This window comes from Schistocerca piceifrons, chromosome 3 (genome assembly GCF_021461385.2).
Source record: "Schistocerca piceifrons isolate TAMUIC-IGC-003096 chromosome 3, iqSchPice1.1, whole genome shotgun sequence".
NCBI lineage: Eukaryota > Metazoa > Arthropoda > Insecta > Orthoptera > Acrididae > Schistocerca > Schistocerca piceifrons.
This window is the reverse complement of record NC_060140.1, coordinates 86044891-86110280: the sequence shown is the minus strand read 5'-3', so window position 1 is coordinate 86110280 and position 65390 is coordinate 86044891. Positions and strand designations below refer to the sequence as shown.

The following is a 65390-nucleotide window of genomic DNA, read 5'->3' as shown; positions in this document are numbered from 1 at the left end:
GTTGAAGGAGGCGCAATACTCGCCAGTAACATAAGAAAATATCATTTCCTTCTGTTTTGTCTAATGACTACCGGTGTCGGTACTAACTACCAACGTCATACCATTCTACGATCAAAATTTTTGCAGTGGATAGTTAAAACATACTTTAAGAAGCATTTACAAAATATTTTCCTCTATGATAGCTAACGTGTGCTACGACTTTAAAATATAGGCAGTCCCTTACCCCCTGGCACGTAGTCGTCATGTTCGCTTATGTGAGTCGGGAATAAGAAACGTACAAATAAAATCATCCTATCAGCATCTGAAACACCTAAATTCATATTTTTCCGTGTTTCGGTTGCAGTGAGAACGTATGAAGACGACTGCAACGACAGAGAGACAGAACAACACATACGTAGCCATGACATGCAGTTACGTACTTTTCTTGAGGTCACCAGCCGATCTGCCTCAACAATCAGTCCCCGTAGCATTCTATCCATTGCCATTTCCTCCCAATTGATTACATTCTAAGCTTCCGCAACTTTCTTTAGTCGTATTCTCATCTGTTTCTTGCCTACCGAGGGGTCTTTTTGATAAAATGTCGGCAAGCTTGCTTAGGATGTCGGGTCTCTGGCTCAAGGATTCCGTGACCTGCCCATTGGAGTCGTCTGCTCTTTTGATATTGCAAGACGTTGGGCTGATTCTTGATCTCATGACTTTTGTTATTCGTTCTTGTCCTCCTAATACGTACGTCACTCACCAGGAGCCACCGCCTTTCTTTCAAATGTTAGAAGCTTTTGCATCTCCCTTTAGGTTAGTGTCCATTTTTCTGTATCGTAGAGGACAATGGTGCGTATAATGGCATTGTAGATCTTCACTTTCGCAGAACGTGGTAGGTTTTCAGATTTGAACGTATCTCCATCTAGACGTCTCGAGTCAGTACTAATTTACATTTTCATGTGAACCCCCGTCGTGTTTGTAACGTTTGGCTTGTGTACGAGCAGTTGCCTAATACAGGGTGATTCAAAAAGAATACCACAACTTTAAAAATGTGTATTTAATGAAAGAAACATAATATAATCTTCTGTTATACATCATTACAAAGAATATTTAAAAAGGTTTTTTTTCACTCAAAAACAAGTTCAGAGATGTTCAATATGGCCCCCTCCAGACACTCGAGCAATATCAACCCGATACTCCAACTCGTTCCACACTCTCTGTAGCATATCAGGCGTAACAGTTTGGATAGCTGCTGTTATTTCTCTTTTCAAATCATCAATGGTGGCTGGGAGAGGTGGTCGAAACACCATATCCTTAACATACCCCCATAAGAAAAAATCGCAGGGGGTAAGATCAGGGCTTCTTGGAGGCCAGTGATGAAGTGCTCTGTCACGGGCTGCCTGGCGGCCGATCCATCGCCTCGGCTAGTCGACGTTCAGGTTTCATAACTAACCTTTTTCGTAGGACTCTCCATACAGTTGATTGTGGAATTTGCAGCTCTCTGCTAGCTCTGCGAGTCGATTTTCCTGGGCTGCGAACAAATGCTTGCTGGATGCGTGCTACATTTTCATCACTCGTTCTCGGCCGTCCAGAACTTTTCCCTTTGCACAAACACCCATTCTCTGTAAACTGTTTATACCAACGTTTAATACGCCACCTATCAGGAGGTTTAACACCATACTTCGTTCGAAATGCACGCTGAACAACTGTCGTCGATTCACTTCTGCCGTACTCAATAACACAAAAAGCTTTCTGTTGAGCGGTCGCCATCTTAGCATCAACTGACGCTGACGCCTAGTCAACAGCGTCTCAAGCGAACAAATGTACAACTAAATGAAACTTTATAGCTCCCTTAATTCGCCGACAGATAGTGCTTAGCTCTGCCTTTTGTCGTTGCAGAGTTTTAAATTCCTAAAGTTGTGGTATTCTTTTTGAATCACCCTGTATTGTCTCCGCAATGGAATTCTCACGCCTACAAATGGTTAAAACCACGCTGCTATTGACAGTCTACACCTAGGGATTCCCTTAAAACGAGGTATCGTGTTATGGTTTTACTTCAATTCTGTTTGCAAATCAAAGCAGTTATTTCTTTCGGTATGCTACTAAATGAATCACAGCTTGGATGTCGTAAAAGATTTATTCTCAAAAAAGTGCAAAAATTGTGTAAGTATGAAGTACACAATGCCAGATTCTATCCTAAACGTAATTTTGAGAGTGGCAGAACATATATTTGACTTTCATTAAACCGCCCCTCTCCCCTCTTCATTGTTTTTAATGGTGGCTGATAGTGATTGGCAGTGAAACACAGAAGACCTATACTCTGACTGGCACTTTCAGAAAAAACTCAGTGGGCAAGCAAGTGGAACCCAACACATTTACTGTGGATGTTTCTCTATCCGCTGAACCGAAGTGCACATGTCACGTGCAGAGCTACGGACAACAGGTGTACTACACAGATGATCTGCTCTTCGGGTCGTTGGCCGCTGTGCAAATGGCGTACGTGGCGTACATGTAATTATCTGCCTGCGCAGTGGATGAAATGTGTCGCCTTCCAACTCCAAGAGCTAAATTACCTTAGTACAAGACAGAACACGGGGCAATATTTCTCTTTGCTCACTAGCCAGAACCAGAAATTCGACTCAAGTATTCTTCTGTAAAGAAGCACTTCAATGTGTGTCAGGCTCCACAGAGAGTAAACAGAATTACGACTCTGTTCCCAGAGAAACGACTTCACATGATCCTTGTGTTGCAAGTAACATTTCTCAAAATCTAACCACCAGTTTCTGCACTGTGACTCTCGCCAGCGAAGTCTCTAGCTCGAACTCTGGAGGGAAGTGTCGATCCCTGCAGGGAAGTGTCTACATGCCATAGGCAGCAACTACGTGCGTGCACAGGTGACAAAGCCTAGTGGCTCGTACGAAAACATTATTTCCCACTACTTGGGTCATGAATCTGCCAGCCAATCGCCTGAATACCATGTTGCTGTTGTTGTGGTCTTCAGTACAGAGACTGGTTTGATGCAGCTCTCCACGCTACTCTATCCTGTGCAAGCTACTTCATCTCCCAGTACTTACTGCAACCTACATCCTTCTGAATATGTTTAGTGTATTCATCTCTTGGTCTCCCTCTTCGATTTTTACCCTCCGCACTGCCCTCCAATACTAAATTGGTGATCCCTTGATGCCTCAGAATATGTCCTACCAACCGATCCCTTCTTCTAGTCAAGTTGCGCCACAAATTTCTCTTCTCCCCAATTCTATTCAATAGCTACTCATTAGTTATGTGATCTACCCATGTAATCTTCAGCATTCTTCTCTAACACCACATTTCGAAAGCTTCTATTCTCTTTTTGCCTAAACTATTTATCCTTCACGTTTCACTTCCATACATGGCTACACTCCATACAAATACTTTCAGAAAAGTCTTCCTGACAGATAAATCTATACTCGATGTTAACAAATTTCTCTTCTTCAGAAACGCTTTCCTTGCCATTGCCAGTCCACATTTTATATCCTCTCCACTTCGACCATCCTCAGTTATTTTGCTCCCCAAATAGCAAAACTCCTTTACTACTTTAAGCGTCTCATTTCCTAATCTAATACTCTCAGCATCACCCGATTTAATTCGACTGCATTACATTATCCTCGTTTTGCTTTTGTTGATGTTCATCTTATATCCTCCTTTCAAGATACTGAGCACTCCGTTCAGCTGCTCTTCCAGGTCCTTTGCTGTCTCTGACAGAATTACAATGTCATCGGGGAACCTCAAAGTTTTAATTTCTTCTCCTACTCCAAATCTCATACTCCTTTCAAAAGATTTTCTGGAAGTTTCCATTTCCCCTCTTACTCATTCCTTCAATCAAATTCGCGTCTCTGCTTTTTGTTTGGAAGCACGTTCCAGTACTTCCCGTGAGAAGATTCCTTGGCGGTCAGCTCGCGATCATCGTTTATGGCCTCACGCATTCCTTCGCACTAACAAGGGAACCTCCCCATCGCACCCCCCTCAGATTTAGTTATAAGTTGGCACAGTGGATAGGCCTTGAAAAACTGAACACAGATCAATCGAGAAAACAGGAAGAAGTTGTGTGGAACTATGGAAAAAATAAGCAAAATATACAAACTGAGTAGTTCAATGGAAGATAAGCAACAATAAGGACGATAGGAACGCAGAAGTGCCGTGGTCTCGTGGTAACCTGAGCAGCTGCGGAACGAAAGGTCCTAGATTCAAATCTTCCATCGAGTGCAAATTTTAATTTTTTATTTTCAGTTTATGTGACAAACTCTTATGTTTTCATCACTTTTTTGGGAGTGATTATCACATCCACAAGAAAACCCAAAACGGGCAAGGTAGAAGAATATTTTTTACCCATTCGCCAAGTGTACAAGTTAGGTGGGTCGACAACATATTCCTGTCATGTGACGCACATGCCGTCACCAGTGTCGTATAGAATATATCAGATGTGTTTTCCTGTGGAGGAATCGGTTGACCTATGACCTTACGATCAAATGTTTTCTGTTCCCATTGGAGAGGCACGTCCTTTCGTCTACTAATCGCACAGTTTTGCAGTGCGGTCGCAAAACACAGACACTAAACTTATTACAGTGAACAGAGATGTCAATGAACGAACGGACAGATAATAACTATGCAAAAATAAAGAAAGTAAAATTTTCAGTCGATGGAAGACTTGAACCAAGGATCTCTCGTTCAGTAGCTGCTCACGCAACCACGGGACCACGGCGCTTCTAAGCACACTTCGTCCATGATGTTCGTTATGTGGCCCATGGACTACTCAGTTTGTATATTTTGCTTATTTTTTCACAGTTCCACACAACTTCTTCCTGTTTTCTCAATTGATCTGTGTTCAGTTTATCAAGGCCTATCCACTGTGCCAACTTATAACTAAATCTGAGGGGGGGGGGGGGGGGGGGGTGTGTGATGGGGAGGTTCCCTTGTAAGAAGAATGTCTTTTCGCCTTGTTCTGTCCACAATGCGCTTCATCACCGGGTACACTACTCTGAATTTTTTTTTTTCGTTCCACCAGAGGGCAATGTCCAGCCTGCACTGTCCGCAGGCGTCCAGCGTTGTGAACCGCCACCTCCTCACGCTGCTCTCAGGGCAGTAAATGTCCGCCCCTGCAGAATAAGACAACTCTCTTCCCAGCCCCTCATCAACTGTTAGTGGTTTCTGAGGAGCGTGTGGCCCATGCCGCCCTTCCTGTCAGTGCTCGGCTCTAGTTGACTCCCAGACGTGCAGTGCTACAGAAACTGTTACTGCATAATGCTAGCCAGTATCAGCCAACGCAACGATTAATAATTCGGTTGTACATCATAAAAATGACCTAATATAAATATAAATAAAAAAAAATTCACAGAATATTAAATCTGTTGTGGCGAAATGGGTATTTGATTATAACAACTGTACCAACTTCCCACGTACGTGAACTAAACAACACACTTGAACTTGTCTTCATCAACTGTGAAATACTCTTGTGCTTATTTAGTTCTGCCTACTAGTACATGTTCTGTTTCTCGTTTATTGGTGAGTAGCCCTGCTTTACTTGCTGCTATGGCAACACTTCAGTACATCTCTCCAACATGTTGTTCTCTCTCACTAACCAACACCACGTTGTCTGCGTAAGCAGGTATCTGAAATTCCATTCTTAGCCCATAGCATTCTTAAACTTAGTTGTCTCTTAAGTCTACGTCCACAGTGACGTTTAATAATACACGTGGCAGTGTATCTTCCGGTATTAATGCAATTCTTATGGGAAAGGTTGTCAATATGCTGCTCCAGTTAGTACTATCGCTCTTGATCCTCCCACAAATTAATCATTTTCTGAGTTGGTTTGGGATTTGGAACTCCATCAAAGTTTTAAACAAGCTGTCCAGTGCTAATGTGAACTCCAACAACACTTGTAAACAGGTGTAAATCCTTTAAACACGCCATGTTATGCCTGGAAAAACGTAACTGCTGCAGCACTTTATTATTTAAATCATTAAAATGCGCATGCTGGAAGAAGTTTAAGTCATATTCGAACATTTTTGTTCGATTTGGCATATTTAGTTATGTTTGCATTATTGTTGGTTTAAAACTCTCACCTCCTCACCTCCATATACATGCATGGTTCTATTTAAGATTTTTATTGTGTTTTCCTTTTTTCGAACTTTTAACAATTCTGTCGCTTGGATGCACATTAATAAATTACAAATTGCCCATTTCGTCTGTACCTGTGTGCCATTAATTTTTTAATATGCTAAAATTTTTGCTATAGTTGATCTAGTATTCTTAAATAATCTAAATCTATAACCTCCTGTGCGATGATTTGTGTATTTTTATATTTCTGCCTTCTTTATACTACTTATTACGACTCTTCCATAGCTTGAAATTCGTTAATGGCTTGGCATTTTTACACTCTATACACTTTCTTTATTGTTTGATAAAATATAGTCAGTTTAATTGTTAGTTACATTTGGTCCTAGCTAGGTTTTCTCTTCAGCGTATTATTAACGAATAACCTGCCACTGTTTAGCATCATATCTATTGGAAATACTGTTTTAAAATTTCATTCATAATTTCATGCTGAAATCGTCCTTCACTAGTTTTCAGTGATATATGTTATCATTTATCAGTTTCTGTGAGTAACAAAATGAACATATTAGTGCATAGACTTAATTGATTTACTTGTCGTTTGCATATATGTCAATAAAAGTTTTCCTGTTTTGTCTCAGATTCCTTCACTATCTATATTATTGCTTTCATTTTTTTTGGTTACGATTAGATACACATAAAAAATTTCTTCCCAGCGCTGTTCCCCTGTAGGCTGACATTATATTAGTTCTCTTTGGACTTCATTTTTGTCCGCTATGATGTTAATTTAACAAATCTCCCTACTGCACTGTCTTTGGATAGTAAAGTTCTGCTGTTTCTTGTCTCGAAACAAAAAGCAGCAAAAGCAATTAGAGGTCTGAGGTCCATGTTAATGCTTCATTGTCTAACTTAGTTGTAGCAGGTTTAAAAGTAATTAGGCAATCGTCATTGCCCGAAACCATTGCCTGGGTTCTCTTACTCCACTACTACAAATTTTCATTGCTCGTGGCGAGACACAGGCATCTGACAATAGGGCCTCTAAAAGTCCAAACGTTGGTACACCAGGGCCCCCACCAATTTACCGCGACATGTGAATAGTGCTAAATATCGGCATAGCCTTGATCATAGCTTGAATGAGTCCGTTTGCCACAGTCAGCGATCAACACGACCAATTCTCATGTTTATAGCCAGCAGGGACCTATTATCACTGCACTTATATTTATCAGTCACTCACTCATTGTTTGACTCGTAAAACATACAGTCCCCTGGGTAACATATTCCAGCTCTCCATGAGGCCTGCAATGCGAATACCACATCTGTATTTATTTCCCATACAGCGCTTCAGCAACATTGTTACATCGTTTGGGTACTGAAATCGGTGCAGGGAGATGGCCTGCATTGGACATTGAGATATATATACATGGTACGTTCAGCTAATCTTCATTAAGTTGCAAATTAAAGATCTTTTCCCGATTTTTTGTAGTATCACATTTTGCAGTCGTATCAGAAAAATTAACACACTTCAGTAAAGAAATATATCCCTGTGATATAACTGCTAATGCCTTTGGTGGCTGCAGAATGAATAACAGACGTACTAATTAAAGTTGGCACAAGGAATCATAATACAAACACAGACAATTGCAACCTGTGGTACATTTCTTCTACAGAAACTGTAAGAGTGTGAATATGTCACTATTTTTATTCCGCAGGGGGCGCAGAATGGCTGCCATCTTGCCGCTGGTCGTTCTGTCCATGTTAGGAGGCTCTGAGTGTGCCAGGATTCTGGCCGCTTCGCCGTTTCCCTCCATCAGCCACGTGTTGCCTATGAGACACATAGTTCTGGAGCTGGTTAAGCGAGGCCACGAAGTCACGCATATCACAACGGACCCCATCAAGGTCTGTATACTAATACTACCTACTATCTTATTAACTCGTGATCACATCTCCCTCGTTTCATCCTAAGTCAGTTACTGATGTTTGTTCAACTTACTTTTCTAGTTATGATAGAGATACAGGTTTCACTCGGTCCAAACTTTATGTAAATAGTTGAATGTATAAAGAATTGCAAATAAAAAGCAAAATCCGGAATGAGATTTTCACTCTGCAGCGGAGTGTGCGCTGATATGAAACTTCCTGACAGATTAAAACTGTGTGCCAGACCGAGACTCGAACTCGGTTCGCAGAAGAGCTTCTGTAAAGTTTGGAAAGTAGTAGACGAGGTACTGGCAGAATTGAAGCTGTGAAAATGGGTCGTGAGTCTTGCTTGGGTAACTCAGTTGGTAGAGCACTTGCCCGCAGAAGGCAAAGGTACCGAGTTCGAGTCTCGGTCCGGCACACAGTTTTAATCTGTCAGCAAGTTTCAAAAAACCCAATATTGGGTGTATCAACCAGTATAAATTTATTTTGTTTAACGGTTATCGGATTACAATTTATCAAACTTTAACTGACTGTCGTCGTCAAAGAGACTACAATATTCGTGAACAACAATGCATCAAGAGCGAAGTACAGACACAGAGTAAATGCCATCTTTGAGAGTGCAGTAGCAATGAAAATAGAAATGATAAACAGTAAATAAGTATAAGGAAAACAAAACAGAGAAACGTTAGCATCAAACGTCGAAAAAATAGGGCCTGTATAAAAATTCAAATTAAATTAATATTAACAATGATATAAAATTAACACGAGATAAGAATACTGAAGAATAGCTTGAAGTCGTATTAAATATGGAAGGTGATACAGAGACAGAATAAAAATTAGAAAGGCCAATTGAAACAGGGCGTACCTACGAAACGTGAACTACTCCCAGCGTCTGAAATGTTCGAACAACTTACAGGACTGCAGTCGGGTGACGCCTTCGACAACCGCTAATGTTTAAGCAGGTGCACACCCTGTCATTTCCAAGGCGCAAAAACAACCAGAGAGCGCTGTGCAAAGAAATTTAAATCCTCGGGATGCCAGACTAATATCGAAAGACAACACACACACGGTAAATAGGACCGGCACCACACGGCCAAAGATGACAAAATACCTGGCATTTACTGCCAGCTATTACGAAACTTTTGTTAAACAAGGATTTGAGACTAAATTAGCATGTGACCTTGTACACTGAGATGACAAAGGCCATGGGATATCCTCTAATGTCGTGTCGGACCTCTTTTTGCTCAGCGTAGTGCGACAACTAGATGTGGCATGGGCTGAACAGGTCATAGCTTGTGTAGAAACACAGGGTGTACATAAGGTCCGGGAACACTTTCAATTATTTATTGAACAAGAATCAAACATTGTACAGACATCACACATATGTCATTTTTCATGTATATCGCCACAGCGCAGTTTGGTAATTTGCCGATAGTCCGCGCTAGTCGCAAACACGGACGGAGCGAGCTTTCTGTGTGTTGGAGTTCCACAAAAACAAGTGTGCTACAGCTGTTCAACGGATGTTTAGAACCAAGTACGGTAAGAAGTCACCAACAAGGAAGGCCATTTACCACCAGCACAACAAATTCGTTACGACGGGTTGCTTGTGCCCGGCAAAGAGAAGCGGACGACCCAGTGTGAGTGAAGTGAATGTGGCGGGCGTACGAGAGACGCCCATAAGGAGTCCAAAGAAATCGGTGCGTCGTGCATCCCGTGAACTCGAAATGGGTCCGATAGTGTGGAAAGTCCTGCGACAGAAGCTGTCTATGAAATCATTCAAATTGGAGCTAGTGCAGAAACTCGATGACGACGACAAAGACAAGCGTTTTAAGTTTTTTTCGAAGTTGCAACAATTGAATGATGATGGATATGGCATTGTTGATCGCTTAATTTTTAGCGAAGAAGCCATTTTTCACACTAATGGGAAAGTGGACTGACATAATTGTCGAATCTGGGGTACAAAGCTTCCACACGAATGTACTGATTTTGAGCGTCATCCCCCAAAGGTAAATGTTTTTTGTGCCTTGTCGCGTCGAAAACTGTACGTTATCATTCTTCTTTGCTGAGAGCACTGTCATTGGATTTTCCTACTTGTACATGTTGCAGCAGTGGCTGATGCCTCAAATGCAATTGGGCTCTCCAGGATGGGGCTCCACCCCATTTTCGTCGTGAAGTTCCTGGATACCTGAACACGGAGCTGCCGCATCGATGGATGAGCGGTGTTAGAGATGGGGACAGTTGTTTCATGAAATGGCTTCCCCGATCACCAGATCTCACGCCGTGTGACTTTTTTCTGTGGGGACACATTAAAGATTTGGTGCATGTACCGCCTCTACCACGTGATGTAGCAGAGCTCCAGGAGAGAATACTGGAAGCAACTGCCACATTCGACAATGCCGTGCTGGGACGGGTATGGCAAGAATTCGATTACTGTATTGACATCTGCTGGGTCACTCATGGTTTGCATATCGAATGTTTGTAAAAAAGACTTTCAGAGTTCCTCTTCAAAATACAATATGTATGACATCTGTACCATGCTTAGTTCTTGTGCAATACATAACTGAAAGTGTTCCCCGGATATTATGTACACCCTGTATTGAGCCATACTACCTTTATAGCCGCCCATGTTTTTGCGAAAGTGTTGCCAGTGCACGAGTTTGTGCACGAACTGACCTCTCGATTTTGTTCCATAAATGTTCGGTGAGATTCATGTCGGATGATCTGGGTGACCAAATCATTCGCTCGAATTGTCCAGAATGTTCTTAAAACCAATCCCGAACAATTGTGCCCTGGTGACATGGCCATTGTCATCCATAAGAACGTCACATAAAGTCCATGAATGACTGCAAATGGTCTCCAAGTAGTTGAACATAACCATTTTAAGTCAATGGTCGGTTCAGTTAGACCAGAGGACTCAGTCCATTCCATGTAAAATAGCCCACACTATTATGGAACCACGACCAGCTTGCACTGTGCCTTGTTGACAACTCGGGTCCATAGCTTCATGGAGTGTGCGCCACACTCGAACCCTACCATCAGCTCTTACCAACTGAAATCGGGACTTACATGATCAGGCCACGGTTTTCCAGCCGTCTAGGGTCCAACTCATATGGTCACGACCCTAGGAGAGGCGCTGCAGTCGATGTTGTGCTGTTAGCAAAGACACTCGGCCGGCAGGGGTGGCCGAGCGGTTCTAGGCGCTACAGTCTGGAACCGAGCGACCGCTACGGTCGCGGGTTCGAATCGTGCCTCGGGCATGGAGATGTGTGATGTCCTTAGGTTAGTGAGGTTTAAGTGGTTCTAAGTTCTGGGGGACTGATGACCTCCGCAGTTAAGTCCCATAGTGCTCAGAGCCATTTGAACCAAAGGCACCCGCATCGGTTAGCTTCTGCCAAAATTCGTCTCTCTGTCCTAACGGATACGTTCGTCTTGCGACACGCACTGATTTCTGATGTTATTTCACGCAGTGCTGCTTGTCTATCGGCACTGATAGCTTTACGCAAATGCCACTGCTCTTCGTCGTTGAGTGAGAGCCATCGGCCACTGAATTGTCGGTGGTGAGAGGTAATGCCTGAAATTTGGTGTTCTCGGCCACTCTTGTCACTGTGTATCTCGTAAAATTGAATTCTCTAACGATTTCCGAAATGGAATGTTCCATGTGTCAATTTCCAAATACCATTGCGCGTTCAAAGTCTGTTAATTCCTGTCGTGCAGTCGTAATAACATCTAGAACCTTTTCACATGCATCACCTGAGTACAAATGTCAGGTCCGCCAGTGCAATGGCCTTTTATATGTTTTATACCATCTTTACACACTGAAGATTTCAAAAATGGTCCAAATGGCTCTGAGCACTATGGGACTTAACTGCGGAGGTCATCAGCCCCCTTGAATTTAGAACTACTTACACCTAACTAACCTAAGGACATCACACACATCCATGCCCGAGGCAGGATTCGGATCTGCGACCGTCGCGGTCGCGCGGTTCCAGACTGTAGCGCCTAGAACCGCTTGGCCACCCCGGCCGGCTTAATAACGTGTAGGGCCCCCGCGAGTACATAGAAGTACTGCAACAAGACATGACATGGATTCGACAAATGTCTGAAGTAGTGCTGAAGAGAACTGACACCATGAATCCTGCAGGGCTGTCCGTAAATCCGTAAGAGTACGAGTGGGCGGAGATCTCTTCTGAACAGCACGATGCAAGGTGTCCCAGATATGCTCAGTAATGTTGATGCCTGTGGAGTTTGGTGACCAGCAAAAGGGTTTTAAACTCAGAAGAGTGTTCCTGTAGCCACTCTGTATCAATTCTAGACGTGTGGGGTGTCGCATTAACCTGCTGTAAATGTCCTAGTCCGTCGGAATGCACAATGGACATGAATGGATGCAGGTGATCAGACAGGATGCTTACATATGTGTCGCCTCTCAGACTCGTATCTAGACGTAGACATATCAGCGGTCAAACATCACTCCAACTGCACACGCCTCACATCTTTACAGAGCCTCCACCAGCTTGAACAGTTGAAAGGTGGCTACACTGAGCCACAGCGCCAGAGATTGCGCCAAAGATTATTATTCCGCCGCCTCCACTGGTGCAGTAGTGGCTCAGAGGATGTCGAGGGCAGTTGTTCTGTTGGGCCAGAGAGTAGATGCTGTTCGGTTGGTGTAATGTATAGATGGAAGAAGTGGCAATTGTCAGAGCGTATTTGAGAAAGGAGATGGGATTTTGATTTATGATGCTGGTGTAATGGAAAATTTTCGCCAATATATAATGAGGTAAAAAGGTATTACAGTTTTCTTTAATGACAATGCCTCTTGCTCACAGGTACAGTCAAGAAGGCATCTGGCTCGTGTTCATTTATTAGACTTGTAATTCTGGTTTCTATGTGCATTTATAGTATTTCTGGTTTTTCAATTAATTCATTGTAATTGGTGTTTAAAGTATTTTGTCGTATTGAGAAAGAACCGAGCCAGATACATGTACGTTGATTCACACTACCACACACAGAACAGTTACACTTGTGCTTTGTTCTTTCGTAGCTTTTGTAGTTGCAGGGGACTTAATTAATCAATCGTGTTAATGGAAATTCCTTGTCATTCCTTATTTTTATTTTATGTAGTCAGATTGCGTGCTAATAACAGTCAGGGCCACCAGCTCATTGAATCAGGCGAGAGCTGTTTCTAAGCTCCAGCACAAGTGACAGCGCCCAAATCGCGGCTGCGCTGTGAGCTACAGGGAAACAGGACCACTCACGCGATTTTCAGTCAAAACTACACTGCGTTTCAGTGCGGCAATTCACCTCTTTCTTTGAATTTTCGATTATGGGAACAATTCTCATTGACGCAACCCCGACGAATGTGGCATTCAATTCAGCGTTCGCCGGCCGGTGTGGCCGTGCGGCTCTAGGCGCTTCAGTCTGGAACCGCGAAACCGCTACGGTCGCAGGTTCGAATCCTGCCTCGGGCATGGATGTGTGTGATGTCCTTAGGTCGGAATAGTGATGGTACGCATTTCTCCTCCTTACACGAGGCATCACAACAACGTTTCACCAGGCAACGCCGGTCAACTGCTGTTTGTGTATGAGGAAACGGTTGGAAACTTTCAAAATGGCTTTGAGCACTATGGGACTTAACTTCTGAGGTCATCAGTCCCCTAGAACTTAGAACTACTTAAACCTTACTAACCTAAGGACATCACACACATCCATTCCCGAGGCAGGATTCGAACCTGCGACCGTAGCGGTCGCGCGGCTCCAGACTGTAGCGCCTAGAACCGCTCGGCCACCCCGGCCGGCGAAATACGTAAAAAATTAAGCTTTTATGCTATCTGGTTTTTTCCTGTTCAACCCCTCATATCTTTTGTATGTCCATCCTTCTGATCGGAGGTTTAAGGGATTTCGGCAGTTCTCATATGTAATAAAATGAAACACCTACAGCCAACGTTACGATATTATTTATTACATGTTTACCAGTTTTGGTGCTTCAGTGCACTATCTTCTGGCCTTCATGGAGGCTGAGGGGCTTCTACACGATTCTAATAGGGCCAACATCTGTGAATTGATTTTCGGAAACTACCTGTAACAACGATGTTGTGCTCCAACCGTCAACTACCGAGTGAGTGACGTATAGCACTCAAAACTGCCAAATACCAGACACGAACACCCGTGAAGAGGAACCCAACAGAATTTCAGCAAGTACGAGGTGCATTCAAGTTCTAAGGCCTCCGATTTTTTTTCTAATTAACTACTCATCCGAAATCGATGAAACTGGCGTTACTTCTCGACGTAATCGCCCTGCAGACGTACACATTTTTCACAACGCTGACGCCATGATTCCATGGCAGCGGCGAAGGCTTCTTTAGGAGTCTGTTTTGACCACTGGAAAATCGCTGAGGCAATAGCAGCACGGCTGGTGAATGTGCGGCCACGGAGAGTGTCTTTCATTGTTGCAAAAAGCCAAAAGTCACTAGCAGCCAGGTCAGGTGAGTAGGGAGCATGAGGAATCACTTCAAAGTTGTTATCACGAAGAAACTGTTGCGTAACGTTAGCTCGATGTGCGGGTGCGTTGTCTTGGTGAAACAGCACACGTGCAGCCCTTCCCAGACGTTTTTGTTGCAGTGCGGGAAGGAATTTGTTCTTCAAAACATTTTCGTAGAATGCACCCGTTACCGTAGTGCCCTTTGGAACGCAATGGGTAAGGATTACGCACTCGCTGTCCCAGAACATGGACACCATCATTTTTTCAGCACTGGCGGTTACCCGAAATTTTTTTGGTGGCGGTGAATCTGTGTGCTTCCATTGAGCTGACTGGCGCTTTGTTTCTGGATTGAAAAATGGCATCCACGTCTCATCCATTGTCACAACGGACGAAAAGAAAGTCCCATTCATGCTGTCGTTGCGCGTCCACATTGCTCGGCAACATGCCACACGAGCAGCCATGTGGTCGTCCGTCAGCATTCGTGGCACCCACCTGGATGACACTTTCCGCATTTTCAGGTCGTCATGCAGGATTGTGTGCACAGAACCCACAGAAATGCCAACTCTGGAGGCGATCTGTTCAACAGTCATTCAGCGATCCCCCAAAACAATTCTCTCCACTTTCTCGATCATGTCGTCAGACCGGCTTGTGCGAGCCCGAGGTTGTTTCGGTTTGTTGTCACATGATGTTCTGTCGCACCCACGAACACACTTTCGACACATCCATAACTCCATCACCATATGTCTCCTTCAACTGTCGATGAATTTCAATTGGTTTCACACCACGCAAATTCAGAAAACGAATGATTGCACGCTGTTCAAGTAAGGAAAACGTCGCCATTTTAAGTATTTAAAACAGTTCTCATTCTCGCCGCTGGCGGTAAAATTCCATCTGCCATACGGTGCTGCCATCTCTGGGACGTATTGACAATGAACGCAGCCTCATTTTAAAACAATGCTCATGTTTCTACCTCTTTCCAGTTCGGAGAAAAAAAATCGGAGGTCTTAGAACTTGAATGCACCTCGTACTACTATGCTACCTGACAACTGTTAGTTGATAGTTGAAGACACAACATCGTTGTTACAGGCAGTCTACGAAAACCGGTTCATAGATGTTGGCCTAGTGATAGAAAAGTGTATACGACTGGAGTTAACCCACTCAGCGTCGGTTAAAGCAAGAAGATGGTATACTGAAGCATCGAAACTGGTAGTCATATACTAAATAAATCGTAAGGACGGCTGTAGGTGTTCCATTTTATAACGAAATTTCTTTGTTCGATACAACGACACAACCGGAACATACGGCTGTGGTACTTTAACATTTACATTGTTACCACTAAAGTAACAATTTTTATTTAGGCCTATTCTACTCAAAACTTTAACTTGATGACTGTATTAGGAATTGTTGCTTGCCGCGCGGTCGGGGGGCGCTTACCACGGTTCGCGCGGCTCCCCCCGTCGGGGGTTCGAGTCCTCACTGGGGCGTGTGTGTGTATTGTCGTTAGCGTAAGTTAGTTTAAGTCAGATTAATTAGTGTGTAAGCCTAGGGACGGATGACTTCAGAAGTTTGGTCCCATAGGAACTTACCAAATATTTCCAAAAAATTGTTGCTTGCTTGAGTCAACTTTACTCAATTTATAAACTTGTACTTACTTCGCTACAATGATTAAGATAATTTATGATACAATAATTTGTTACAAAAATGACTTTTGTACAGGTTACAGTTTTACATTCGGTATATCCCTGCAAGAATTTAAACGACATAATTACAAAGAATGGAGGCAATAAAAAAAGAACGAACTCATATTCTTATAACGCTAAGTTTTATAATTCTATTAAGCAAGGCATCATTTTGTTGTTTAATATGAAGAACGTTCCAGTGCTATGTTCAGAAAAAATTATAACTTTGAAAAAGTTCACTTGTCCTACACTACTGTCCATTAAAATTGCTACACCAGGAAGATGACGTGCTACAGACGCGAAATTTAACCGACAGGAAGAAGATGCTGTGATATGCAAATGATTAGCTTTTCAGAGCATTCACACAAGGTTGGCGCCGGTGGCGACACCTACAACGTGCTCACTTGAGGAAAGTTGCCAACCGCCGGCCGGTGTGCCCGAGCGGTTCTAGGCTCTACAGTCTGGAGCCGCGCGACCGCTACGGTCGCAGGTTCGAATCCTGCCTCGGGAATAGATGTGTGTGATGTCCTTAGGTTAGTAAGGTTTAAGTAGTTCTAAGTTCTAGGGGACTGATGATCTCAGAAGTTAAATCCCATAGTGCTCAAAGCCATTTTGAAAGTTTCCAACCGATTTCTCATACACAAACAGCAGTTGACCGGCGTTGCCTGGTGAAACGTTGTTGTCATGCCTCGTGTAAGGAGGAGAAATGCGTACCATCACTATTCCGACTTTGATAAAGGTCGGATTGCAGCCTATCGCGATTGCGGTTTATCGTATCTCGACATTGCTGCTCGCGTTGGTCGAGATCCACTGACTGTTTGCAGAATATGGAATCGGTGGGTTCAGGAGGGTAATACGGAACGCTGTGCTGGATCCCAACGACCTCGCATCCTTATCAGTCGAGATGACAGGCAACTTATCCGCATGGCTGTAACGGGTCGTGCAGCCACGTCTCGAACCCTGAGTCAACAGATGGGGACGTTTGTAAGACAACAAACATCTGCACGAACAGTTCGACGACGTTTGCAGCAGCATGGACTATCAGCTCGGAGACCCTGGCTGCCGTTGCATCACAGACAAGGGCGCCTGCGATGGTGTACTCAGCGACGAACCTGGGTGCACGAATGGCAAAACGTCATTTTTTCGGATGAATCCAGGATCTGTTTACAGCATCATGATGGTCGCATCCGTGTTTGGCGATATCGTGGTGAACGCACATTGGAAGCGTGTATTCGTCATCGCCATACTGGCGTATCACCCGGCGTGATGGTATGGGGTGCCATTGGTTACACGTCTCTGTCACCTCTTGTTCGCATTGACGGCACTTTGAACAGTGGGCGTTACATTTCAGATGTGTTACGACCCGTGGCTCTACCCTTCATTCGATCCCTGCGAAACCCTACATTTCAGCAGGATAATGCACGACCGCATGTTGCAGGTCCTGTACGGGCCTTTCTGGATACAGAAAATGTTCGACTGCTGCCCTGGGCGGCATGTTCTCCAGATCTCTCACCAACTGAAAACGTCTGGCCAATGGTGGCCGAGCAAATGGCTCGTCACAATACGCCAGTCACTATTCTTGAAGAACTGTGGTATCGTGTTGAAGCTGCATGGGCTGCTGTACCTGTACACGCCATCCAAGCTCTGTTTGACTCAATGCCCAGGCGTATCAAGGCCGTTATTGCGGCCAGAGTTGGTTGTTCTGGGTACTGATTTCTCAGGATCTATGCACCCAAATTGCGTGAAAATGTAATCACATGTCAGTTCTAGTATAATATATTTGTCCAATGAATACCCGTTTATCATCTGCATTTGTTCTTGGTGTAGCAGTTTTAATGGCGAGTAGTGTATATTACATGACCATCTCCTACGCTGGCTGCACTGAGCTCATCATCAGGATCCCCCGTCACTGGTGAGTCGACGGCTACTTGGAGATGCATGCCATGACGCTGCTAAGTCGCTAAGTGAGTGGCGTGTAGTACTCAAAGCTGCGAAGAGGAAACCTTCACGTCTGCTACACGCCAACCGGTGGGTACTGACAGGGAAGTCTTCAGGATAATACTCTATTTGCACCTGATTTGAAGGCAACACGTATCGAAGAAGACCTCACAGATCATGGAGGCTCTCTATGCATTAATGAACGACTAGTGCATCGCTTTATGTCAAATGTGGTCTACGAATCTTTGGAACAAGCATCTGGTCAGTCATGAACTATGCCTGTCCTATCTGGAACTTCTCTAGAGAGCCACTGACCAACAGAATAGGGCTCGTTGTCTGTTTCTGCTATCGTCTGTTAAACAAAAGAAGGCGGCAAACTAATATTCATCAATTATTCTGTTTCATTTTTGATATCTACAGCTGTATGCCGATCGATATGTGTTGAAGGTCACATGTGTTCCGGCATCATGATCCGTCTTCGTTGTGCCGGCCGGGGTGGCCGTGCGGTTCTAGGCGCTACAGTCTGGACCCGCGCGACCGCTACAATCGCAGGTTCGAATCCTGCCTCGGGCATGGATCTGTGTGATGTCCTTAGGTTAGTTACTTTTAAGTAGTTCTAAGTTCTAGGGGACTGATGACCTCAGAAGGTAAGTCCCATAGTGCTCAGAGGCATTTGAACCGTCTTCGTTGTCTGTTCGACGATGGCGAGTGGTAAAAAGTGTTCGGTCCTGCTCTTTGTGCAGTTGAATTTTGCGGATGTTGCCATCGTGATGAAATGTAATGATCGTATGGCATCTATTGGCCGGGATATCCCCTTCGGGCTCGGCCGCCGTATTGCAAGTCTTTTTAGTTGATGCCACTTCTGCGACCTGCGTGTCAATGATGATGAAAATGACGATGAAGGACACACAACGCCCAGTCCCCATCACACTTATTTCTGTTGAAGGTCAGCTTGAAAGGCTACTTAAAAAATTTGCTGGTGGCAGTATACGATTCCAATACCTAATTCCATAGCAAAATAAGATCGATTGGTACTGATCTACTCGTACTCCATTGATTAATTTCTTCAGAGAAATACTATGTATGTATATATTGATATAAAAATGAAATGATCGTATGGCACTGATGGCCGGGAGTCCCCACCTGGAGAAGTTGCGCCGCTCAGTTGCAAGTTTTTTCAGTTGACGCCACACTGGGCGATTTGCGTGTCGATGATGATGAAATGATGATGAGGACAACACAACACTGAGTCCCCGAGCCGAAAAAATTTTAGACCCAGCTTGGAACCGAGCCCAGATGAACGCAAACTCTGAGCAGTCCTCAGAGGCCCAGCGGTACCAACCGGCCGCCGTGTCATCCTCAGATATTAGGCATCACTGGATGAGGTGTGGAAGGGCATGTGGTTAGCACACCACTCTCCCAGCCGTTGTCAGCATTCGTGACCAGAGTCGCTACTTCTCAGTCAGGTAGCTCCTCAGTTTGCCTCACAAGGGCTGAGTGCAGCCCGCTTGCCAACAGCGCTCGGCACTCCCGGACAGTCACCCATCCAAGTGCTAGCCAAGCCCGACAACGCGTAACGTGGATGACATGACGGGAACCAGTCTTACCACTGCGGCAAAACCATTGGAAAAACTGGTACACATATCACTTAGTCTGGACAAAAGTACTGTGAGGGTAAGCACCAGCTGTCTTCCATTTGGATAGGGATGCAGGTGGAGAAGGGGTGATGCAGAAGCATAATTAAGGAAGGTCTGGTGTCATTTCAACCACATTCGTATGTAAATGACTCATATTCGTATACAAATTCTTCAGAGATAATATACTTCTGCCATCCGTATTAGTGTGGTTGAGAATGAGAGTCCCTTAAGTGTAAAAATATTCTACAGGGGCCATTATAAACGTCGGATCGAAGTTTTCGGAGTCGCTAGGATCACCGATGACAGTGCTGATTAGGTTTCACCGCTAGGGATGGAGTTGGAGAGGAGGCTGACAAAAGCGGTGACATGTCTCTGTAATGCCTGGAGCAGTTGCTATCAATCTTAGCAACTTGCTATCAGAAAAGAAGTTGCTGAGATAATAAAACATACCTAGCATTCCTATGGCTGAGGTTGGGGGCTAAAAGGGTTACATAAAGGCACATTGCACATTCCACTCTATCCCTACATATTTCCTGCATTTATTTATTTCATTGTGATTGTGTATGTACTCAATGTATTCTACCTCCACTTTTCTGTCTATAATGCTTCTGACATTAATGATCCAAACAAACAGAAAGAAAGGTTCATCTCTAGCAAGAAGCCATATGCTTGAATATTTCTGGTATCTCAACTGCAGATTTTTCAGCGCTCATTTAACTTTAGGACTCTGTATCTCAGAATGAACAAAAATAGACTTGTACCACTGTTGAAATAAGCCCTTTACGTACACATCAGAAAAAGTTTTGCATCACCCCGGTTCCCAGAACTCCTGAAGATAGATGTTGACTGTGGATATTGTATCACAGACACAGTCCCTTTGACTGTTCAGGGATGTCACTAAACCCACCCAAAGATATAGAAAACCACGCATGAGCAGCGGCTATCAGACGGAGGGGGTCCGACAGCCGATCAGTTCCAGTCATTCCACTAGGAAGGAGGTACACGGTTCGTGTTGACTCTGGTTCAACCATGCCTGAGACGGTCAGTACCACGGTTCGATCGCGTCCGCAGTTTTACTTTGTGCCAGCAAGCACTCTCAACAAGGGAAGTGTCCAGGTGTCTGGGAGTGAACCAAAGCGATGTTGTTCGGACATAGAGAAATACCGAGAGACAGGAACTGTCGAACACGTGTCGCTCAGGCCGCCCGAGGGCTACTACAGCAGTGGATGAGCGCTATCTAAGCGTTATGGCTCGGAGGAACCCTGACAACAACGCCACAGGACTGTGCGCAATACGCTGCATGATGCGCAACTTCACTCCTGACGTCCATGGCGAGGTCCATCTTTGCAACCACGTCACCATGCTGCCCGGTACAGATGGGCCCAGTAATATGCTGAATGGACCGCTCAGGATTGGCATCACGTTCTCTTCACCGATGAGTGCCGCATATGTCTTCAATCAGACAACCGTCGGAGACGTGTTTGGAGGCAGTTCGGTCAGGCTGAACGCCTTAGACACACTGTCCGGCAAGCACTGTTTAAAGAAACAACACACATCGTAGCACCACTGCACAATCAGGATGACCAATGTCAAAAATTATCGACAGTGAATATTAATTAGCAGTGAGTGAGATAGCGTTAACTTTGCCCCTTTGTTGTTTAACTAGGGAAAGAGCAGGATTACTAACAGGGTTTATGCAAGATCCTCCTCTTTCACCCATTTCTGCTTACAGTGAGGTGACAGTCATCATATAGAGATATGTTCGTACACTGAAGCGCCAAAGAAACGTGTATAGACATGAACATTCAAATACAGAGATATGTAAACAGGCAGAGTGGGCGCTGCGATTGGCAAAGCCTATATAAGACAACATATGTCTGGTGCAGTTGTTAGGTCGGTTACTGCTGCTACAGTGGTGTGAACGTGCTGTTATAGTCGGCGCACGGCGATGGGACACAGCATCTCCGAGGTAGCGACGAAGTGGGGATTTTCCCGTACGACCTTTTCAGGAATGTACCGTGAACATTAGGAATCCGGTAAAACATCAGATCTCGGACATAGCTATGGCCAGAAAAAGATCCTGTAAGAACGGCGCCAACGACGACTGAAGAGAGTCGTTCAGCGTGACAGAAGTGCAACCTTTCTCCAAATTGTAGGAGATTTGAATGCTGGGCTATCAACAAGTGCCAACGTGTGAACCATTGAACAAAATATCATCAATATGGGCATATGGAGCCGAAGGCCCGTTCGTCTACCTTTGACTGCACGACGCAAAGCTTTACGCCTCGCCTGGTCCCGTCATCACCGGCATTGGACTGTTGATGACTGGAAACATGTTGTCTAGTCGGACGAGTCTTGTTTCAAATTGTATCTAGCGGATGGACGTGTACGGGTATGGAGACAACCTCATGAATCCATGGACCGTGCATTTCAGCAGGAGACTGTGCATAGGGGCTTAACTAAAAAGAAAAGACTAATATTAATGAATAAATGCAATAATTTTACTAGCAGTGTGACCGAAGTGTCCGATACAACCCGACCATCCGCTATGTGTATGTGTATAGGATAAGCAGAAAGTCCTTCCACGTATTAATACAGTTAGACATGTAGATGAGCACTGTTGTGAATATAAAACAATACGGAAACGCTACACTTTGTACTATTCTTGAACAGAACTACGAGTAAACATTCGCCGATGAAATCAACCCGTAAGCGGTCTGCACACTTAGCCATTCAGAGATCGACTAAGCGAGACTACATGCGGAAAGACATGAATGTTTCAAGTCTTCGGGCATCGTCAGTGAATGAGAGTGATCGTGACTTCGAGCAACATATGCATGAATGTGCAATACTGCTCGCGAGCTTTACACATGCAAACGATCAGAAGAACGTTACGTTGTCTGAAGAGTGTACGATTGATCGTAACTCACGGAATCGTAACGTTTTTGGTTGTTTTTGGGGAAGACACCAAACAGCGAGGTTATCGGTCTCATCAGATTAGGGAAGGACGGGGAAGGAAGTCGCCCGTGCCCTTTCAAAGGAACCATCGCGGCATTTGTCTGGAGCGATTTAGGGAAATCACGGAAAACCTAAATCAGGATGGCCGGACGCGGGATTGAACCGTCGTTCTCCCGAATGCGAGTCCAGTGTGCTAACCTCGCTCTGTCCGTAACTTCTTTCTTTGGGCAAAAGACAAACCGCAATTTTATGAGAAAATTGGATGCAATCCATCCCAAGTTATGACTTGGGGAGCGTTAACTCTTTGGAGCACGGTGGTATACATAGTATACCACCTTTTGAAAATTTTCTTGGCTCTTTGCACAGTGGTTTAACTGCACGACCACCACTCTAATATGCTCACCTAGTTCTCTACTTATCAGACAGATGGCACTCACTGCCTATAAGGAATCAGTTCCCGCCAAGAATTGCATAGATTACAACTGTGAAAGCTGCGTGCTGAGTTGTGCATGGTTTTTGCGTGTGAATAGTGGTTTATAACGAATTTCTTGTTGCGCCTGTGTTTTTTCCATATCTTGGACGTCACAGCTACGGTATGAACCCATGTATACATTCATATGCACAATCTTCCGTTATTTATATACAATTTATTTTGGTGGTATATTATTTGTACCACCGTGCATGTAGCAGTATTCTATTGCATTTCGTTTCCTAGTATAAAATTCGAAATCCTCCGCTACAAAGTTTAGTTTTTAATTGTGTTGTGACTTATTTTAGCTCTTTCTCCATTTTGTTTTGCTTACGTATTCTTTACTTGGATTCAGGCTGTTGTTTGAAAATGAAAATGTCAAGAAGAGGCTTACGAGATGAAGAAATCGAACGATTATTGTGTGAAATTCCATCAGACGAGGATTCCACTGTTGACACCACAGATGACGAATCTGATTATGAAGCAAGCATTGTTGCGGAGGCTATTGTGTCGTCTGAAGGCGAAGTTTCAGAGAGCGAGGAAGAAAGTGAGTCCACTCCGCCAAAACGCGCTGCTGACACAGCGCCAACTTGGGGACAACAATTCAATGCTACCTCAGGAATGCAGTTCGACAGTGAATCAGGACCAAGTGCTTTTATTAGGGACATTGATGATCCAGAACCTATCGATATATTCGAAAAAATATTTCCAAAAGAGCTAGTTCAGCTAATCGTTTTCCAAACAAATTTATATGCGACGCAATCTGGCAAGTCTTTCACTCCAACAACTGACAATGAAATACGAACTTTCCTGGGAATCAACATTTTGATGGGTATAAAGCGTATGCCAGCATACAGAGACTACTGGTCTAGTGCCCCAGAACTTCATGATCGTTATATTGCATCTCTGATGGCAGTAAATCGGTTTGGATGGTTACTGAGGAACATTCATCTGAATGATAACACATTGCATCCAGAAAAAGGACACCCAGGTTATGACAAACTGTACAAGCTGCGACCAGTGATCAAGATACTATCTGAATCTTTTTCCAAGTGTTACCAACCCAGCAAACACCTAGCAATTGATGAGTCAATGATCAAATTCAAAGGCCGCAACAGTATGAAACAATACATGAGAGATAAACCCATAAAGCGTGGTTACAAAGTGTGGATGCTGTGTGACAAGACCTCTTACAACTTGAAATTTGATATTTACACCGGAAAAGTAGGTGACACAGTGCAAACAGGCCTTGGGGAGCATGTAGTGCTGAGTTTGTCCTCTGAACTCGTAAATAAAGGCCATTATCTTTATTTCGACAACTATTTCAATAGCTATAACTTGTTGGCTGGTTTACAGCAGAGAAACATATATGCCTGTGGGACAGTTCAACCAACAAGGAAACATTTACCCAAATTAAAAACAGACAAAGAATTAAGCAGAGGTGAATTTGACTGGAGGGTCAGCAACTGTGGCATCCTCTACTTGAAGTGGAAAGATAAGAGAGCTGTTCATCTCCTTTCAAATTTTCACAGTCCTGAAGTTACTACAGTGACTCGCCGTGAAAGAGATGGTTCACGCATAGAGCTACCTTGTCCTCAAGCAGTGATGGATTACAATGCACACATGAACAATGTCGACAAGTTCGACCAACTGAAAAAATCATATGAAATAAGCCGGAGAAGTAAAAAGTGGTGGCACCGAATATTCTTTCACCTGCTTGATGTCAGTATCGTCAACAGCTATATAATTTGGAAGGAACTAGGCGATAGAGAAAAAATGACTGCCAAAGTCTTCAGGATGAGTATCCTGCAAAGCTTAGTAACCCAGAAAACACCATTGAGGCCATCTAGACTTCATGAGAGTCAAGTCCACGTAAAGAAAAACAAGCCATATGTTTCCTCACGCCAGCGTCTCGACAATTCATCCCACCAGCCAGAGCGTACTACCGCCAGACGTTGTGCGAAATGCAGTACAAAAAAGAAGCAAGTGCGCACTTTCTGGATGTGCGCTGAATGCAAAGTGCCTTTGTGCCTTAGCAAAACAAAAAGGTGCTTTCAAGATTTTCACAAAAAGGAATAAGAAACATATTTTATTTGTAAGGTTTGTAATTTGATTTTGTATTGTAAATGACCAATTGCCAGAAATAAAATTATTTTACATTAATTATACTAATTATTACTGCTTAGAGTAGAATTTAAAGGTGAGTTACAAGCACAAACCAAGATATCTCAAAAACTTTAGGTACGGCCCTAAGTGGCATGGTGGTATATTATATATACCACCATCTAAAACCAAAATCAATACAATAAAAAATTTTAATTCATGTTTTCCTTTATTAGCAACCCCACCAGACATAGAAAATGCATGTTTTATTAAAAAATTAATTAAACATAAAATCTGTGCATCAAAGAGTTAAGGGCAGACTGCTTGTTTAGATCGTATTTCTTTCATGGTTCTATGAATTACCACACCTATCTTTACATGATGAATACATAGTTATTTCCAGAATCAAGAGCTGGAGGAATCGTTAAACTTCAATCGGAAGGCGCTTCACCACATTTTGCTGTGCCTACAAACTGCTAAGTGAACTGTTTTCAAATCGCTGGATTGGACGTAGTTCAAGAGAGGCGTCAACACTGTTGCCATGACTTCCACAAAGCCTAGACGTGACAACACCCGACAATACACTGCGGGACATAGTGAAAGGAGACGTTAGTAAGCGACGATATGTGCACGACGACCAGCTGAAAGGCTGAGTTCACATTTGAAAGGGTTAGCCTTGAAATGCTGCGGCGGATACGCGCAAGAACATGGTGTCGCATCAAACTTTGCATCGCACATCGAAGACTGCACACTGAGCTTGATTAACGAACATTTGTAACAATGTTCACATTTTATTCGCATTAAATATTAATAATAACCAGACATTGTTTATTCAGAATAAATGTTGAAACTTAAAAACACACTCTTTCGTTTTCGAACGGTGTTTACCTACATGTCTAACGGTACTACGCTGTTAACATGTGGGACTTCTCGCCCATCCTGTACTTCCTGACAAGTGGTGACAGTAGGAGGTACTGCACAGTCAAGGGCTTCATTTTTATCTTTCCATTTCGTTAATCCACCTGGACAGCTGCCCACGTTAACACGCGGATTCAGCTGTACGGGGAGCCGCAACGGCCCCGGATCAAATACGCCCGGCGGTTCAATAACGGTGTACTGGTCAGTCCGGATGTGGTTTTTAAGCGGTTTCCCACATCCGAATACGTACCCATGTTCCGCCTCAGTTACACGATTTAGAAAACGTTCGCGCACTTTCACTAGACAATTGAGGAACACAAATTTCGTCGCTACAGGCAATAGGTTGGTAACAGAAATGGCATCTGCGCAACCTCAACAAGTGTCATTGCCAAATCCAAAAATTAGCATCCTGACACAGTGATGATATAGGATAAGGCCAGGGGAAAAAAGAAAAGTAGGATTCTTCGATTTCATTAGCATGGATGGGATGCCAACTTCCGCTCCTAAGCTTACCAGCTTACATGACTATGAAAACTTATGGTAATACTTTAAAATTTTTGAAGAGGATAAAATACGTAAAAGTCCTGACACTCCAGGCTCGTAAATCGTAGGTGGAAACAGTGACTTTGGATCAAGCCCAGAGATGTGCTCAGAGAGCACAGTTGTTAAGGTGATCGCACAAAGCAGGTAGGAGTTCCAGGATCTGGTCTGGATCTGAGGTTTTCGTATGTGACACCAAAGCATGTTACCTAAATCCCTCAATATTTCATCTAGGCGTCTTCGTGACGCTTGGATGGTTGCAGATGACGTCTGTGGTGTCGACACTACAGAAGCCTTTTTATGAAGGTCAGGACCAGAAACTGCACATGCGCTACGCAGTTTAGGTGCATTGTGCGACAGGGAAGCAAGGTTGCTATGGGGAACAGTATAATGAATCAGACTGATAGCTGGTGTCGCCACTGGGATATGTGCAAGAATGAACATCGTCCGCGAAACTTACATTTATTGAGATGCTCACTATACAAATTTTTACATTTACACAAATAATCACGTCTGCGGAGCAAAGATACTCTTACACTGAAGAAAAGATGTGTTGAACAACCTAAAGATGATTTCAGTTACCTGCGCACGCGCGTTTTTCATAGTTATGAAACAAAGACTAACAGTGCAGTACGTTCACAGTCTGACAAGACATGTTTGCACTGACTTGGAAAATGAACACTCGAACTGAAGTGATCACTCTGGAGAGGATTCTGCTAAATATAACATGAGCTTCTGGTATGTTCTCGAAGCGGTAATTGATCAAATTAATAATTACATGAACTTCATGTTTTAAGTAAGTGAACAATATAAATTTAACTTCATCTTTCACTGCTTATAAAAAATAAGGTTGAAAGTAGTAACATAGATTGTTTTAAATTATAACGAAATATAATGTCTGAAATAATGGAGTATACCGCGTGTATGCGACAATAAATATTTAGCTTTTACAAATTACGCTGTTATTAATGAAAAAGTTAAGTGAGTTTTTGCAACATAGCAGTAGTTTTCTATTTTGTGGATAATAAAATACATTTGGAAAGATATTCGAAATATTTGTCATTAGTTGTAACTCATGTAAAATGGAATCCATAGGATAACTAATTTTCATGGCACAACATTATCTCACAGAAACATGCAAACATGTTATTACGTTATGGCCAAATTTGAAAAGATATAAAATTTGGTAAATGCACAAATGTATAGCCTGGCTATTTGAAGAACATGAATCTCGTACTTTGTTGCCCAAAATCGGAATAAACATTATTGAAAAGAATGTGGTACCGCAAACATCGGTTAAAGTAGAAAGTAAGTGTGACTCTTGGTTTCGTATAACATGATGTCGCTTACTTGTTTACATAACTGTTGCCAACCTAACAAAATACGGGATGAATATCTGACTGTTCACTTCTTTTCTCTTTGTATCTCTATATGTACGTGTACGTGTACGAATGCGTGCTTGCACGTGTATGTGCGTGTGCGGTTGGGTACGCGTGTATATGTATGTTTATGTGTGTGTATGAATGTTCATTTTTTTAAATAACGTGTTAAGATATTTCAGACGTTGTGACTGCAGCTAGCCAGGGAAGCGGTTGTAGAGAGCTGAATGTGGATCTAATAGCTATCAGAGAGTAAAAAGGTTCTAGGTGTTTGGGTGACTGGATACTTGTTATTTGGAGGGGATCACGGAAGAGTGAAGGGAAAGCAGTTCTACGCCACTGTACTGATGATCATCTGTTGGGGTGTTATTCTGCGACCGTAGAACTCCAGCTATCCAGATGAGTCGGGACTTGACCCGATCCGGATAATCTAATATCTGATATTCCGTCCTTAGCCGCTTCTCTTTCTCCATATTCCTTTACACGATTCTACCTTCGTCTTTCGGTACCTCATCTTTGGTTTAAACGGCTTTCAGTTTATTTGAAGCATTTTTAATGTAGTTGTCCTCACCAAATTCCATGTTTCCGCCACATTGTAAGAGAAGACTTTAAATTTAATTTTTGGTGATGAGCCACAGCGCCTTCTTCACTTCCACTTCTATAAAAACCTTCCTCAATAGTATTCTTCTATAATGTCACTTCATAGTTTCGACAAGCGACTGGTCCATTGGTTGCAGCGAACTCGTTGCGTTTGGCGGCAGGGAGAGTGTTTTGAAACGTCCATCTTCTGTATCAAGAAGGCTTTCTGTGGGTTGGGTGGATGCACTGTCCAGAATTCACTTTATTGCCTTCTTTCCTTACTTCCTTTTTGTACTTTTTTTTTAATTCATGTATGAAAACTGAATCGCACCGTTCGAAAAACAATGTAGCAGTCATCCAAGCCTTTGGTTGATTCTTGTAAGAGATGGGAAGCTTTTTCACATTTTTGAAAGCCTGAGGATTTTTAAATTTTCCTATCAACAGAAGGGGTACTGCATTTTGGTGGTATCCTGTAGAATTAGTATATTTCGGCACGGTAATGTGGTCTCAACTAACCTTATGCCCAAGAGTACTAGTTTCCCTTTCAGATGTTTCAGGCAAAGACTTCCAAATAAAGCCTGTCTCATTGCGTTGCATATAAATTCAGGGTCATGAGATTCTGCTTCAATTTTGAACATTTGAATAAAATTTTCTGTTGCTTGTAAGTCCGTTGATACACTACTGGCCATTAAAATTGCTACACCACGAAGACGACATGCTACAGACGCGAAATTTAACCGAAAGGAAGAAGATGCTGTGATATGCAAATGATTAGCTTTTCAGAGCATTCAAACAGGGTTGGCGCCGGTGGCGACACCTACGGCGTGCTGACATGAGAAAAGTTTCCAACAGATTTCTCATACACAAACAGCAGTTGACCCATCAGCACGAGCAGTTCGGCGACGTTAGCAGCAGCATGGACTATCAGCTCGGAGACCATGCCTGCGGTTACCCTTGACGCTACATCACAGACAGGGGCGCTTGCGATGGTGTACTCAACGGCGAACCTGGCTGCACGAATGGGAAAACATCATTTTTTCGGATGAATTCAAGTTCTGTTTACAGCATCATGATGGTCGCATCCGTGTTTGGCGACATCTCGGTGAACGCACATTGGAAGTGGGTATCCGTCATCGCCATACTGGCGTATCACCCGGCGTGATGGTATGGGGTGGCATTGGTTACATGTCTCGGTCACCTCTTGTTCGCATTGACGGCACTTTGAACATTCGACGTTACATTTCAGATGTGTTACGAACCGTGGCTCTACCCTTCATTCGATCCCTGCGAGACCCTACAATTCAGTAGGATAATGCACGACCGCATGTTGCAGGTCCTGTACGGGCCTTTCTGGCCAGCACCTTCTCCAGATCTTTCACCAACTGAAAACATCTGGTAAATAGTGGCCGAGCAGCTGGCTCGTCACAATACGCCAGTCACTACTCTTGATGAACAGTGGTATCGTGTTGAAGCTGCATGGGCAGCTGTACCTGTACAAGCCATTCAAGCTCTGTTTGACACAATGCCCAGGCGTATCAAGGCCGTTATTACGGCCAGAGATGGTTGTTCTGGGTACTGATTTCTCAGGATCTATGCACCCAAATTGTGTGAAAATGTAATCACATGTCAGTTCTAGTATAATATATTTGTCCAATGAATACCCGTTTATCATCAGCATTTCTTCTTGGTGTAGCAATTTTATTGGCCAGTAGTGTAGTTTTTCAACACTTAAACAAAACTCTTGAATACCGTGCTTTGTCTTGAAATTCCAGAGCCAGCCATCGCTCGCTTTAAATGTTGGTAACATTTTAAGTTTGACAAGGGCCAATATTTGGCATGTTTTAAATTTAATTTTGTATTTGACAGTTCTGAAGAAGGCTACATTGCTATAGCCGAAACCTAGGTAAAGTTTCTTAGCTTATACAACTGGAGGCTGAAATTTAATATAATCTCAGCTTTATCTTCATTACTCAAGCTTCTGTCCTTATCGAAGGTAAAGAAAAACCTCTAGAAAAAATAACGAGCTAATGGCCGAAATGAATGATCCCTCGAACTTGTAGTGAAATACTGAAACTGTAATTGCCACAAGTACCTTTTACTCAGTAGAATGCAACTGTATCATCTTCATCTTTCAGCTGTAGTAATAAGTTTCAAATCAAAGCCAATAACTCGATCTATTCCTCTCACTTACAGAAAAATATAGAAAACTACACGGAGGTGGACATATCTCCGGCTTACAGATACCTCAGGAAGTCTTCCGACTGGATGGGGATGGCAATGCGCGACTGGGATCCTGTGGAGATGATTTCGCGCATTGAGGACATAGCAGCCCCTACCTGCGAAGACACGCTAAATAGTCCGGAGATGATCAGCTTTATAAAGTATGTGTACTACTGCAAAAAAAAAAAAATGTGGTTGTAGAGTACAAGCTACGTAAGTTTTTAACACAGTGTACCAATAATAAGCGCGTCGCGCACTGGTGTTCCAGGTCGGCGCCCAAATTCGACCTGTACATCATGGAGAGGCTGCTGGTTCCGTGTTTCTACGGCGTGGTGCACGCAGTTGGCTCGCCACCAATGGTGGGCCTCGTCACCCACGGGGCGCATCCGTACACCCACTGGAGCCACAGGAACCCGGACAGTCCGGCCTACCTGCCGCTCTGGGTCCTGCCGTACTCTCACCACATGTCCTTCTGGGAGAGGCTCTACAGCGCCTACATATGGCTCTACTTTAACTTTGTGTGGCACAGTATGGTGCTGCCGAGACACGACGAGATACAGAAGAGCTACTTCGGTCCATCAGTCCCATCGGTGTTCGATCTTGAGAGAAACTTCAGCTTGATGCTCGTTTCTAACCATTTCACTGAATGCTATCCCAGACCGAATCTCCCAAATTTCGTTGAACTGACTGGTCTACACATACAGCCAGACACTAAACCTCTTCCTCAGGTATAGTATATAATTATTCACTTTTTGCTTAAATACAGTCCAGGTGGACTGATTCGTTCATTTATATAGCGGTTTCGACAGATTTCTGCATGGTAAAAGGTCTTCCATGAGGTTTAGGGCGAGACGACTGGGGTGGACTGATTCGTTCATTTATATAGCGGTTTCGACAGATTTCTGCATGGTAAAAGGTCTTCCATGAGGTTTAGGGCGAGACGACTGGGATCGTTTTCCTTCGATTCTTCCCGAGGCCCATGTTACATCGTGGCAGTGATCTAGCAACTTTCTAAATGCTTTCTGTGGTGCTATTATTAATTATGAAGGTGGCAGGGGTAAAATACAGGGAGCGAAAGGCTATTTACAATTTGTACAGAAAGCAGATGGCAGGTATAAGAGTCGAGGGACATGAAAGGGAAGCAGTGGTTGGGAAGGGAGTGAGACAGGCTTGTAGCCTCTCCCCGATGCTATTCAATCTGTATATTGAGCAAGCAGTAAAGGAAACAAAAGAAAAGCTCGGAGTAGGTATTAAAATCCATGGAGAAGAAATAAAAACTTTGAGGTTCGCCGATTACATTGTAATTCCGTCAGAGACAGCAAAGGACTTGGAAGAGCAGTTGCACGGAATGGACAGTGTCTTGAAAGGAGGGTATAAGATGAACATCAACAAAAGCAAAACGAGGATAATGGAATGTAGTCGAATTAAGTCGGGTGATGCTGAGGGAATTAGATTAGGAAATGAGACACTTAAAGTAGTAAAGGAGTTTTGCTATTTGGGGAGCAAAATAACTGGTGATGGTCGAAGTAGAGAGGATATAAAATGTAGAACGGCAACGGCAAGGAAAGCGTTTCTGAAGAAGAGAAATTTGTTAACATCGAGTATTGATTTAAGTGTCAGGAAGTCGTTTCTGAAAGTATTCGTATGGAGTGTAGCCATGTATGGAAGTGAAACATGGACGATAAATAGTTTGGACAAGAAGAGAATAGAAGCTTTCGAAATGTGGTGCCACACAAGAATGCTGAAGATTAGATGGGTAGATCACATAACTAATGACGAGGTATTGAATAGAATTGGGGAGAAGAGGAGTTTGTGGCACAACTTGACAAAAAGAAGGGATCGGTTGGTAGGACATGTTCTGAGGCATGAAGGGATCACAAATTTAGCATTGGAGGGCAGCGTGGAGGGTAAAAATCGTAAAGGGAGACCAAGAGATGAATACACTAAGCATATTCAGAAGGATGTAGGCTGCAGTAGGTACTGGGAGATGAAGAAGCTTGCACAGCATAGAGTAGCATGGAGAGCTGCATCAAACCAGTCTCAGGACTGAAGACCACAACAACAACACATTATTAATACTATGTAAACATGGAATGTAGGAAGGACGAGGAGAAGGAAAGACTATAAAGATGGGTTGGAAATCATGAAAGCTAGTCGCACAGGGCATTGTGATAATGCAATGCCGAAAGTTGAAACTTTGTCCACGACCGTGATTCGAACCCGGATTTATCGCTTCTCATGAACTGTTTTCTTAACCTCTTCGACCATCCGGACACGGTCCCTGATCGACTCAAATTTCCAACTTATCGCAAGTTGCATTGCAGCATCCCTCGCACATTAAAATCTCTACCCATAAATCCTGATTTCCGTAGGAGTTCGGACGATGTTTGTGCACCTTTTTCAGAAATGTATTTCTGTCGGACATGGGCCACAGAACAGAAGCTACTGGAATATACACGTTATTACTGCTTCTGGCGTAGAGCTTTCGCTCCTATCATTGTTCAGAACATTTACGTATTTCGTTTTCCGTGGGCCTTTGGAGGAAACTCCATCGTGTATGCTATTTGGCTGAGTACAAGAAAGTCTTTGTTGTAAGATAGTAAACTGGTCGTGTACTCCCGCTGCCTATACTGATTTTGTCAAAACTACAAACCAACTTTAGTGACACCCACACCTCTCTGTCTATGGAAAAAGAATCCTTGCTAGTTTTGGGTCCCTGCTTATATTTTCCAAGGTGGTCTAAGCGTTTGATCTCGAGTACACAACAGAGGCAAAATTTCTATCGAGATTATTAGATCCAGATAGTTCGTGTCTGATAAGTGTGTGTTTAAATGTAAGGGCTACTCTGAGATGAAGAGAAGTAAAGGAGAGTAAATCACAGTGGACCACATCAGTCCAGCCCGAACATTGTGACCCAACAAAAAGAAAAATAAACGTGACTGAACTGATGATGCGCAGTTATCATATAAAGTAGATTTTATTTTTCATGTGAGGAGTGAGATAAGGCAGTCGAGGAAGGGATATATATTCTGTGCCTATTCGACATTCACATACATTTCAGCTACAAAACATGAGCAGCTGCTGCATCGAGACTGCTCTCAATTCGTTAGTGTTTCCACTGGCGCAAATTTTCTTATGCCCCTGCCCATGCTCGTGAGGTAGATGCCCGCTGAACTGAAACGCAGTAAAGCAAAGACAAGCGATACAAATTTTGAGCAAAGATGTTAACATGATTATCCCCTGTAACTGTAATTAAATAATACGTCTCCTCTAATTTACGTCTATGGTCACAAACTTTTTGTTAACAGATTACCCGTTTCGGTCTATAATGACCATCATCAGATTTGTTTTCTAAAAATTTTTGACGGTACCACTATGGCTGCAGTACATTAGGACTTTGTTTTTATAAAACAGATCTGATGATGGTCATTATAGACCGAAACCGGTAATCTGTTAACAAAAAGTTTGTGAACATAGACGTAAATTACAGGAAACTTATTGTACATACGTGTCACTCTTTTATTCGCGACAATGTCACAGCTTGTAATTAAATATTTAAGACAAATTTGAAGAGATAATCATTACGGGCTTACCACGTGCTCACTGAAGCCAGCATTTATTTTTAGAATTCCTGGAATTATTTACGCTCCACTCAAGTGCAACTCATATTTTCCTTCTTTGCTTCGTTTAGGTTTACTGTTTGTCACTGCCTTCAGAACGGTCTGATACAACTAACTAAATTCAAGGTTATGTCAAATTTAATACAAATTCAGTAGTACGTGAACTACAGTAACATTATGTGTCAATGGGCTTTGTGTTTCACAAACAGGACGTACAGGAGTGGCTGGACGGAGCCACAGAGGGTGCTATCATCTTCAGCCTGGGCACCAACGTACTGAGTAGCACAATGCCACCAGAAAAGCGACGGGCCTTCCTCGACGCCTTCTCCCAGCTGCCGCAGAGGGTGCTCTGGAAGTGGGAGAAGGACGACGCAACTGACCTGCCACCTAACGTCAAAATGTCCAAATGGCTTCCACAACAATCTGTACTAGGTATGCAATATATATAGTCAAACTGGAGAAAATTTGCATAATATGCAAGACAAAATTCATTTAATTTTCTCTTACTAGCACTTGTTTCAGCACTTTCAGTGCTATGTCAGTGTTTCTCTTTTCTTTTTCTTTTTTCTCCTGGCTGATATATTTTTGTGATATGGTAGAAGCTTCGTATCCCACCACTGCCTGGGGCATCTTCAAACACGTCTTCGGTGATCATCGGTTCTCAGTACCAAGCAGGAGTCATCTCTGAAGACATTTCTACTCCAGTAAACGAGAGTCCAGACTGAATACGCCCGACACCACGGCAAATGGGCTTGTTGGTGTACAGAAGTCGAGAAGTCGAAGGCAGTCTGCGGAAGGGGCGCAATAAGCTCATCACCCTATCTGTGAGCCGCCTATTAATGGTCTTGTGATCACTTGCAAGTCAGATCGATGGTAATGATGAATCCAGAGCTCTGAGTGCCTCCCTGACGACTGCTCACTTCTATTCAAATCTCGAGCGATTCACCGATTACTCCAACCCACTTGTTTGAGCCCAGCTACACGCTGATATCTGCGTATATTGTTCACGCACCTGTCTGCGAAGCATAGCTACTGAGTACACGGGATGAAATTCGCAAAGACTTTATGCCCCGGTGTGCTATCCTCGCAAGTTGCGCCGTGAAATTGTGCTGCAGCGTCACACGTTCATCCATCGGGTGCCAAAGTTTACAATTTTGCATTTTCTGTCAATACCTGTATGAATATCACTTTTGACCAATTGGCATAACTCCTTCATGACGCGTCTTTTTTTAAATTGTATCTTTCATATGACAGTTCCAGCCTAAAATGATTGTTGACGTTATGTGTCGTGAATATAACACTTAAGTTATATTTCTTTGCAAAAAAAACTTGATGTAGGTCTCATACACTATAAATATTATGTATAATATTTCATGACTGAACTACGAAATGTGGCTGTACTGCATATGTATACTGACGTCAATATACGTCAGATTATTGCTCCTTAAGAAATAGCTTCATGTCGAATTCATACGATTCTCAAAATCTTTTCTTATCACAAAAACTTCCGAGACAGAATAATAATTTTAAAGAACTACTAAAGATACGTAAAGTTCCAAAACTTGTACGAATAACAGAAAAATCAGTGAATTTGGTCTTGCACAAAGGCAGACAGTTTGTCGACGTTTTTTTCCCAGCATGAAAATTATGAAAAGCTAAAATATTTAAAAAGACCCCTGTCTTGTAGCTAAGTATTCGATTACCCTTTTATTATTATCATCGTTATTGTTGGTAAAGACGCTCCTCGAGCTAGTCTCTGAAATGTATGTTGTCAAAGAGGAAATAGTGACGGTCGGTGACGATGAAGTTCTTCGTTTTAACCCGTGGCATCAGAAGCGGCAGGAAAGTGATGTATTTTCTCAGGAAAGAAGGCCTTCGTCAGAACGGCGACATAAAAATTTTACATTGAGAAGCATTTGAAGGTTATGTTGGACACTGAAGTTGGGTCTAATTTGACTTGTAGGCTGCAGTAAGAGATCTGAATCTGAGAACGATCGAACCATCCCAATTTTCAAATAGTGGTCAGTTTAGACACGCAACCCTGCTGGGGTTTCGTGTCTGGGAAAAAATTCGCTCATGCGATAAAGGAAAGTTTTCACAGCGAGCTGCCTTATTACGAAGGCGAGGAGCGCGACTGGTTCTGTTTACAAGTGATGGCAGAAATGGGTAGACGTCTTTTACGTTGGCAATAATGAAAAAGTGCTGTTGCGTATAAAAATGAATGAAACTGCGTTGACACTCAGGTGTGGCCACAGTGCTATCTCGATTAATTTAAGTACCATTGTCCAGCATTGTTCATGACAGTATACATGGAAGGAGGCTAAATATCAATGACTGCCGGCGGCAACTGGAGGTGGATTCACAGAAGAATTCAAAACCCCCAACCCGACACGTGCTGTAGGAGATTTATTCAAGTCTAGACTGTTAGCCTCTAATAGTGAGGCGAATACCTATGGCGTAAGAACAACGATAGACATACATGGGAAATTTCAGTACAATATGTGTGTACTATTCTGCACCTCTATTCACCACAAGCAAATGTGGTATTTGGTCGAATTTCAGTGATGGAAGATGGCATCAAACATTGGGAATTGTATCGGCACTGCAATCTATTTAGCACTTATAAAGCAAAGGACAGCCTGATCAGATGACAACACCTCAACTATAAACTGCCAGATCTCACAGTATTTTCAGTTTGTGAAGAGTGCTAGATGTAGAATTCTGAAAAAATGTTTTCTCTTTGTCAAAGACAGCACACCTGTGAATAACAAACACCACGTATACACCCAAACCTCTGTCAGTCAGTATTGATCTCTTCTCGCTCGTTTCCACATCTTTCATCTGTGTCAAGGGCACCCATTACCTTTTTATCAGCTGCGTAAACTTATTATGTGCATAATACATATACCCCTCAAATTATTTTGTACAAAGTTTTCAGCAGCAAATGTGAAGCACATATTTACAAAAATGGATTATTTCCCTAGTGTGCATTTGCAAATGCACAAAAGACATATTGTTATCTAGATATGAGTGTACTTGTTTCCTATTTCACTACTTAATATGGTGAACTTATTTTTGTTTAATTAAAATAGCTGTGAAATGCTTGCCTATTAGTTTTTTCTTACTATGTTAGTTGCAATGTATTTCATATATCAGTGTACCACACATCCTGTCACCTAGGGACAGGGAAGGAATGTAGTTAATTCTTTCAAACAAGTCATCAGACATTTTCTACATCGTTGTTGCAGTCTCCTCCACGTTAGCCTCACTTGTGCAAAACCTTTGCAGCCATTTGAACCTGCTACCCACAGACAAGCTTTGGCCTCACTGCCTCCAATCGCCCCCTCCCCCCCCCCCCCCCCCACACACACACACTTCCCTCCATTATCAAACTGACGATTATTCTATGCCCCAGAATGTGCTCAATCAACCAAACCCTTCTTTTAGTAAAATTGTGAAATACTTTTCTTTTATCCAATTTTAGAGCTAGTACCTTATGATTTACTCATCTAATGTTCAGTACCACATTTGCAAAGCTTCTATTTTCTTCTTGTCTCAGTTGTTTATTGTGCAGGTTTCACTTCCATATAAGACAGACAAATGCCTTCAAAAAAGACAGTTTGCATTTTGTATCTTCTTTGTTTCACCAATCACGAATTATTTTGTTCCCCAAATAGCAAAACAACTTAAAGTACTTCAGTCCCTAGTTTAATGCCCTCAGCACCACCAGATTTAATTCAACTATAGCCCATTATCCTTGTTTTATTTTAGTTGGGATTCATCTTTTTACGTCTTTTCAAACCATTACCTATTCCGTTCAACTGCTCTTCCAAGTCCTTTGTCGTCCCTGACTGGATTACAATGTAATCAGCAAAAACAAAGTTTTAATTTTTTGTTCTTCAGCTTTAACGCCCTCTTCAAATTTCTTTTTCGTTTCCATCATATCTTTCTCAGTGTGCAGACTGAGTAACATCAGCAGTACTCTACAAACCTGTCTCCCTCCCTTCTCAGCTTGATCCTCAATTTCATGTCTGTCTGTTAGAACTCGAGTCTGGTTAGTGTATAAATTTTAGGTAAGCTTTTTCTCTCTGTACTTTATCGCTGGTACCTTCAGACGTTCAAAGGCTTTATTCCAGCCAACATTGCAAAAGATTTCTCTAAATCTATAAATTACCTTCTAGGATAAATGTATTGCTTGACTTGTTCCTACACTTCTGCTAAATCCAAACTGGACATCCATGTGGTCGACTCTATTAGTTTTCCAGTCTTCACAAATAATTTGTGTTGCTGGTTTTATAAGAATGTCCTATTACACTGCTGGTTCGATTATATTCACACCTATCGGCAGTAGCCTTTTTCTGAAAGTAATAGTAATTATTACATTCCAGTTAATACCTTCCTACCTAATGAAGTCATAATTATGTTAACTGTAAGTGTGTTTGTGGTACCAATTACATGTTTCCATTACTTGGTCGCAGAGTTCTTCTACAGTAGAGGTAGACAATCATTCAGATTTGACATAAATTGCAATTATGGAAAAGTCATAATCGCACACTTCTGTATTAAGTGTTACGCATTTAAAAACATTTGTTTTAGTATCTTTCAGCAGAAATTCAGACCATACAGCAAACATTAGAATGACAACCCCAATGAACTATTTCCCCTGTTGGCTACTGCAGTGTAATGTTTGACTGGAACTTCTGAGGACAGAAGAACTTTCGCACACTTTTTCACTTTCATTCTTCTTCAGCATCCCTAGAAAGTTTGTTGCATCATCATTTAGGCACACTATGCACTCTGAATCCAGTTTCAGTATAGTACTTTACTTAAAACCGTACACATGTTCGATGTCACTAGCCTCTCCAGTGACTGCTTATGTCCATGAAACTTTCCTCTAAAGTAATTATGGTAGCTTACTGAGAATTACTCTGGTTTTACTTTGTTTATAGCTAAATAATATCTGCACATTATGTTTCTGTATACAAAACTGAAAATGATGATGAGTTGAAGCGATAGATATTATTTCCTACAGATTCTTAAAAAATTATTACTCCAGAAATAAATTGACAAATATGATACATGTAATTACTCTATCATTAGTAATGTATGTGTTTGTCATCCACAGCACATCCAAATGTTAGAATCTTCATCACACAAGGAGGTCTGCAGAGCTTCAATGAAGCCACTTATTATGGTGTCCCTTTAATTGGGATTCCATTCATGGGAGATCAGCATTACAATGTAGCAAAAATGGTATCTGCTGAAATTGGTTACAGGCTGCAGTTTCGAAGTATCACAAAGGATGTGGTTCTAAAAGCTATTAGAGCTATTCTTGGTGATCCTAAGTAAGTAACATTTCTTTTAGATTTTCAAGTGTTCTCACCACTATATTTAGTGGTCAGTGTTGGTATCTATAATATCACTTGCAGTCTCCATGTCTGAGTCATATCAATTCAAAATTCAGTTACTCTATTACACAGTATTCATTAGTTATCGACATGATGGGTCTATCAGACTGTATAGGCATTATAGCCTTAGCCTGCCTGACTTTAAGTCACCACTATGAAGGCAGCAACAGGAACAGTTGGTTGTACTACTCCTCATCTCTAAGTCAACGATGTAAACAATCCTTTGTTGTTAGTTAAGAGTAATATGTATTATTAAATTTCATATTATCAAATTTGACATAATATAATTGATGAAGGTTGCTCAGAAAATTTTCTGTTATACCTGATTATCAGATTTTTTCATCTTTTTATTTAATATGTATCATAGTTTATTAAAATATTTTTATAATGTTCTTGCCTTTTGTCTTCTGTTCCTACAGATGTATACACATGCAAACATATATATCCTCTTTATCAGGCATTTCTTATTTTAGGCAAATGAATGAACTCACTTCGTTTCTGTTGTATTCTTTCGTTTTCTCTGCTGCAAGTCGAGTCAACAAGCTTTGTTTACATCCATTGTTAAGTATTTACCCTCTGCCATGTGATTGTTTTCATGTTGTAGGTTTAAATTTCACTTTTTACTGCCAGTACATCACTGCTTTGCTCCAGCTACTCACTCTAGTATAAAGCTATGTTCTCAAAACAATTATCATTCACCTTTTCTCACTATGAAAACAAATTCATCTCCTTCATTTATCTTGAGCCTCGTTGATTCACGGTATGCTCAGTCTTATAGAACATTAGCTCTTGTTGTAGATATCAGACTGTTTACATAAATGATAAAATAATATTGCTTTTGGAAAACAAATATGTCAGAAGTGCAATTTTAGTGGTCATTTCATATTAATGAGTAGTCCTTTTTAATTCTGGATGTGCATATCAAAATCAAGAACAGTAATTACAGATAAGAAAATATTGTTTTCTGTTATAATGCAATGCAAGTTACTTGTTGGATGTAACATTTCTGTACAGAATCGAATGTGTACTGAAATGAGCCATCATCCACTATGTAATATATAATGGCTATCTAAAAATAGTTTTTTTAGTGATTAAATTATGGCTTCCCCCTATATAGTTAATGACAAAGAGCATGTTGCAGAGCATTCATATGTAATTTCACTTCCTGAAAATTTTTTATTCTAGCCCTTTCCTTAATGATCTATGACCTCCATAGCTGTATTGAAAATTAATTTCCTATCTGTGAAAAATTTCTTGAGAAAAGAAGCAAAGTTGACACCCATGGAATTGTGCACATTTTCCAGTTGATAATGAGTAGGTCATCCTAAAATTAATAACAGTGAAAACATTAAGTCCTTATACATCATTTTCTATGTCACAACTGACTTTTTTTGTCATACTCTATACTGTGGTTGACTGACAGTCATCTTATAAACGACCATTTATTCCTTGATGAATGTTAATGTGACTTATGTTATACTATTCAACATTTTTATAACTTATTTTGATCTGACTCCTTAAAAAATATATGAAGTCACCACAATTCATTGTTTCTTTTCCACTTCTAACATATAGTGAAATAATGTTTCAAGTCATTTTTAAAAAATTTCCAACATGGGTATTTAAAATGTGATCTTAGACCATATCACTTTTAACATGCAGGATTAAGTGGTACTCTACACAGGTATTTCTATTATGGTCTGAATTTATGCTACTCATTGTGTACATGAGAACAATGTTGTTCATTTTATAAATTGTTAGTACACTAGAAATATTTTAGTGGATAATCTTCTATATTTATCATTTACATTCTTATACTTGTGCAAATACAGAGTTTGACACAACTATGAAATTCTAGTGTCAGATTATCGAACTGGAAATTTATAAATGTGTTATGAAATGCATATGTAGATTTGTCAGTCAAACGTGGAACTGCACCAATTAGTTCAACTTGGAAAGAATTTAAAAATGTTCGAATGTTGGAGGTACATGATAAACTTCAGCAGTAAAGGTATAGGCAACACAGAGTTATAGATGAGATGTTGGAACAAAAACTATAGCTTTCCCCTGATACTGTAAAGATGTTCTGATAGTAATTAGGAGAAAAATACATTTTTATCTAATATTTTCATGATTATGAAAACATTAACTGTTTAAAATGTACTATAAATCACTGCAAAAATTTGAGATTACTTATAATAAATACAAGAACTTAAAACCACAACCAATTAAATCTATTTGAGAATGAAAATATTGTGAAAATCAAAATGAGATTAATGGAATGTAGTCGAATTAAATCAGATGATGTTGAGGGAATTAGATTAGGAATTGAGACACTTAAAGCAGTAGATGAGGTTTGCTATTTGGGCAGCAGAATAACTGATAATGATTGGAGTAGAGGGGATATAAAATGTAGACTGAAAATGGCAAAAAAGGCGTTTCTGAAGAAAATAAGTTTTTTAACATCGGGTATAGATGTAAGTATCAGGAAGTCTTTTCTGAAGAGTATTAGTATGAAGTGTAGCCACGTACGGAAGTGAAACATAGACGATAATCACCATGTAGAGGAGACACTGAGTCGCAGACAGGCATAACGAAAAGACTGCTCTGTAATTAAACTCTCAGGCAAAAAGCATTCTCATGAAGTAGAAAACACGTACACATTCACACAAGCACAACTCACACACACACACATATGACAACTCTTTTACCAGACTTCAGACGGCAGTCCGGCCAGTGGCCAGAGACAGTTTTCATCTGTGTGGAAGTTTTGCCTGTGTGACTGTGAGTATGGTTTCTATTTTGGAAGGAGACCATTTCGTCAGAAGCTTAAAAATGTACAGCAATCTTTCCATTGTGCCTGTCTGAGACTCAGCGTCCGTCTCTATGGTGAATAGTAATCTGTTCTTTTCATAATGCTGTTGTTACTCCATCCTGGACTTTCCATTGTTTGATAGTAAAAATACATATATTCAATTGTTTATCTAAGGACCAGTTCGACACACGGCATATGTCTGTATGAAATTTTTTGCATCAAATTATATTTCTGTCACTTCTTAAAACACTGAACTTTTGTGTAAAATCAACCGGTTTGTCAATGCAATTTTAGCAACATAAAAATCATTATGTTGCTTTTGCACATTGTATTGCAAAATAGTTAGCAATTAAAAATTCATCTGCACAGTAGAAACAATTACCGGGAAAAAATATTTTCATTTCTCTTTTAACCTTATCTTATGTCTTTAAGTATCAATCTGACAGTTTTGTAAAACTACATTCTTAGTATATTGTAACCATACATTCATAATCTGCTAATTTAAATATAACTGTGTACTATAAATTAAGCGACTATTTATTTGTGTTCATGAAATCGCTTGATGCCGTAGGTATCGGGAAAACATGAAGAAGTTGTCAGCAGTGTATCGTGAGCATCAGGCAGAGTCACTTCCGAAAGCCATCTGGTGGATAGAATACGTTCTGCGCCACAATGGAGCTCCACATCTGCGTAGCGCAGGCATGGACCTAAGCTGGTACCAGCTTCTGCTGCTAGATGTCATTGCCTTTGTGCTGTGTGTCACTGTAATCTGTTGTGTTGCGATGTATTCATTGGTAAGGTATCTCATTTCTGTCATCTTTAAGGATGCAAAGCTCAAGACGCACTGAGAAATGAGTGCTCATTTTCTTAGAAAGTATTCTGATAGCTCTTTAGCCAGTAGCCAATAGTGATGGCAGTGGTGATTAAAGTTGATATTTTATAAAGACCTGTTCTTATTTTCTTGTTGTTCGTATTATGGTGTGTGTATGCATGCGAGAGAGAGAGAGTAATAGCAGGTCAAAAATTTGATGTAAAATGAAGACTAGTGGAATCCCACTTTTTATGATTAGAAGACGTTTGGTCACCATCTATTTATATTACGACTATTTTACTAAAATAAATGATATTTAAGTTTCTAAGTAAAATTATTTCATTTATTTTATTTGCTTCACTGGTTACATAAAGATTGCATGTCAAATTTCATCAAAATGGCCATTTTCAAATGACCGCTATGTGCATATATGTTATAAATATGTATGTAAAGTCAGATTTCATGAGGACCTGCAACAAAATAAACGATTTTTAATTTGGTTTGTGACAGACAATAAAAGTTATTTAGATCATGTAATACCCCTTTCTAAGAATTATTTTTTGTATAAAATTGTGTGTAGCGATGCTGGACGAAAGAGTTCATATGTTAAGATTTACACTATGTGTACAAGGAAACGAAGGCGAGGCCTTCATTTCTTTCTAGGGCAGCTGAGAGATGCCTGGCTGTTTGCTTTTCTCTTTTGACCTAGTTCGATCACCATCATCTTTTGGAAGAGCTGCAACCAATCCAAGTGGCACTGATCCATCACTGACGTGACTTCGTTATAAATTTTCAACATCATCTTTTTTTTTTTTTGCTGATTGTATAACCTGAACCTGCAGTCATTCCGACAAGGAGCCCGAGAATTGTAACTAATTACACAGCATAAGGCGATTACCAGATCTTCACATGCAATTTACATTTCAAAATCTGGGAGAATTACATCGTGCAGCTTCGGCATATATTTAGTGAATGGTAGTGGAAACCAACTCACACTCACCGAACACAAAAGACTAAATGGCAATGAGCAGGGTAGTGTGGCCAATATTCACAATTGAAGAAGACTACCAATATATTAGTTCCATGCCAATAAATGGCAGTCATTTGGAACATTTACTATCTCATTTGCTGACAGCAATCTGAGATGTTCTTTGAGGTCGTGTGTATATGCTCTTGTCGTTTCAGTGTTTATGCAGCTATAGTGCCTTGCACACACATAAAATGAGGATTTAAATAAGAACTATTAGTTAAATAATGTCGCCACCAATAGGGCTTCGAGAAAATAAGATACCGTAAGTTCATGGAGTCGTCAATATTTATAATATTGTACTGGTGCGTAATAAAACGAACCGTTATTCTGTGTAACTACGAGTAAGACGTGAGTGGAGACGTATACATCTTGTAAAGTATTTCTGGTACATATATGTTGTTATTGGTAATCAAACCACCTATTTCAGTAGCATTAGCATCCGAACATGTTCGAAAAATTGTACATTTTTCAGAGATTAATAACGTGCGGTACAGCGATAGTTGGAATTAGTACTGTTGCCCGCAATATGCTAAGCGGCAGATTCTTTTTCAAACTACACAAAAATTGGGTGACGTGAAGCGAAAAGGAGAAGGGTTACAATTAATGTCTTGAATAAACAGACTAAAATTAAGTTGATATTATACATTTCGTAAAGAGTAGTATCAATATCAAAACGGATTCTTGTGTTTGCCGCTTCACGGCTATTTTTTTGTTAAAGTGAAGAGATTTAAACAGTTAAGAAAGTGCTCAGATTTGAATTAATATTAAGTGTTACAAGCAAAAGATGTTTCTCCACGCCATCCTACGAAAGTATAAATTATTAATCATGATAAAAGACATTCCAGTATAACCCTGAGATATTTCTAAAAGTAAACGATTAAGATGATTCACACCGATCTATTCCTAAGTTATTTTAAGTATATACAGACACTCCAAAGTGATTTATTTATCGGGCACTTGAATATAGAGAGCCTTAACAATATCAAAGATAGAATTTCTTGCCGTGGAATTAAAAATTGTAGTATGTTGTACATAGCCTCATGCGATCTTACGAAGTGTTGTTAACAGCACAATTGTACTCACACCTATTGTTCAGCGACTCGTGCCCACACGCGATACACACACACGCAAAAGACACAACATTGACGCTGTAACGAATTTACACACCCACATGTAAGGTGTCAGGCAAATCCAACGCCTTCCATGAAAACCCTGACATGATAAGCAAATCCAGTAGTATGTCACATACCTCCGAATAAATCGTGACATTAAATTAACCAAAGTAATACGAGTAACGAGTGAGCAAATGGAATACCACAGACTAACACAAGAATGCCAAAATGCATGTCATACCTTCCCACCGTGAGACAGACGCAGTTCCGAGGGGAGAAACGAGAACAGAAGCCGAGAGCAGAACCGTGTTAAGCTAGAAGACCCTACGATAAGGGACGGACGGATACCCACGTCGCCAGGTAACCGCTAGGACCACACCACCTGCAAGTTTTAGCGTGAGACTTTTTCGCGTCTCTGTTACGTCAAGACCCCCCCCCCCCCAGCCCATGTTAAAAGATAGAGCCCTCCTGAAGAACAGTATAGATCTTATTATAACGCTAAAAGGACCACACCAGCTGCAAGTTTTAGCGTGAGACTTTTTCGCTTCTCTGTTACATTGCAAACTTTAAAAACATTGCCCCACCACGAAAAGTATAACGTTTCTCATTGGATAGACAGAATTTTTGTAGGCGGAGCTTAAGGTTAACATTGAGACCCTGATTGGTCAGATGAAAACACAGCCAGATAGTTTTTTTAACCAACTTCGATAAATTGTAGTAAGGAGAAGTTAGAGGGGAGTTGCTTCCGAGAGGGCGAGCTGGAAGGAGCTGCGCCAGCTGCCGCCCCCTGACGAACACCGACAGGGCAATGAACGCACGCGATGCCGCATTTTTGAGCGCATAAGGCTTCACTCAGGACTGCAGGAGTTCATCTGTTACATCCCTTTTATGTAATACTAGTGTCGATCGTCAATTAAAGCTCTTGGTGTTCACATTTGCCACTTGAAGTAAAAATCTGAAACGCGATGATTTTTCTGTTATATAGTTATTGAGGAGCCACATCAGCCACTGTAATTTACGACAAGTTAGATAAGTACTTAAAGATAATTGAGGGTCACTGTAGACCACTTTGATAGTTTTCTCTTTTGTGAAACTTAATTTAAACCTAGATTACAGACGTGATATGGCATAGGTCATCCTTCGATGCATTGTAGAACTTGGAAACCCATTCAGGGAATATTCGTTCACATTTTTGTTGAACGGAGTTGGTTTTTACCATCCTGTATTAAAACATTTCCTTTTATCAATAGTGCAATTTATAAACGATGTTTTGTGAGTAGAATAAACTTTCCAGTGGTAAACTTAACTGCTTTTTCGACGTTATTTTACCAGCTAACTAAAAATAGGAAAGCCTTAAACCCCTTCCACTAAATTTAGTTAGTATTAAGATTCCTTTACAGGGAGTGCAGTGGAGCTGACGTTGAAATCATTAAGTATTTGGTTATATCATCGCTAGTCTCACTGAACTCTTCTGAATTCTACATGTCATGTGTGGTCTGACGTCCCCTTACCAGCAACAGGTTCCAGGTTCAAACTAGTCAATTCCCTAAAAAAACACGCTCAGAGCGTCGTCGTGCGAAAGTGGTAGGGAGACACGATATAGAACAAACAGACACCATGCAGCATGTTTAGAAAATGGCGACCCTGCCAGGATGGTAAAATACCATGATTGAAGGTCGACCACATGCCTAACTAGGTCATAAAAATATCCTGTTGAAAAATTTTCATAGTAAAAAATTGTTTTTCCTAAAGTTTTAAATACTCAAAAACAGTAGCTGCAGCGATAGATAGTAAGAAAGTGTCAGAGACAATAGCATAATTAAGTTGTGAATTTTAATATTGTTAGAATTAAGTTTTCTCCTCAATGCAAGCGCACAGGTGGCGGATACATCGTTGACAAGTTGGTTCTGACCCAACAAGTAAGTGAATGGATTGTCAGTCTTGGTAGTGTCAAGTCGTGTGAACAAAAAGTTTATGAAACGCGTGAGATCGTATGAGCGCATGTTGACTCGAAGTAGGGCGCATGAATTGCTTTTAAAACAGAAAATAAGGGATTCGGAAAGATTAGGAATGGCAGATCGAGACCTTGACCGAATTGAGGTAGAGACCCAGCATGAAAATGGACAGAGAATAGAGGACAGTACGACAGACGATGCAGTATCGCGAGAAATAGGACATATAACGCACCATAATGAGGATAATGTACGACAAGGCATAGAAAACGTAAGTCAGCATACGACAGAGGAGCAGGAAAGTAGAGAGACAGTCGATGAGGATTCTAACTTGCGTGTTGAATACGTAGAACCCATAGTACAAGTAATCAGAGCTCCCTCACCACAGAGTACAGGGAATGCGAGCAGAAACGTGTCACAGCACAGTTCAATGCAATCGGTTGCAAACCAACAATTGGGCGAAAACACAGAGCGTAGGACGTCGGAATAAAACGCAATAGGACCCACCAATCTGGCAGAATTATTACAACAAATCACGTAAACCATGACAAGGCAAAATAAAGACATAGCGAACCAAATTCAAATTCAGAATGCAGAAACCACGAGACAAATGCGTGAGATTAAAGAACTAAACAAAAAAATTCAGTTACACCTAAGTCATATTGAAGACGAGGCAAAAGAATCTCGAGAAGTGATAGGAAACTTAATAACAGGTCACAATCAATTGAGAACAGACATTGACAAGGTACAAGCGGACGTACAAACATTGCGTGATGACACTCATGATGAAATCAAAACATTACGTAACAACACCAGGGGAAGTCAAGAAACTAGAGAAACGGATAAACGTAATTACTAGACAAGCAGCCGGTACAGCGCGTAAAGTTGTTGAAAACGGTGTGTTACACAAACGTATCACAAAAGCAGCGCTGAAAAGATATGATAACCGCATAGTCAAAATAGAAGCGCAAACGAAGCGACAATTTCAGAAATTGCGAACAGAGTTGTTGCAAACCATTGAAGAGCGTAGTGAACAGGATCGAACAAGCACAGAGTCTGAAACCACATCCGTATCTGTAACAGCACCGGAAAAACAAGTAATTAAAGAAGATATTACGTATTTGCGATTCCAGTCACAGAAGGAAAGTAACATACGTGACAATGGAAAGCCAGGTCGCGAAGAGTACAGTGTAATGCATTCAGCTACACCTTCACAACCGATGGAAGAAAATTATTGCGTACCACTCCAACGATACTACGCAAGGGTAGGCGAAAGTTACAGTGGACAATATCCAATGGATCTACCACAACCGGAAAGAACGACGGGAGAAATGATCAGAAACAAAAGTGGCGAAGAATCGCGAATTTCATATGGAACTATGACGAAGTACGACAACGATCATTTCCTCACAGTCAGATAATTTCAACACTTTCGAGAAGGAAACTCATTACATCCACGAACTTTTATTGATCAATTCCGAGTAGGATTACCAGAAGACTGGACGCTAGCACACAAATTAGACTTCATATGTGCACACATGTCAGGAACAGTCGCAGAAACCATGCAAAATGTTGCAACGGCATGCCGATCGTACGAAGATTTCAGAGAGAAGTTTCTCTCACGATATTGGTCCAGCGAAGCACAGAACAGAGTGAAGTACGAATTATTACAGAACCCATATTTTGAAAATTCAGGAGAGAAGAGTCCCGTGAAATTTTTCGAATTAATGGCAAAGAAAAATCAATGCTTAGATGTACCATATAGTGACGGAGAGTTGATCAAATTATGCGCGATGAAGTTACCATTGAAATACCAGCAATCATTAGTAGGTCGCGGAGGCAATGACGTCGAAGCATTTAAAGGTATTCTAAGGGAATTAGAGTTCATATTTTCGGAAGATGACGCAAGAAAAAGACGAAGCGCACGTGAAAACAAAAGCAAAAAGCAGTGGAATCCATAAGACACTGTACGAAGAAACTATAATTACGAACCATGTGATAACTTCGCACCAAGAAACGACAATAGATTTCAACAAAGAACCGGTTATGGATTTAGAAGAGAATATGGCAATAACGATAATTCACCCAGGAACGGCAACAACTATTACAGAGGGAATAACGACAACCGGAACGGGTACTGGAGAACCAATAGACCGACAAATTATCAACAAAGAAACCACTATCAACAAGCTGAACAAGAAAAGAGAATAAAGATAGAAGAGGTGGAGGTAAGACCACCAAACCCCGATAAACGTTCGAATTGACAGCTAAGCGCACATGCCAAAGAGAATGACGCACCGACCCAGGACAATTGCAGCATCTTGAACAGAGAAGTAAAAATCTTATCACGAGAAGAGAAGAATGAAGAAACAAATCCGCAGGGACTGGATGAAAACGAAGACAAGAAAATAACAATATCGTGTTGGGACGAAATTAATTGGGAGAATACTGACGAGGAAGATGAATTACCAGAGGCATGCATAACGAATGTAGGAGGAAAGGACGAAGTAATGAGTATTGCAGAGCTATTTGAGATGAAAACCAGGGAAAGCGAATTTAATGAGGATAATGCGCAGTCGACAGAAGTTGAAAATAAGTTACGAGTGGGCACACAACCCAACGTATATAATGAAGGAAGTTACGAAGCGATAATTAGAGCATTTAGATGCGATTATGTGGAAGTAGCGACGAAGAAGGAGAAGATAGACGAGGATGAGGAAAAAGTAGAGGGTGTTGAAGAAAGCGTAAATGAAGGAAGAAAAACAAAAGTATACACTGACAACAAAGCATTAGAATTTCTGTTATCCGCCAAACTAACTCATGGGAGGTTAGCCAGATGGATGTTAATGGCACAAGAATTTGACTTCACTATTACACACATACCAGGACCAGCGAATGTATTAGCAGATGCTTTATCACGATGTCCACAGGGTGCATCCAATAACATAGGTTTGGAAGCAGCATAAGACCAGTTTACAATGTACTATATGAAACAAGTACCTTTCGAAAAATACATTACGACAGCATTGAAAAACAGGCAAAGAACAGGACAAGGATCCCGAAATACTAGGAATCAAACACAAGTGGAGAAGTAAGGATTTTCCAGACATTCGACAGCACTATCTCGTAAAAAACAATGTTTTATTTTTTAGACGAAATGTTACAACGAATGAATGGTTAATTTATATCCAAGATGAACTAATTAATAAGTACATATGGTATACACATTTAAGTAATGGTCACTTTGGACCAAAGAAATGCTTTTTAAAAATAAAACAAACAAGCCATTTTCCTAATATGGAAAGACGAATTAGAACAGTATTAGTCAAATGCAAAAAAAATATGAGGACTAAACACGTCACTTTCCAAACCAAACCACCTATGTTTCCAATAATCCCTAAAAGATTAAAACAAACAGCTGCAACAGATTTGACGGGGCCCCTCCCACGCACAAAAAATGGATATATTTTCATATTTGTCGTTTTGGAACTTACTTCTAAATATGTTACCCTGACACCATTAAAACGGGCAACAGGTCTTACTATAGGTAAAGCATTTAGACAAGATTTTCTCAGACAAGTAGGTCGAGTGAAACGAATAATTTCGGATAATGGCCCACAATACAAATCAGTGCAATGGCAGAACACGTTAAAACAACACAAAATAAAACCCATCTACATATCTAAGTACAAACCTAGTGTAAATCCAGCAGAACGATCTATGAAGGACATAGGCACTTTATGCCGATTATATACAGGCAAAAGACACAACACTTGGGATATATACCTTAAAGATTTTCAGGAAGTAATAAATGAAATGCACTACACTACTACCTCCAGTTACTGTACTTAAAAATATTGAACCCCCAAACATAACCAGAGAAAATGTTAGATTTCCTATTGTACCACGTAGACAGCACAAACAAGTAATAGCAACAGCGCTCTCCAACATCAGAAAGGCAGCCATTAAAAGAAAAGAAAGAGGAGATAGAACAGCAATTAAAAGAACATTCTCAGTAGGCCAGAAAGTATTTGTAAAAACACACCATCTCTCCAACAAAGAGAAACACAAAATACATAAGTTTTACGCTGCATACAAAGGACCTGTCATAATTAGCCGAATTGCTCATTATAATGCTGTGGAACTAATGAACCCAAAAACAGGCAAAACCTTAGGACTTCACCATGTGAGCCATATCAAAAAGTTTGAAGATTAATTTTATTATTGGTAAATAATCAGCACAATATTTCAAGATTATGTTTCAGATAAGATCGTCGGGAGAAAGAAGAATGAAGAGAGAGGAAGGTGGGAAAAAGAAAGTAGTTTCAATAAAAACAAAAACAAAAATAACACCAAAAGTATCATAGATTAAGGTGAAGGAATAAAACATAGATAGTCTAACAGCACGAAATACTAAAATGCTATACACCACGACACTACACAAAAATAAAAAAACGAATTTGAGGTTTCTTGTATAAGTTAAGACTCAAAATATCTTAGAATTGTAACATGGAAAGGGTGCCGAAATTTGTAAAGCTTTTAAAAAGGCGAAAATAATGTAGGTACTAGACATATGTTAGATGACTATAAGTAAAACTTTTTGTAAGAACCATTGTAAAAAACTCCAGCAAGGACGAGATGTAACAACCTACAAGTTGCAACACGAGAAGTATCAAGAAAGAAAAGGACGTAATTAGCAAGACACGATTCCTACAAGGCAGAAGCGTTGAGAGAAGGGAAAGTACAGCGAGACCAAGAGAAGGCCCCTGTAACTGAAGTGGGCAATAAATTTAACTACTAGGCGGAACCGTGCTGGGATGGAACACCCTGCAGTGAGGCGACGCAACGCCGAACGCCGGAAGGGTCTCCGAGCGCCCCCACTCAGTGGAGCGAGCAAAAAACGGCCCTTACGAGAAGGCTTGGGCAAGCCACCACTGGCAAAAAGAAAAATATGTGTAAAAGTCATACTACCAGTATTAAACAGCATGCTGATGCACGAAACTGAAGAAAATATCCACAAAGTAGAAATGACATGTCCAAACCATTTATCAAACTGTTACTGGGAGGAGAACTTCAAAGCGACCAGTTATCAATAAATATTTCCATATCCTGCCAAGAGAAGAACCAAGAGTCAAATAAGAAGCAGAGAAAAAGCAGGAAGAACAGAAGTTGAAGATTTGTAAGATTGAGACCAAGAAAGAAGATGGGTGAAGAATAGATGACATACCTTCCTAAATCCCTATCCTATTGTAAACTAGTCGTCTGCAAAGTATTACAACGAAAAACGACCGCTTTCAGCGACACATAACGATGACTTTCACGCATACAAAGCCAGTAAACCACGAGATTCTGCACTCACAGCTCCATTCCATTATGGGACCTCCACAACAGCAACACACACTTGCAAAGCCAACAAGGAACGACGAACGAAGCTGTACATCAAATACTTGCCCACATCCATCTCGCTCAAGTCCATCACCTTCGTGCAAAAACATTCGCCAACCTCATGCTTAAACATTCATAGGATTGTGTGAATGTGTGAAATCACATTACGTGATGTAGGAATTGTGCAAAAGAAACGCGTGAAAAACTAAATAAGTTAAGCACACCAGACAGCTAATAAACTACAAAATAACAGTCATTGACTATGGACTTAAATAAAAAATTGACTATCGATAAAAATAAGTCATTAGTTCTGAAATGGACAGTATATAAAGAACAAAAGTAAGGCATAATAAACACTTAAATTATATGCCAATTATTTTCTCCTCATAAAAATAAAAGAATAACTATATTTTATTTATTTTCTCCTTATAAAAACAAAGAATAAAAAATTATCTTGTTGGATGTTTTCCCCTTTTTTTAACATTTGTACCATTTGTTAGGATAATATCTCAATACTTCTGTATGTATATTTCTTTGTCAAAGCAATTCTTGGAAATAATTCTTATTTGTTAGTGTAACAATGTTGAAATGAGTGTCTAGAAACAAAAACATTGTACATGATATTTAGAAAATGTGTTAGCAATAGATTTTACTTAATTACTACATTTATAATATATATATATATATATATATATATATATATATATATATATATATATATATATATATTTCTAAGAAAATCGATGTGAAAGGCTCCTCATTTTCGATAGCAAACTTCTTAAAAAACAAACTTCACACTTAAATAAAGAAAGAAAATAATTAAAAATTAATAATAGCATAAAAATATCCTTCTCTTGTCATTTTTAAGAATAATGCAGAAGAATATAAAAATATAAATTAGTAATACAAACTAGCATAGAACCAGAATAACGTGGCTGAACAGTAGGCAACAAAAATTAAATAAATCAATAATTTTTGACTGACTTAGACAATGATTCAATCATTGCTTAACTTCAGTGCAAAAATTAAGTTCGAAGGGTGGTAATATGTAAGGTGTCAGGCAAATCCAAGACCTTCCATGAAAACCCTGACATGATAAGCAAATCCAGTAGTATGTCACATACCTCCGAATAAATCGTGACATTAAATTAACCAAAGTAATACGAGTAACGAGTGAGCAAATGGAATACCACAGACTAACACAAGATTGCCTAAATGCATGTCATACCTTCCCACCGTGAGACAGACGCATTTCCGAGGGGAGAAACGAGAACAGAAGCCGAGAGCAGAACCGTGTTAAGCTGGAAGGCCCTACGATAAGGGACAGATGGACACCCACATCGCCAGGTAACCGCTAGGACCATACCACCCGCAAGTTTTAGCGTGAGATAAATTCTTCAGGGTATCAGACCGCATCGTCATAATTTAAAATGCGCCAACGTTTCGGCCAGCGTTGCAGCTAGCCTTCATCAGGGCCTTACGTTAACTGCTAAATGAACACACTTGATTCCTTAAATAACTGCACGAGAAAACCGTGTCGTTACTTGATTGGCTGTAAAGGGAGGAGGAGGAGGGGTGAAAGGTATGCTTTATTGGTGTTTCCTTTATTATCTGTCATTGGCTGAAATAGCTGTTTTCTATTGGTCTTTATATTAATCCACCCCATTGGAGGAGACGGACGAATAGCGAACAGGTGATGGCTGTGACGTCACACTGTTTCCATGCTGTCCAGAAGCCGGCTGCGGCGTCCCATTGCTCTGTGCGCTCGCGACCACTGCGGCTCTCCGCGTGTCTGCATGGGCCGCCACGGCTCTGCCGCCGCTCCGTAGCCCTGCTATTGCAGGCAGCCAAGACCTCGGAAGCTTGTACCCGTCCTCTCTATTCATGTTGGCGGGTCTTTTGGCTATTTCTATCGCCTCTCTAATCTTTCTTTTGAAAGTGAGAGGCTGTTTCGCCAGGACGCGGGCTTCTTGAAAAAATATTGGTTTCCCGCACTTGTCTCGGTGTTCCGCCACTGCTGACTTAGTGTGTTGTTTCAGGCGGATATATCTTTCATGTTCCGAGAGCCTTGTGCTAATCGGACGTCCCGTCTCACCTATGTAGACTAATCCACACGCACAACCAATTTCATACACGCCAGCTGTGTGTAGTTTGTCAACTGCGTCCTTGGTAGAACCGAGCATGTCTGATATTTTGTTTCTGCTTCGGAAAATTGGTTTGATGTCGGCTTTTCGTAGAATTTTGCCAATACGTTCGGTGACCCCTTGTACATATGGTAACACAGCAATGCTCTGTGCCTCCTTCTCCTCTTCCCTATTAATCTTCTCCCTTGTCGACATGGTGCTGTCTATCATCTGCTTCCCATAGCCATTAGTTCCGAAGATGGACCTGAGGCGTTCAAGTTCTGTCTTCAGATGTTCTTCGTCGCTTATCCTGTACGCTCTCTTCGTTAGCGTGTGCAGGGCGGACTTCTTCTGCGTGGGGTGATGGTGGGAGGAGGCGTGAAGGTACCTGTCCGTATTGGTTGGTTTCCTGTACACTTTGTGGCCAAGTTTACCATCAGGTTTTCGATAAACTTCCACGTCGAGAAAAGGCAGCACCCCATTCTTCTCTGTTTCCATTGTAAACTGAATTTTCCTATGCTGTTGGTTAAGGTGCTTGTGGAAGTTCTGTAACTCCTCTTCTCCGTGGGGCCAGATGACGAAAGTATCATCGACATAGCGAAGCCAACAATTTGGGCGTAATGGTGCGGACTGGAGGGCTGTTTCCTCAAATGCCTCCATGAAAATTTCTGCTGCGATAGGCGATAGGGGTGAGCCCATAGCTACACCGTCAGTTTGTTCATAAAATTGACCTCTCCACTTGAAATAGGTGGTCGTCAGACAGTGGCGCACAAGCTCACATATATCAGGTGCCACGCGTTCTTCTAGGATGTTCACAGTATCTGACACTGGGACATTCGTGAATAGGGATTTGACGTCGAAACTAACCAATGGAAACAGAGAAGAATGGGGTGCTGCCTTTTCTCGACGTGGAAGTTTATCGAAAACCTGATGGTAAACTTGGCCACAAAGTGTACAGGAAACCAACCAATACGGACAGGTACCTTCACGCCTCCTCCCACCATCACCCCACGCAGAAGAAGTCCGCCCTGCACACGCTAACGAAGAGAGCGTACAGGATAAGCGACGAAGAACATCTGAAGACAGAACTTGAACGCCTCAGGTCCATCTTCGGAACTAATGGCTATGGGAAGCAGATGATAGACAGCACCATGTCGACAAGGGAGAAGATTAATAGGGAAGAGGAGAAGGAGGCACAGAGCATTGCTGTGTTACCATATGTACAAGGGGTCACCGAACGTATTGGCAAAATTCTACGAAAAGCCGACATCAAACCAATTTTCCGAAGCAGAAACAAAATATCAGACATGCTCGGTTCTACCAAGGACGCAGTTGACAAACTACACACAGCTGGCGTGTATGAAATTGGTTGTGCGTGTGGATTAGTCTACATAGGTGAGACGGGACGTCCGATTAGCACAAGGCTCTCGGAACATGAAAGATATATCCGCCTGAAACAACACACTAAGTCAGCAGTGGCGGAACACCGAGACAAGTGCGGGAAACCAATATTTTTTCAAGAAGCCCGCGTCCTGGCGAAACAGCCTCTCACTTTCAAAAGAAAGATTAGAGAGGCGATAGAAATAGCCAAAAGACCCGCCAACATGAATAGAGAGGACGGGTACAAGCTTCCGAGGTCTTGGCTGCCTGCAATAGCAGGGCTACGGAGCGGCGGCAGAGCCGTGGCGGCCCATGCAGACACGCGGAGAGCCGCAGTGGTCGCGAGCGCACAGAGCAATGGGACGCCGCAGCCGGCTTCTGGACAGCATGGAAACAGTGTGACGTCACAGCCATCACCTGTTCGCTATTCGTCCGTCTCCTCCAATGGGGTGGATTAATATAAAGACCAATAGAAAACAGCTATTTCAGCCAATGACAGATAATAAAGGAAACACCAATAAAGCATACCTTTCACCCCTCCTCCTCCTCCCTTTACAGCCAATCAAGTAACGACACGGTTTTCTCGTGCAGTTATTTAAGGAATCAAGTGTGTTCATTTAGCAGTTAACGTAAGGCCCTGATGAAGGCTAGCTGCAACGCTGGCCGAAACGTTGGCGCATTTTAAATTATGACGATGCGGTCTGATACCCTGAAGAATTTTATTGAAGAAGACAACGGCCGCGGAAGCCTACGCTTACATTTAGCGTGAGACTTTTTCGTTTCTCTGTTACGTCAAGACCACCCCCCCAGCCAATGTTAAAAGCTAGAGCCCTCCAGGAGAACAAAACTTTAAAAACATTGCCCCACCACGAAAAGTATAACGTTTCTCATTGGATAGACAGAATTTTTGTAGGCGGAGCTTAAGGTTAACATTGAGACCCTGATTGGTCAGATGAAAACACAGCCAGATAGTTTTTTTTTTAACCAACTTCGATAAATTTTAGTAAGGATAAGTTAGAGGGGAGTTGCTTCCGAGAGGGCGAGCTGGACGGAGCTGCGCCGGCTGCCGCCCCCTGACGAACACCGACAAGGTAATGAACGCACGCGATGCCGCATTTTTGGGTGCATAAAACTTCACTCAGAACTGCAGAAGTCTCATCTGTTACATCCCTTTTACGTAATACTAGCGTCGATCGTCAATTAAAGCTCATGGTGTTCACATTTGCCACTTGAAGCAAAAATCTGAAACGCGATGATTTTTCTGTTATATAGTTATTGAGAAGCCACATCAGCCACTGTAATTTACGACAAGTTAGATAAGTAATTAAAGATAATTGAGGGTCACTGTAGACCATTTTCATAGTTTTCTCTTTTGTGAAACTTAATTTAAACCTAGATTATAGACATGATACGGCATAGGTCATCCTTCGATCCATTGTAGAACTTGGAAACCCATTCAGGGAATATTCGTTCACATTTTTGTTGAACGGAGTTGGTTTTTACCATCCTGTATTAATTTCCTTTTATCAATAGTGCAACTTATAAACGACGTTTTGTGAGTAGAATAAAATTTCCAATGGTAAACTTAACTGCTTTTTCGACGTTATTTTACCAGCTAACTAAAAATAGGAAAGCCTGGAACCCCTTCCACTAAATTTAGTTAGTATTAAGGTTCCTTTACAGGAAGTGCAGTGGAGCTGACGTTGAAATCATTAAGTATTTGGTTATATCATCGCTAGTCTCACTGAACTCTTCTGAATTCTACATGTCATGTGTGGTCTGACGTCCCCTTACCAGCAACAGGTCCCTGGTTCAAACTAGTCAATTCCCTAAAAAAACCCGCTCAGAGCGTCGTTGCGCGAAAGTGGTAGGGAGACACGATATAGAACAAACAGACACCACGCAGTATGTTTAGACACATATACACAAAAAATCACTATTTTGGCGCACATACGGTACAACCAGAAAGTGTGGTACAAGGTACATTTGTATTTTCTTTCATGTACATCTTTGTCTACAAGAACGTGAATACAAATAGATCGGCAAGACAATAAGCTGAGAGAAATTATTGCTAATAAGATCCTGAGCAACACTTTACAACTGCATAAAATCCAAAGTACGGAAACGTTGACATACAACGCCAAACTCCAAGAATAAAGATAGTATTATCTTTGGGGGCATCCAATGAGCGAAATTATATTTGTGCATTTTCAACATTACATCTTGTTGCTGTACAATTTTCAGTGCAGTATGGGAACGTTACCGATGTAAAAGTGGGACTGACTTTTTTATTTAGATTATTATTATTGTTTTCAGTACGTTAATATTTATTATGTCTTGTATTTTTGTTTGCATATTGTGTATAGTGTACTTAGATATGGGTAGGCCAAAGAGGAAAGAAAAGCTGCAGGGAGATAACGTGGCAGACTCAGAGGAAACTGACAACATTCGTGAGTTAGCTTATCCCGAAACAGAGGATCATAATTCGGAGTTCCAGACTTAAGAAACCGAGATAGGTAATAAAATGGGTGATTCTAGTGTGGGAACACTGGAACAAAAGACAAGCGCCAGATCAGCTGACGCTGCGACTAATACTTCAAAGGTCGTAGCGACAGACGGGGTACTGTTACTTACGGCAACAGAAAACAATTTCCTTTCTCTGTTGCTACAGAAGCTAGACCTAAGAGAGTATAAAGGAAAAGGAACGACAGGAGAATGAAAGAATACACGAACTCGAAAGAGATAATAGGCTGACCGTACAACTAAACTAAACTCTCGATGCTCATGATAGGCGTATTGTGGACCATATAAAGGAAATGGATAGCATACGAACACAGATGGAAGAATTAGTTACTCAAAATAAGGACATACCGAGTAAAGCGAGTGAACTGGATTCACACGTAAACAATCAAGAAGAAGCTTACGAAACACATGAAAGCCAGGAAAAAAAGATTAGTACTATAGACGATTTGTTCAGTCATCTAAACAAGAAACTAGAAACTGCAGTTACCGCGACAGAGCAACTTTTGAACACTGCAGTAAATAGCGAGAAAGATGACCTTAATGCACAACTGCCACAGGACGTGCGTAAAACAGCAGCGTATGGTTATAGCAGACCGTGAGACAACGATAACAGACTTAGAAAATCTAATGAAACCCCGAATACTAGTTATCAGTATGGTAACATCCCCATTAACAATGAACATTGCGAAATTTTAAACCGCAATCAAACTGACAGGTACAACCCGAACAGTAACAAGTGCATGGGGGCTTAATTAAATAAAATGCAAGAATAATACTCTTTCGCGCAATCTCTGGCGCTGTTGCTCAGTGTAGCCACCTTTCACAAGGTCATTGTTGGCATGACAGCAACTTTGGCGCAACTCGCTTATAGAAGATAGACAATTCCAGACGTTCTCGGAAAAGAAAAAGAGAGGACATCCGTAATGTTTATTCAGAGTTTTTGGAAAGTACTGCCTGCTTCTTGGACTGAGAGGTAAAAGTTCCTGTTTGTGATTTCTTTCATAACTGGCGATGCAGCATTTTGGGCGATGGAAATCACCGACGCCTGTCACAACTTTTCAGAATTCGGAAAGTTATTCCTATCACATTTCTTGTCGAAGTGTGCTCAAGAACTCGTGAGAAAGCAGATTTACAATCCCGAATATGATACTAGACAGGGAAACCTGTGGGGTACTTTGAAAAGTACTTAAATAAGGCTCGGTACTGGGATGAGCCAATGTCTCCAAGAGATGTTCTGCAAATACTCAAAGGCATTCTACCAATTACCATTTGGAAAAAACTTTTCCATGTTCCTGATACGGACTTGAAAAAGTTTATGGCCACTGTTGGCGCACTTGACCCCATACGGCAGGATGCAAACCAAAGCGAGACAGAGAACAGTGGCATGGGCCATAATAATTTTAACAAAAATGGAAATAGTCCAAGCAAAAACAGACACCAAAGAGACAATGATTTCTGTGCCTGGGTCAATGCCAACCACCAAATCTGGTGCGAAGTCAAGGAAATTATGGAAGCAATAATAGCAACATTTCTAACGGGAATTCGTTTAAGAAGTGGAGCAACAATTTTAATAGGAAGAGGAGAAATGAAGGGGCTATAACGCCACATTTCAACCCAAGAATATGAGGGAGATGAATGAACGAGAACAAAAGGCAGGGCGACAACATGGCATTCGAACCCAACACCACAGAATAGGAACTATCGAAGGAATAACGTTAATGTTATACCAGTGCGAGCTCCTACTCGATAACCACAGTGTCTACAGCCACAGAGTGAGGTGCCGCAACAGATGCAGCAATCTCATTGTGTCTGAATAGTAGAAATGGTGGATGACCCACAATCAAGTACATCGTAAGCCTCAAATTCCGAATGACCAAAGTAAGCCACCGCATGTGGTCGTGGGGGCACGAATGGGGGCAATCGATACGTAAATGTATTCAAGCTCAGATGCAACGAAGGATTAGATATGTTAAGAAGAACTGTGTGCTGTTTCGAGAAAGTGTGGTCAGGGTATGCCAATGAATGCAATTATTGGTACCGGCGTACCCGTTATGGAATACGGTTTATTTAAGTGCATCAATCAGGTGAATAAGTTGCCAACATTGCCAGTTCAAAATTTTAGAACTGTTGGAGCCATACGTGGACGTATGCAGCGAATTCAGAGTCAGGTCCAGACCTTCATTCAAGTAGGAAACGGAGTGGTAAGGAGCTCATTCCACGTTGTGAAAAATTTAGCGATTCCCCGGCTGGGATTATCTAAAAGAAAAGGACGCAGAGGTCGACATTTCTCGAGCTGTATGCTCACTTATGAAGGAAGGAAGGTTAATCAAACTGGGAATGATAAAAAACTGCTTTACATGGACAATATTGCAGAAGATTGAGGGTAACATAAATGAAACCCGAACTATTGCACACAGCCAGTGACTGTACTCGGGAAAACTACCCATGTATAACTGAAAACGGCGAAAGCGAGGTCGACTACACAAGAAAAGACATAGATGGAAACATCACTGAATCTCGATGGTAAACAGTGGTACCAACTTGCACAGTTATTGAAAAATTATGCAATGTTATTCTTCGAAAAACAGGGGATACTTAAACGATACATTTACGATATGCAAGTCGAACCTCATGGGACCGACTGCCGTGCTACCTATTCGGTGCCATGGAGTAAAAAGGAGGCAGTGTCTACGGAGATACAGCGTATGATTGAATGGGGGACAATAGAAACTTCCTTTTTTGGGGGTCATCAGTCTTCTGATTGGTTTGATGCTGCCACGAATTTCTATCCTGTGGTAACCTCTTCATCTCAGAGTAACATTTGCAACCTGCGTCCTCAATTAGTTGCTGGATGTATTCAAATCTCATTGCTCCTCTACAGTTTTTGCCCTCTGCAGCTCCCTCTAGTACCATGGAAGTCATTCCCTGATGTCTTAACATATATCCTATCAACCTGTCCCTTCTCCTTGTTAGTGTTTTCCACATATTCCTTTCCTCTCGGATTCTGTGCAGAACCTCCTCTTTCCTTATCTTATCAGTCAATCTAATTTTCAGCATTCGCCTGTAGCAGCACCACATCTCAAATGCTTCGATTCTCTTCTGTTCTGGTTTTCTTACAGTCCATGTTTCACTACCATACAATGCTGTGTTCCAGACTTACTTTCTCACAAATTTCTTCCTCAAATTAAGGCCTTCCTTATCTTCTCCAAACCGGATAGTAGCATACGCCCCATCCCTGATGCGTGCGATATCAACAAGATTATCATACCACTGCTAACCCGACCTGAAAATGGGGAAAAGAGTGTGTATAATGATGGTGTAGGAGCCGTGTTAGCAATTACGAATCCACTTGAGTGAGTCCTCATTATGCGAATATTGCATGCATGTTCCGGGAGGGGGGGGGAGGGAGGGGCACTTATTACTTATTTATAATTTTGATCAGAGCGCTCTGGTTTCTTGTTTTGCTAGTAACTGTATCTCATCTCAGATGAGATCTGTCCTAATTTTGGTCTTGGACATTTGAACACAGTCATGCGTGTTTCATAACTGTTGCATTCATTCTAGATGAAGCTTTCTTCATGTTATGGTGAAGCCTGACAGTACTCGACCGTATCCTGTATTTAAGTAGGTTACAGAATGACTCGGTGTGAATGATAGTAAAACCACTAGAATTATTTAATCCAGATGACCTAATAGTCTGCTTTTCGACATATCGGGATGCTAAGTTACTTTCTGAAGCGATCAAAAGCAACGGTAAACAACATATTGTCAATGAAATATGTGACAGAGCTAAGTTACATTCTGTGTGTGCAAGTGATCTTTAAAGTATAAAATACTTAGTGTTTCTTTCATCATGTACGATGTACGAAGTTAACGGTGTAAGAGGACGTTCTAAGTATGACAAAACAAGACTGTGAGCATGAAACTGTGCTACGACTATAAGAACGCTCTGTTCGAGTGATTAGACTGTGAGTGACTCTAAGGATTATAAACTGCGCAATCACAGCAACTGACTTATGCATGAATCGGTGATATTCATTCGTAATTCACGAGTTCATTTAGTTTAAACGTCCCAGCCAACGTCTACAGATATGTACTGTGTAAATAAGAACTGGAACAAAGCTAAACGAGTTGAAACAGATTGTGTTTACTTGCCAAGCAGCCAGTGACAGCTGGAATCGTGGCATCTGAATGTTGCGATGTCATTTATGCCAATTGTGAATTCGGAAAGCAGTACAAACCCGTTACGACAGTCACGAACGCTGACCATGGTAAATACAGACAGTGCGGGCTAGTGAAGTGCAGTGACAGATATGAAAGTAATGCTCTCTGTAGGTCAATTAAAACAACTACTGCCTACAACCGAGAAATGAACGAAATACCGGATTGGGTAACTGTTTCATACTATACAAAAAAATAATACCCACACACGCAAGAATAACTGCGGGATGAGGAGAAGCTAATCACGACTCTTTTCAGCTAAACGAGCAGTTGTAACAAGTGTATTCGTACTGTGTCGGTAACATTTCTGTTCTCGCGGCAGCTATACCAGCGACTAGATGAGCACGCGCCGCACAAACAGCTGATTGACCCGGGGGACGGAGCCAACCGCAACAGCTGACCACCGATGGGGCGTGGCCCTGTACGCGCTTTAACGCAGCTCATCGGCCAACCCACGTCCATCTATGACCGTCTTTTCCTGTATCTTGAGTCAACATTGCCGACACAGATACCGGAGGAAGAAACTCTTAATGTATTTCGCTGCAGGTCTGTAAAAAAGCGTCTCCAGCATATTTTGTTACACATGAACAGTTTACCTATTACTTTCTCAAAGACTATTGCACATATTTGTATTGTGAGATTCAAAGAACAATACAATGAAAGCTGTTGCAATGATTTTCCTTAACAAACATGTATAAGTACTGCTATTAAAAAAAAACTTCCCAGTGTGAATTTTGAAAACACCGTTAATAGCTTTAATAGCGTAGATTGTAACTAAATTTATAATGATTGTTCGAATGTTCAGATGGTAACAATCTGAAGACTCCGGACAGTTTTTTTATCATCCTCAGATTTTTCCCACTGCCTACAAACCCGAGTGGGGAGCTAACACGTTTCTTTCCGGGGAATGTTAAACTTTACCAAACTGTTTTCATTGCTTGCAGTAGTTTAATGAGAAATAGGCCAAAATCAATTAACATAGTGCCCAAGTAATAATAAATAACAAAAAAAAACTTTACGCAATAGATGTCGTTAAATACTAACTGATGATTTTTTAAACATTATTTTGAACTCACAACCAATGTAATCGTGTGTAGCTAACAATGCTTGGTGAACTAACTAACTGTTACCTACTTAAAGCAGATGAAATTGCAAACCCAGTATAAAAGTGAAATTGTCCATCTGAAAACGAAGTATGAACCGATCAATTAGTAACTGGTTAAAACAAATACGATTACGAACACACAGCTGATCTAACAGTGTTCACATATCAAAGCGTTATGAAGTTGACTTCTTGTCTTTACGAGTGCATTACAACAAACCATGATGTGACTAATTAACTGACGGTATTAGTGGAATGTCTCCCCACATAACTTCATATAATTTTGGTCCAGTCATTTCAGGGTTCAATTGTATTGTTCCTGTGGAAACGAGAAACATTTCTTTATGGTTGACATGAAATGTTTACATAATAAAACGAACTGTGTACAAAAGCATACATAAAAATATTAATTAAGCAGTATTATTTATATATTATATTAATTAAGCAGCATTATATATATATATATATATATATATATATATATATATATATATATACATGTTATTAATGTACAGGGTGTTACAAAAACGTACGGCCAAACTTTCAGGAAACATTCCTCACACACAAAGAAAGAAAATATGTTATGTGGACATGTGTCCAGAAACGCTTACTTTCCATGTTAGAGCTCATTTTATTACTTCTCTTCAAATCACATTAATCATGGAATGGAAATACACAGCAACAGAACGTACCAGCGTGACTCCAAACACTTTGTTACAGGAAATGTTCAAAATGTCCTCCGTTAGCGAGGATACATGCATCCACCCTCCGTCGCATGGAATCCCTGATGCGCTGATGCAGCCCTGGAAAATGGCGTATTGTATCACAGCCGTCCACAATACGAGCACGAAGAGTCTCTACATTTGGTACCGGGGTTGCGTAGACAAGAGCTTTCAAATGCCCCCATAAATGAAAGTCAAGAGGGTTGAGGTCAGGAGAGCGTGGAGGGCATGGAATTGGTCCGCCTCTACCAATCCATCGGTCACCGAATCTGTTGTTAAGAAGCGTACAAACACTTCGACTGAAATGT

At 41.3% G+C, this 65390-nt stretch overlaps 1 protein-coding gene across 1 annotated transcript; it reads left to right on the top strand.

The window, feature by feature from the left end:
• The first annotated feature begins 7785 nt into the window (after positions 1–7785).
• Positions 7786–43944, top strand: LOC124789856 (UDP-glycosyltransferase UGT5-like). The gene is made up of 6 exons (XM_047257369.1): positions 7786–7962; positions 30852–31039; positions 31147–31606; positions 34708–34930; positions 39624–39843; positions 43293–43944. The coding sequence occupies exons 1-6, from the start codon at positions 7786–7788 to the stop codon at positions 43567–43569; spliced, it is 1545 nt and encodes a 514-aa protein (XP_047113325.1). The 3' UTR covers positions 43570–43944.
• The last annotated feature ends 21446 nt before the right edge of the window (positions 43945–65390 follow it).

Coding starts and splice junctions, on each gene's coding strand:
- LOC124789856 (XM_047257369.1), top strand. CDS start 7,786: ATGGCTGCCATCTTGCCGCTGGTCGTTCTGTCCATGTTAGGAGGCTCT. Junction 31,040..31,146: donor GAGATGATCAGCTTTATAAA/GTATGTGTACTA, acceptor CTGGTGTTCCAG/GTCGGCGCCCAAATTCGACC. Junction 39,844..43,292: donor GCTATTCTTGGTGATCCTAA/GTAAGTAACATT, acceptor TTGATGCCGTAG/GTATCGGGAAAACATGAAGA.